This window comes from Aulonocara sp. 'chitande type north' Nkhata Bay, linkage group LG1 (assembly GCF_057382095.1).
Source record: "Aulonocara sp. 'chitande type north' Nkhata Bay isolate Kocher_YH1m ecotype deep benthic linkage group LG1, A_spYH_male_GT1.1, whole genome shotgun sequence".
NCBI classification, from domain to species: Eukaryota; Metazoa; Chordata; class Actinopteri; order Cichliformes; family Cichlidae; genus Aulonocara; species Aulonocara sp. 'chitande type north' Nkhata Bay.
The window spans coordinates 9,700,535-9,772,623 of NC_141344.1; the positions used below are offsets into that span (position 1 = coordinate 9,700,535).

The 72,089-nt window shown below is 39.2% G+C and overlaps 1 protein-coding gene across 1 annotated transcript; it reads right to left on the bottom strand.

Moving 5' to 3' along the window:
- Positions 1-9,840: 9,840 nt before the first annotated feature.
- Positions 9,841-47,732, bottom strand: tox3 (TOX high mobility group box family member 3). Its single transcript, XM_086262796.1, has 7 exons — positions 46,910-47,732; positions 26,548-26,613; positions 19,821-20,072; positions 13,325-13,588; positions 12,980-13,210; positions 12,784-12,864; positions 9,841-12,553 (listed from the first exon to the last, which is right to left on the bottom strand). Exons 1-7 carry the CDS (start codon positions 47,009-47,011, stop codon positions 11,693-11,695), a joined length of 1,857 nt encoding a protein of 618 aa, XP_086118922.1. The 5' UTR covers positions 47,012-47,732; the 3' UTR covers positions 9,841-11,692.
- Between the last annotated feature and the right edge of the window lie 24,357 nt (positions 47,733-72,089).

Consider the following 72,089-nt stretch of genomic DNA (forward strand, 5'->3'; position numbering starts at 1 on the left):
TCTGTTCTATAGTCATAGAAAAGGTCAAAGCAAGCACTCATGTCTGATGTCTCCCTGCAGAATTAGCTGTGTCACCTTTAATTTCTTCAAACTTTTTCATATAATAGTATATGTTCAATATTCACGGCGTATTAAGCATGGTGAATGTTCCATATTCTTTCTGTGAATGTGAAAATATGAAGCAAATAATAACTAAGCATCTTAATTTCGATGTTTCTCCCATCTGCTGAATCCAGCTGCTCAGTATAAAAGGAATTTCTTGAGGTTTAACTGCTATGCTGCTGTAAGATAATTGAAAAGCTTTAGCCTACAAATATGTAAAAACATACAAATATTGAGATCTGTAGCATTGTAGACTTTGAATGCAGCAAAGAAAAATCATTCTCTATTCCTAAAAACAGACACGAAAGAAGTCGAGAAGGGTGTATCTTTTATCCCAACCCCATTCATCCAAAACACAGACGTTTCTTTAATAACCAAAAAAAAAAGGATGAAGGGATGTGATTTTCCATTAATCAACAATGGCAGAGCAAGCTCATTTGTATTGTTCCGGGGTGCAATTCTGAATTTAGGACATTGTGAAGAAATGACCCCCTTACGCCTGTGAACAGCTTTGAGAGGAAAGGAGGGGGAGGGGCTTGTCAAACCAATGTTGATCGATGATGCTGCCTGAGATTATGAACACAGAATTAGCACATTAGGACTTCTATGATAAATAGACGACCAAGACCAGCTAGTCCCCAAATCACCTCAAAGAGCAGTTTGACTAACTGACTGCACCACCAGTTTAAGCTGATTTCATTGGTCACTTTTGCGTTTGCACTGAAGCTCCTACTCAGCTGTCTGTCAACAATATGATCTGAATTACAAAATTACAAAATGTAGAGACACAATTTATCTGTTTCAGCTGAAGTAAAAATTTTGTTAGGAAGACGGTTCAGGTTAGCGTCCAACTTAGCTGGTTACTAAGCTGGATGCAAAGACAGTAGATAGACAGCCACTGTAAAGTCACCCATTCATTTGTGAAGTACCACTACAAACACCTTGCATTGCGTGTTTTTGTCAACACCATCTTGGTGTATCAAAATCAGATGTGGTGAGCTTATCTGACACTATGTTCACTAGCTAAAGACTCGTGATTAACAAGTCATTTTTCAATGAGCATATCTGAAATAATCGTTTTTTCTGACTCTTGAAATGACCGTGATTTACAAAATGGACTTAACAAATTGGTTTTACCCAATAACCTGAAACCAGATAATTGTTTATTGAAGTTATAAAGCAAGGGTTTATGTTGCACTGATAGGCCCCTGCTGGCCACTAAAAGGAACCTATTTCTTGCCTTCATTTATCAGACCTGAAAGCTACGTCTACCATTTATAATTGTAATCTAATAGTATCAAGCATTAGCCAGTGAAGTGGTGAAACTCTTCTGGCTAGAAATGATCATAGGTCAAGGTTGGAGCCAAAACTAGGAACTACATTAAAAGGTCATTCAGTTCATGAGTGGGGTGGCTGTGACACAGGAGGTAGATCAGGTCATCTACTAACCAGAAGGTAGGTGGTCTGCATGCAAAGTATACTTTGGCAAGATACTTAACACTGAGTTGCTCCCGATGCATTCATCACAGAGTGTGTGGGTGTGTGTGTGTGAATGTTAAGAAATAGAAAGCACTCAGATGTAGAAAAATAGTATATGTAAAGTGCTTTGAGTGCTATAAGAATCAGCCCATTTACAATGAAGGGAGCTTTGGTGGATTTTAGCGATCAAAACCAATCATGATGTCTTTTCTCTCGCTAATCTTAGCTTGCCTCCGAACAAAAACCAATTGTTAGCCATTTTACAATGGGTCATATTGCATAGCTATGTTGGATGGCTTATCTTACATTTAACTTTATATTTATTTATTTTTACCTTTTCTTTTATAACTGTAACCCCTGATATCTGCTCATTTTCTCATCCACCTTCATGTCAGCTAAACTCCCGACTGCTATCTTTACTCTGATTATGATATGTACAAACATCTCTTTCTCTAATTCTATCGTCTGACAGGTTCTCATTTTCTCAATACTCAAGTATTTTTCTTCTTTAATGAGGCTACCGCAAAAACTGATGAATGTCTCCAGCTCCTCTGATGATGGTATTGGCGGTGAATGGAATAATACTCCTTACTTAATTAAACAACAGTAATGCTGTCTATACTACAGCGTGTACAATCACTGTGTACTATACAATCTACTGCTGTTTTCATACATATGGAGTGATGATCAACATTTTATTCACATCAAGTGGACTTTCTGACAGTAAAATTAGCTGAATTCTGTGTTTTTTCTGTGCTGTATTTTGTAATCTAACAGTTTCCACCTCGTGTTAGTTTGTTGTTGTGTTAGTATGCAGTCAAGCTTTTCAGCATTTCTACTGTCCCTTGGATTTTCTGTTTCTTTGTATCTTTGTGTTTCTTTGTTTCCTCATATGTCTAATTCTTTCCTTGTGCATGACCTAAAGCACACGTAAAGCTCTATAATAATAAACTGGTAGTAATAACATTTAGTTATGAGTATGATTGCACTTATTATTGATTATTTCAGCGATGTGTGGTTGGCTGCGAATATGAACTTTTTAAAGCATTTTTTGAGTGTGTTGGAATATTGGTTAAGATGGTTTTCTCTCCATCAGCTATATGATGAATATGGCTTTGTTTCTGTCTACTCTGCTGTCATCAATAGGCCTGCTGTAAACTTACCTGAAACACAGTCCAAAGCAAACACAGAAAAGGCTTTATGAGGGGAGAAGGAGCTATTTCAGTGTGCATAACTGGCTGCACACCTACACCTGATACCGCAGATATTAGGGTGGAAACCTTTCAAAGCATGAACTGGGTGTTTTTCAGCAGTTTCTTTTCGTCTGTGTTCAGCTGTAGATATGAATTTATTTGAAAATCTAAACAACCTACGACTTTCTTTTTGTAAATGTATAATCATAATCTCCTATTGACAGTATGTGAATAAAACCTTTGTCTAAACTAGAGGGTCTCTTTGTAAAATGAAGCTTAAAGTATTTCCATGGTAGATCTGCTTTCTTTGGCTGACTGCACTGTTGAATCACACAATACTAACCACACTGACTTCTATTACCATTCTCCAGCTTGCTTCTCTTTACTAATTTTGCCCTTTGTTGACAGCTTGAGTGCAGAAAAACCACAATGTTATACATTCACAAAAGGTGTGAAATCTGATATCAATAAAATTTCGACTACATGGATTTATCCGCCTTTTGATGTTTTCATAGGAGCTGATTCTGACATGGCAGAGGCGTAGAGGAAGAAGACTGAGGAGAGTTATTTAGTGCATGATGTGTTGAATCAGATAGAGAAACTTGTATGAAAAAGCCACTTAGACACCACTGAGCAAACACGCAGTGATCCAGTGTTTGAGCTTGTGGACTAAACGAGCAAACAAATACCATGTTAGCTGAAAACTTTCCAAAGCTACACAACATCACACAATTTTTCTTCATAGCAACAAAAATGCAACTCTTCATTTAGGCTCGCTGAAGATCCATGCAAACTGCTGCTCTTTTAAGACAGGGCAGCATTTTGGCCATAACTAAAAAAAGCCAAACAACTAAAATATTCATCGGTATCATCGTTCATGCATTCATTTATTCATAGAACTTTATTAATCCCAAAGGAAATTCATGCATTATGTAATATAATACATATCAAAACAACGACTCGCCTTGAATTTTAGTACAAGTGCCAATGTTTTCATAATAATTATTTTGATGAAATTTCCTTTACTTTGTATTCAGGTGGCTAATATTGTTGTTTCATGTAAAATATATGGATTGTCACAAGATTTGAGGGAGTTATTCATTAAACTGGTTTAATCACTTTTAGATGTTATAAGAGTAGATTTTGATCTGAGGGATTTTCTTTCCTTTACTCCTCCACTCTGCCATATTACTGCCCATAGAATTTACTTGCAGGCTATGCTGGCATTAACATTAATATAATTTCCTTAAATAGAGAAAACAGCAATTCATATTGCCAGCCTGACACTAATAAAATATTTAGAAATTTTTTGAAAACATATTGAAAATCTAGAAAATGATCACCTGTAGTGTAAATCTGAAGCGCAGTGAGTTTTGCTGCATGTATGTGCAGCAAAACTCACGCTCATAATAAACAATAGGCAGCATGGCCTTTTAGGACTAAAATGACTGTAGGTAATAATGTGTTGAGGGTAAGTGAAGACCTCTGGCACCCAGCGAGACCCCCAGCTCTGCTTCTTCCCTCCCCTTTAGCTGGCCCCTTCTCTCTCTGCAGGCACTGAACAAAGAGAGGACCCAAACAATGGATCACTCTAAGAGTTGAATGGCTTTGCGGGTCAAGCACTAACCCCCTCCCTCTCCCTGTTTGACAGAAACACAACCCACACTTGTTCTGCTGAAGAGAGGCTGACCCTCCCGGCAAAGAAATAATGAACACTGTCTGGGCATTAAACTGATAAAACTACGGGGACTGGAATCAGTTTGGCAGACAAATCACCTCTAATGGCGTGAGGCTGGAGCCTGTCTTCTGTCCTGTCTCTCTCCTCTTCATTACAAGTCTACTGTACACTGTCCAGGCATCCATATAGTCATGTTAAGCTGCTCAACAGAGTTCATAGCTCAGGACGTGACCTTAAAGAGCAGCTGTCCACTCTTTTTCTTCAGGCATCACTCGTTTTTTACATTTACTTCATTTTCTGTTTTCAATCTTGGTTGCTTGTAATGGTGTTGCAAACAAAGAGGCCATCATATGCAGTCAACTGGAAATGTGTTTGGGGAGTTATTTGCTAGGCAAATTGACTGATCAACTGCCACAGAAGCCTCTGTTGATAAATAAAAGCTCCGCCTATCACATCTCTCGCAGCATCAGGGTTCAACCCAGACATTTGCATGTTTCATAGTCAAATTTGTTAAAAATACGTTTGCAAATCATTTCTAGAATTTATTGTGCACCTTCTTCCTGGAGTTTCACAGCAGCTGGCAGGTTGTAAATCACATCACAGAAAGATGAAGAATTTCTTTTCAACTGCCTTCCTGTGCATGTCTGAGCCATCATGTTCAGTTGTTGTATGGATTCAAAAACACAGTCAGGCATCTGGTGCTGTAAGGTTAAGGAATTGTTTTAATGTTATAAATTATGTGCAAATGCAATTAGATCCAGGTCTGTTCATAGCCCCGGCAAGGTACGATAAGATAAAACTTAATTATCCCCATAGGGACGATGGGTAAGATCATCATCATTTACTGATGCCTCCCTCCTCCGCTTCTTCTTCCTACACTTTAACTTTGCTCCTTCTTAGCTCTCTAACGCCTGTATGGTGTATCAACTGCATTTGAGCTCCTGTCATATTTGTATATGGCAGCCATGACACTTCTGCGGAGCTCAAACGGTGGTTTTAAAGCTCCCTGTCTGCATGGGCAGCTGAGGTCTGGAGGCATCCAAGCTGTTCAGTCTTTCACCTTCGCTCGCGGCCCCTCCCCCAGGTCAGCGGCCATACATTAGATCAAGCTAGGCCTCAAAGGGTCAAGCAACCAGTGCCAATCATTCCACAGTGCACGATACGCAGGAGGGCAAAAAAAACTATAAGCCTTTATAAAAAATATTATCTCTTTATCATTTGGTAGTCAGTATGTTTTCCCTGATATAGTATTTATCCCTTATTTGCAATAATGTCACGAGTTGAGATGCCAAATTTAATCTGCCTTCAAAATCTACTACTAGTAAAGAACTGTGTTAGAATTTTAATGTTATATGTGCAATTTCCTGAAAAATCTCCCATATAAAAATAGAACTGTTTTTACATGCTGTACAGGTATTTCTGTTTAATGTAAGCAGTTTAAATAATTCATAATGGCTATTTTATACTATTTCCCAATTTAATGTAAATTAGCAGTCATTTAAAAGTGTTCAATAAAAATAAAAATAGTAATAGTAATATTAAAATGGCAACAACAGTGTGACAGACATGTATACACCCTTTTCTTTTTTAACCCTGTTCTTTCCAAGCTCCTTACAATAATAACAACATGGTGTTTCTGACTGCTCTCTGTGTATCTATGCCTGCATATACTCCAGACTGCACTGTAAGGAAACTCTATGGCTCATTTGCCTCTGCTCCTGCACCCTGAGAATTGACTGTGTAAAAGAATCATCCTCAGCTTGAATCTATTATCACCTGATCCTGTACTGTTGCAAGTCTGCCAGGTCCACGGATAGAACAGTCTCACGTTTAACCCTTTCCTCTCTGCTGGATGGCATTCTCTTTCCCTGACTATTACCAAGAGTAAATGTTTTTCTTCACCCTCTCCAATGAGTAATTTTTGGTGTCGAACTTGTCTCTAACCTTTTCCTACCCCCTTTTGTTTGGCTTTTGTTTGGCAACAGCTGTTATCATGGATTTCTTTTTCTTTTTTTTTTTTGGTCAGCTGTGATTGCTTCGGGCAAAACAGGAGCAGATGGTGTTTTGCTATGCATGAATGGAGCGTTAGAGGAGTTGGACTGAATAGGCCAAGTTTTGAATGGTGTCTACACAGCACCTGCCTCTTGTAGCAGCAGGGACATCCTAGTGGCATGATCTGTCTTGGCTTTGCTGCCATCGTAAGGGATGAAAGAAAGAAACAGAGGGGGAACCTTGTTGGGTACCGTCCATATTTATTGATTTTCCTGCAAGTCGTGGCATAATGTGGTGTACAGTCAGTTTGAGTTAATTGGATGTGACACAGCATGCACGTGTAATCTATCACTCTAGTCTCCTGGTACACTTTATCAGTTTTGTTGCCATAGAAACATGTTGGCTCTGTAATAGCCTATATTAACAGGCTAAGTAAGTTGCAATAAAAGGCAATTTCAGAGTTGGGATCCTCTGCTGAACACAAAGCCTATAAAATACTGATGAAATAAATCGGAAAGTGGCAGCAGGGGGAGAGCGAGCTGGATTTTTATATTCTTAAACTAAACAAAGTCCAAATAAAAAGAAACTGCTATCATTTCCATGCAATGCAGGGACATCTGTCAACCTCTGGGGCATGATGATCTGTCACAATAAAAAAAAAGAAGCTTTTTCAAATCACTGACAGCTTGCTGAGCTTTTTTTTTTAGAGCAACTGTATAATTCAACTGAGGATAAATGCTCCAGATGCATTTGGTCTGCAAAACACTGACAATGCACAATAACAAACTGAGCTAACCATAATAATCTGAAACAAACCAGTCCCTAACTCATATTTTCACTGATGTTACTGTTATAAACAGTTTTTCTTTGGACTTTCGATGTTTATTCCATGACCTTTATTACATTGACTGTAAGGTAGTAGTGGCTTTCTTATCTGCTTTCCATTTCTGCTTAAGCTACACTCAAATACATGGTGTTTAAACATTGTTTAAACATTAGATAACAGCAGATTGTGATCTGTTTCAATATTCTATTTATTATGATCACATACAGTTAATCATTTACTGTTGTGGGGAAAGAGGATTATTCATTACTAGCACCAAGTCACCAGAGTACAGACCAGTGATGTGCGTTTTTCTTTTGGTGCATGCTAACATGGAGGTATCAGATCTGTGACAGCGTAGCAGTGCACAAGCTGACAGAGGTCACAAGACTGGCAGATCAGACTTACCTTAACAGAATTCAACAAAAGCAGGGGATAAGCCTAATGGCTGAATCACTCGGTCTCCAAGGCAACATCATTGTGCTGAATTCCGTGGATGGAAAATGTGTGTACACATGCATGTTTCTTGTGCAAACGTGTTTGCGAAAGATCAGAAAGATGGAAAGGGAGCAAAAGAGTATAAATCTAAATATTTATGCATGGATCAAGTTTTCTGCAGCCTGATAAATTTATAATTGTTATATTTGTTATATTATATTTCCCCTAAAATTCATAAAAATAATATTTTAAAATTAAATCAAAGTGCTAAATTAACTGACTAAATCAGAAAGGTTGCAAAGGGTATCATAATATTTACACTAAGCCTATTGAATATTCTATTAACTTTGCTAAGAGTCTTTGTCTGTGGTGCTCCTTCAGTCTGGCAGGTCAAAAGTTCTCTAAACAAGCGTTACCATTGGTCAGGGATGTCAGCAGTCCGGCAGACTAACAGAGCAGCCAGCAGCCCCTTCCAAACAAAGTTCACTATTCATCTCAAAGGTCAATAGTTCTCTCTGTGAAGCTCATCAACGCAAGGTCAAGAATTCTTTAAATGTAGTCAGCCATTTCACTGGAGGTCTGATTCCTCCTAGTAAACAAAGCTTGACATTGGACTTGTAGAGGCAGATGTCTCTGCACTCTACTGGATCAGGTCTTATTAGGGAAAAAAAGGGTTGTTTTTCCTCCTTTTTCTTTAGGAGACAATGTTTAGGTTGCCGTATCATAGTGGCAGGTTCTGCATCTGCGACCAGACTGTGCGAGTGACTGCAGCGTGGGTCTTATGGTCAGATGGTCAGTGTCAGCAGGGCTTTTGTTAAGCTCATATTGTATCTGTGCAGTGAACGGGAAAATAACAAAAGAGCAAAATAAATCATTAAAATACAGAATCCCTTAGCTTCCACATCTGACTCCTTAGTCATCCTTGGCACTCTGCCCACCAACTGACCTCAGTGGGGAAGAAGGGGACAATTAGGTCACTTCATGACTGCATTACTCAAATGACATATTAATGTCATACTGCCCTTCATGCATTTCATCAGCCTTAGTTAATGATGAGGACAGGAAGAAAGAACTGCATAAGTTATTGACTGCTTCATTCTGTGATCATATCATATTGCACCGAGGAAACAAATGATCTTATGGATACAAGGCTGATGCATAAGGCAGGTGAATACATTTATTTATTCACCTATTCAGATGAAGCCAGCCTTCATGATCCGGGGATGTATAGCAGTGTATTATTCTTGTAAATTATGTGTGTGTGTATAATGGTGTTTTGAAAATATCTGTAACCTTTTTATTGCACAGTCCCATAACTCCAACCCTGGCTATGAGATATTTGTACACACAGTGACCGCAGTACTGAGGGGTTATGGAATAACAAGAAGCTCCATGCATTATTAATGGGCTCTGCTGTGAATCTGTTCAGAATAATAACAGCGATTTCCCAGAGCCTCATTACTGTGTGTTTTTAAAGCATGTGTTTGGTATCCATGGACACCCGCTCTCACATTCTCTTCTTCCCCCTGTATTGAGATTCAGGTCATGCACGGCACTTGCTGTTTTTAATTTTCATTTCATCATAAGCACTTTAAGACTGTTGCCAGTGCTTATTTGCAGTTTTCCTGCAGACCTCTTCACTCAGGCTTCTGACAGGACAGATGCTGCAATTAATCACGGCAGAGAAATGGGCATCACTTCCACACCGAGCTGAAGAACCAATCACTGCAGCAGCAGAGGCAGCAGAGGCAGGCCTCCGCTCCAAATTACAAATGCCTTCCTAAAACTAACTAATTGAAAACAAACCAAAATGTGAAAATTCTATCAAGCCGCTATCACAGAAGCGCAGGAGCGAATTCACTTTCCTAATTTGTAACTAACATTAACCCGTGTTTAAAATGTCTCAGCTGCCATTGGAAGAAATAAAGGCCCCTTCTCTGGGCCAGTGGATTCACAGCCTATTGTGAAGATATGATAATTATTGTTTGCCTGCCTTCCCTCCCCCGCTCACCATATTATTCAAGGGAGCACAGCAAACCCCTGGGGATGTCTTGGAAATGAAGTGATTTTAAAAGGGAGTAAGAAAGAGGCAGAATCCAGTGCACTGGTGTGTGAGAAGGGGACTGTTATTGAGACAAGTACCAGTTACATGCTGACCTCGTCCAGTATCAACACTGTTTTTACACACAGTAACAATGGACTTCCATTCAAATCACTGAGAAACAGCACACAGTATAATAAAGCCAACATGAATGCTCATATAACCTTGTAAAGTATTGTTCTCATAGATTTACTTCATAGAAAACATACAAATTTATCTTTTTATATCTGGTGAGCGCTATGAATATCTATAACTGCGGTTCTCTTCAATAACTAACAAGGAAATAAAGGAGTTACGAATAGAAATTATGATTAATATAAATTTTGAAAGAAAACAGTTCCTTCAAATAAATATTTGTGATTGAGAGTTTAATTTTCAACAGAGACACAAAGAAATATATAATACTTCATACAAAATTATGGCTACTATCATATTAGTGGTGGAATGTCTCTGGATTCGTCTTCATGGCTGAGCAAAAACTCCAACATTAATTTACTTTTTCTATCTTGAACAACCTTTTCAGAACTCCATACGGATATGCATCGACTCTATGGACAGTTTTCAAATGCAGTTGGTTTTTAAGCAAAATACAAACAAAATTAATTGCTGCTATTGTAACTCATAAAAAAGTATAAAAGAGCAGAAATGCACTATGTGATATAGCAATCCACAGGTCGTTTAACAATGTTTTAATTAAAGCCTCACATATTAAAACTTTACAACAGGTGATATGAAAAATGTACAACATTTTCTTGTTTCTTTTTTTCCCCCGGGACTTCTGTACAGCTGGCAAAAATACCTCCGATGCCTTTTCAGTTGGCTTTGGCAGTGCAACAAACTGGCTCTGCTAGTTTTCTTTTTTCCATTTTTTTTTTAAAACAATGACAGTATCAAGGAGCAGAGTAAAAATACATCAATCCCCAAACCATCTGCCTTGATCCAGAAATTTGTATTTACCATAAAATATCCCCTTTCTTACACAAAATAAAAACATAATTTAATTGTTAAACATCTGAAGTAAAAACAAATAGATTAAAGAAGACTTTTTTTGGGAGGGTGCCAGTTACACACTTTTCGGCAAATCATCTGGAGGGTAAATTACTGGATAAAGGAGGTCTCGTCTCTTCCCACTCTACGAAACATGTACAGCAGATTACAGCTAGAGTGATGATGGGATGAAATAAATGATTTATGGCAGTTTCTCTCTCTGTCTGTTCAGTCGTTCATCCACAAATCTGGATCCCAAGACACTGTCTGCATTTGTGAAATGTTTTACATTTGTGTTCCAACACCACTGGGCCTCCAACATCCGATGATCTGTAGAGTTACGTCTGCAAGAATGATGGGTGAAAGAGAAAGGTTGGACTAAAGAAAGTTTGCTATATACCGGCCAGTGTGGGAGCAAAGACGGATGGTTACTGGTTTCCAGCAAGGATCCTGTGAGTCATTCAGTCCAGGCAAGAGCTGATAAAAATCCTTTTGATGAAACGCATTCAGAGCGTCCTCACACTGCGCTGAACTGACAACTCTGGCCTCATAAATAAAGCTTTATTGTTAAATAAAACAATGAAAGATTTGCTTCTTTCAACATACTGTGTGTCCAGTCAGTTCAAATTGAAAACTGAAAGACCTCACAAACAAATAAACAATCACTGGGTGCTCGCCCTAAAAGGCTTCTGTCATAGCTTAGCCTATTTTATAGACAAAAACCCAGTTAACATATTAATCCCCTGTACACGCATGTGCATATCTGTCTATAACAATGGACAAGTTCTTTGTATAACATTCTAAATCTTACACACACTTCTTAAGTGCAACTTAGAAAAGCAACATGTTTGATGCTTTTTATTCTATTCCTGTTCTTTTAGATAGGACTTCCATTTGGCTCAGTAAATGCTGACCTGGGATAGGACCTGGGCATGGGCCTGAATTTGGGAAGGATGCGGTTGCTGCTGTGAGGCTGGCTGCGGGCTGCCAAGTGATGCAGAGCCTCCCACTGAATGGGGTGTACCAGGAGAGTGTTGAGGTGGAGAACACTGGGCCTGGTGCTGCTGCTGCTGCTGATGATGATGATGTTGCTGCTGTTGCTGTTGTTGCTGCTGCTGCTGCTGTTGCTGCTGCTGCTGCTGCTGGAGTTGTTGAATCTGCTGCTGATGCAGCTGATGCTGCATCTGCATGTGCTGCAGCTGCATCTGCTGCTGCTGTTGTTGCTGCTGTTGCTGCTGCATGTGGTGCTGCTGCAGCTGTTGCTGGAGATGATGTTGGAAATGCTGATGCTGCATCTGCTGCTGGATTTGCTGGTGATGCATCTGCTGCTGCTGCATCTGATGATGCTGGAGGTGCTGCTGCATCTGCTGCTGCTGTTGCTGCTGCTGGAGCTGCTGCATTGCATGCTGTTGCACCGGTTGCATGGGTGGGCTCATCTGAGAGACTGCTGTGGACTGGGCACCTGCCACCATGGACCCTCCAGCACCCATCTGGCCGAGCAGCTGCGGAGGCATCCCAGATGACATGTTCTGGTGGGAAACTGTAACAGAGGTCACGATTTGACTGCCCCCTAGTCTCATCTGCAGAGGCTTTGGGGCAATGGCCCGTGGCAGGGCTTGTTGGAGAGCCTGGGAAGCTGATGGCATGGAGGGGTGCTGGTTGAGGGGTGACGGCAGCACCAGGCCAGGGGACAGGCTTGTGGAGGCCAGGGTCTGCTGCACTGAGCGAATTGTCTGGGCTTCAGCTGATTCTGCTGCAGCCTGGATAAGTGAAAAACATAAAAACTTATTACGATTACAGATTTCACCCATTTAAAATCCCACTACCTCCCTTTAAATGACTAGCATATAGTATCTAGTAACTACTTCAGTCATTATAAGTCCTCTACAACTTCACAGTGCATAATATGACACAATGAACTCAATAATTCACATCACCTTTCGGATAAATTCACACATTTTAAAGGTGAAAAGAAGAAATGGTTTCTCACCTTGGAAACCAGGCTCGCACGGTATGCTGCTAGAGCTTTTAAATATTCTTTCTTGGCAGCTTCTGTTTTGCTTTTGTAAACCTGTGATGACACAAAAATGTGTGTGAACAGAAAATTACAGCTTTTAAAATGGCAAATAATAATAATTTAAGGTAGACTGCATACTACTTTAGAGTGGCGCTAAACTCTGTAGTACCTGCTTCTGTTCCTCTCCAAGACCATCCCACATAGATGCCACAATCTTTGACACTTCTCCAAAGGTGGCATTAGGATTCTGACCCTTGATAGCAGCCTGAGTGTCTCTAAAGAAAAGGGCATAAGCTGACACCGGCTTCTGGGGCTCATTGGGATCCTTCTTCTTCTTCTTTTTCGGGGTCTTAGATTTCTTTGTGGGATCAATGGGGGCTGGTCGTTTCTCCCCAATGACCTGAAATGATGGCAGAGTTGACATAAGGACAATAACAAAATTGCTCTTTAACAGAGTCTACTTTTTACTGCTACCTTTTAATACAGTAATCCAAATCATTAAAAGTTTGCTCACCCTGTTGGCTTCATCCTGCTCATCCTCATTGATGGAGCTGGAGGGTGAGGGTGTTGCAGACTTGCTGGCAGGAGGTGAGGGGGAAGTGTGGGTGATGTTGGGTCCTGCCATGTTTAAGGTTAGCTGTGTGTTGAGCTGGGATTGGTTGATGGTGGTCAGCTGATTTCGTGACATCATACCATTGGGGCTGTTCATGCTGATGATGGACTTCATCACCATGGCTGGGTTGGATGGATATTGACGTAGATGACCCGGGCCAATGTTCTGCAAACAAATTCACATAATGGCAAACACCACTGGTTAAAATAATTCAATAAAACTGTACTTTTTAAAAATTCATGTTTTTGTTGACTGAGGCCTTTTCTGTTTTTTTTTTTTTCCCTGTACAGACTTCATGCTGCACCTAATTTATTTCTGCTATCCAGCTTGAATAGCTGTACTCGCTGTGACACCATGCTGCCCAAAGCTTGAGAACCTGTATTCCTTTACCACAGCAGAAATGGGGTCATTGGATTCTGTGGGTTGTTATGTAGCAGATTACATGTCATGATGTCCTGGGTCTTAAATGTCTCTGTTACAAGACATGATAAATTATCTCAACACCCAAGGCGCCATCTTTATACGTCAGTAATAGATGACTACACAGCTTGGTTGATTCATTTCAAAACTCTATTGTATGGAAATCTGTGACACAGCTTTAGACTGCCCAGTCCCTGTAGGGGAACAGTGGACTTCAAATGCCACAGTAATATTACATGTGTGTGTGTGTCAGTTTGTATGCACTACTTTATTTAAGGTTATACAACTCCGAAGTAGGCACCTTTCAAAGATCATGCTTCACTGTTAAAGAGTGGGAAAAAAAATACTTGTACAGATCAACTCCATAAATCAGCCAGTTGAAGGAATGAAGCTTAAGAGGTTTGGACAGGTCCCATCCATTCTGCCATCCAGGGTATAATGTAATAACATTTTCTCTTTCACCTTTTCCTAGTAAAACATTCAGTTCTTGAAAGAGTCTTAAAGAAGGTACAGGCGAAGTGTTTGCATTGATTGTGGTGAGGAGGAAATTACGAAGCCTGCCAGCTCTCCAGAGGGAAGACTGATCAGACAGCCAACAGAGCTGACATGGAACAGAGAGGGGATGTGAACACAACAGAAAAGGTGATTTGTTCTCCCTGGGTACATCCATCTGGTATTCAGCAGCACAAACTCAATCTCTCCCAACATCAACACATCATAAACCCACGCACCTGGCTTTATTGAAAGAACCTTATGAATGCCCGTCTTCGAAAACAATATTGTAACACCATTCCAGACAGAAACATATTGGATCTACAATCCATTTCTTTCTCATATGCCATGTCTACTGCTTATCATAAATACAATCTATGAAATGAAAATGGATTTATATTTACATGAAAGAGCGGGTTTCAACAAAGAGATGAGGAAAAGTTGGGGAAAAAAATTTAAAAACATATTGTTATTGTTCTTCAAATATGGAAATCCTCACAAATAAAAGCTGCAATAAACAAGCCTGCAACCAAATGACTGTGATTTACATATCAGCAACCCACTATGTTCCAAGTGCTATTGTCATCTTCATTACTGGGAACACGATGGCTCACCGTTTGCTCTTTGCTCGCTACGAACATCAAAGATGCACACACTGAGCTCATTAGTCGTGGCCATCTGTATAATAACACTTTTGCCCAATCCTTATGGTGCAGTTTTGACTTAGAGCAGTGGCTCATTTTGCTGTTTGGGATGTGGTGAATCCTTTGAAATGGCTTCAAATTAAATATAGTGCATTAAAGAAACAAAGAAAAAAAATGTTTTAGTGATCACCTTTAGACACATCATTATATCACATTCAACACCCTGCTAAATATCTGGTTTTACAACATATTTCTACAATAACCAGAGTACCAGCAATTTAGCACCTCACTCTACAAAAAAGCAACGGCAGTTGCGTCACTGAAATGCCAGCATTAGAACATCTGATTTGAATAAAAACATAACAGCTAATAAGTTAGTTGAAGAAATCATCTTAAGTAACAGTTGTCTTGATTGCGAATATGAATCTGATACTAGGGAGGTTTATTTATGTCCCTCTGGCTCCTCATTTGCATTTTGATTGCAGCATTGTCTGGAGTCACAGCAGACATCCAACCAGATAGTTTGATAGTCATCGTAAATCTGCAAATAATTCTTTATCTTGGGTACACAGTGGCCAGATGTGCCCTCCTCAATCAGATTTGTGCGTTTCTAGGTGTGCTCCTATCTGTGTGTTTGCACATCAAACACTAACAAGCTGAAATGTACTCTCTAATCAATAAAAGGTTTTTTTGAATGTAAATTCAGTTTGTGCGATACCCCATTGTGTTGCTTTAAAATTGCAAAGCTGAAATGACTAACAACAAAATAATGATTTTTAGAATATTTCTTCTTTTTTTGCAGCATAGATTGTTTTGTTTTGTACATTATCACCAACTTTAACCACTCTGAACACAGCAGCAGCATAAAGTGTTCTGAAAGCTAGCACATGAGTGTAAAAAAATGTTTATTAAATTCATTTATTTATTTTTTGACAATGCATGAAACCCTTTCCACAATATACGCAGGTCAATAAAACCAGCAGCGGAGCTGAAAAAACAACATTATGCATTCACCAAGTGATAGAAATCTCAACACCGATGTCAATGAAAACAGACTCTAGTCTGTTCTTAAAGATATTGAAAATCAGAATTTGGGAAGAATTTATGAACAGTGGCACCAAGCTGTAACAGGCTGAAAAGAATGTTAACAAGTTCAATTTCCATTCAATCAATGCCAGAGCTCTTGGAAATGTTCCGTGGCAGGAGAGGAGTAAAATCATCTATATGTTAATTATAAGGATGAATCCCCCAGTAACTTTCGCCAGCATGAAAGGTCAGTCCTATTAAAGATAGTTTATCAGTGCTCTGCACATATTCCTTTACTCTGCTTCTAAACGGGAACATCATTTTATTTTTTTTTCCCTTCCATTTTCTGCAACCTGCTGAAGTCTGTGCTTAAGCCAAATGAGAAAAATGGAATTTTGAATGCCGGTAAAGGCTATAATAGCACGAAGATAAATTGTTTTTCTTTCCTCTGCCCTGTCTCAGTCAAACACACTTCGCTCTCTTTCCCTCTCTGTGGTGTGCAAACTCACTCCATCCATCTCGCCAACCTCTAACCCCCACTTAAAAACAAATCTCTCTCCTTCTCTCCTCCCCCCTTCAAACTGCAAGGCCAGCAGGTCCCCTCCCCCCTTTGTCTGGTGCAGCCACTGACCCATACCCCTTTCCACCATTTCTCCTAGTGCATTATGGGTATTTAAAACTTGTCCAACATGACATCATTTCAGTTTGTGAGCTGCCTGAGAAAAGTAAATTACAGAATCAATCATGCAGAAGGTCAAGCTGAGACTTCATTACAAGTATTGCATGCCTGCATGAATATCTTTCATTTCTGACTGACCCAATATGTCACAATAGCTGTCTGTCGGGAGAGGAAAGAAAAAAGAAGAAGAAGAAGAAAAAAAATCTCTTAAATTGATGTACAACTCATGTCAGTGCTTCTTGGCTTGGAAAGGAGATAAGAGGACCGTGTAGAAAAACATGCTTTCTGCAACACTGCTCACATTTTCCATTTGATTCAGGATATAGTGGTTTTTGACCAGTCAGAATTGTGGGTATTATACTCACTCACAATCTACACAGTATCGTGGCATATCAAATCATGTGAACGGCAAACTACAAATGGCTTTTTCAGACTTACTTTTATCTTGCATGATGGATGCCGTTCAAACGCTACCATCGCCTATTAGCATATCTTTGCGGCTGCAAAGCTAATGACATGTGAAACAGCTAGTTGGTAATGAAAAATATATAATGCATTACCACATAGTGGTAAATGTAATAAGACAGCAGGGCTCATATCTTCTAAATATTGATTTTAACATCTAATACAACCGGTTGACTAGTGTAGGTATCAAATCCAATCAGAGAGGACACAGAGCCCATTTCACTACATGCTTACACGTGTCAAGAAAACCCTCAAATGTGGTGAAGGCACCAGGTGTTTTTTGAAATAGAACCCAGAGACCCTTGCTGTGCAGCAGGGAGAAAATCGAGAAGAAATTGTGAATAAAGCAATACTGGCAGCTCTAACTCCAGTACTATTTGGCACTATTGAGACTCAATCACAAATCAGGAGGACACATGCTGGGAGACAAAAATGAGAGTCAGAAGCTTGTTAGGAGAGCAGATTAAATAAATAATGACTTCAGATTCAGGGCTTGCCAGGCACATTGCAGCTGAGAAAATGTATTTCTCTTTGTAGAAGCCCAGCATCTGTGGCCAATTTGCAAGACATACGCTGAACATTAAGGGGAGAGGAATTAGCAGAACACTTGGCAATGCAATGACATGGAAGAAGCTTTTTGAAAATAGCCCAGGTATATTTGCTGGTTGGGTTTCTCATTAAGTTCTGATAAGAGACAGGCTTTCACACAGGCTAAGTATTCTACATGAGTAAGCTAGCACAGAGGAAGGAAACCAAGACAAGAGTTTGGGAAATATGAGCATGGTGGCTTGATGAAAAATGTAATTGCAATAGTGCACGGTTTATTTGTTTGCCCCTGAAGCCATAACAAATAACACAGAATGTAATCATGTATATAAGGTTGTCATTCCTTTATCAGTGTGCTGACAAAATGACAAAATACCCCTGTTAGGGCCTTCGTAAATCATTGTCTCTATATATGGAATACAGTGAAAACAGTGCTGTTACTTATCTCATTTAGTTGCATTCTCTTCTCAAAGCAAAGATAAAACCACAGATGAATAGAATTTCTAAAGGCATTGTCACAAGACTTTTGGGGATCAATCCCATTTACAGGAAAAATGAGGGGCCACCACAAGTCTTCCTGCGGTACAATGTGCGATGACTGATAACGAGTGAGTAGTGTGCCGACGACAATGCCACGAGGCAAAGAGTAAAAACCCACATTCTCCCCTCAGTTTTTAATAGAGTCTCTGCACAATCAGAGACATGAGCCATGCAAATGGTGTTAAAGAGGAATAATGTTTGAGAATCAAATCTAATCCTCCAGCAAGTCATGAGAACAGTCAGGAATGTAATTGTGTCAAGGTTCCGTTTCTTCCAGATGCAGAAAGCTTAACTGACCATGAAATGAAAATTCTTTAGGCAAAAAGCCTTCAGGGGCTCACTTACTGTATGCAGCAGAGATATTTTAAAAGCTGCAATTATTTCACATGCCAGAAGCATGGGAGCAGGAAAAAGAGCTGTAAAAATGTTACAGTCCTTTCCCATATGGAATGTAAATAAATATACCTAATATCACTGTGATTCAACAAATGTGTTAGGGAGAAATGGGGACAGAGGGTCTAAAACACATTACATTTATTCACACACACTTCTAATAATAATAATGGCGCCTCATCTCAATGCAATCTGATTTGTGACTCACAAAGCAAATGCACCATCAATACCATCATCTTTTTGCTGATGCCTTTGTCCTTTCAATTCTTCTCTCCTAAATGAATCTTCCATTTTTGTAATGGCTCTGTAAGACAACTAGGCAGCCAGTGACATTTCCATTTTTCCTCCTCAGTGCTTCCATGATTGTGGCATTTGAAAATGCCTGTCCAACCTCAGACAACGATCTCACAATCTGTAGCACACAACAGTATCAACATAAAGAAAGTGATTATTTCACTCTACAGTTCTATGTTTAATCAAGTGCAATAATATTAACCAATTAAAATTATACGTGTCAACATTTTACTAGTGGGATAATTCTCCCCAGTCCTAAACTCTAAAAATAGCATGTGTCGTTACTGAAGACCTCATGTGACACTTTGCTGAAGCGCAGATCAGCATTTACAGCAGGAAAAAAAAGGTTTCAGGAGGTAACATGAATTAAATATGAGCATGTGAAACTGTGGCACGTTTGGGTCCCATTTTCACCGTCCTCCTGGGGATGAATGAGCATTGTACTCTAACACCTGTGATCTATTCACATCTGTTCACCTCATATAGAGAGGGATCATTCACATTCCTGTTTTGTTTTTTTGTTGTTTTTTTTAACAGATAAAAAATGCTCACAGTAAGTAACATAATATCATGACATTTACTCAATGTGATCATATACCTCCTGTGTTGTAAACAAGGCCAGATGCTGTGCCAGATGCACCGACAATAGGAGGCATGCAAAACTCTGAAGGTGACATTACGGTATGGTTCAGTAAAAGGGCCTTCTTATAAAGGTGGATTAGTGCAGCTCTCCAAATTCTGTCTTAAAGTCTTTCAGTTTGGATACATCATCAAAAAATAAATCTGGAGAGTAGGACACTTGCTGGAGAAGCACTGGTGCAAGATTTCTTATTCTAGATAAATGAGAGCAAGATAATGGTTTTTTTTCTTCACTTAGTTGTGAGATGGCAGTGCTCACCACAGACTGGCCGTTGTTGACAGACACCCCTTCTTGGTCCATCATGTTGCGTGAGATGGTAATCGAGGGCAGATCCAGACTCTGTGGGGGAAACTGGGGGATTAAGGGACCCCTGTGTGGAGCTGGGGGCTCAGGCATTGCTGGGAATGGCGAGTCCACTTCTGACAGACCCAGACCGGACTCCGTCTCAGGTGGAGGTGTAATGGGAGGAATCTCAAACTCCTCATCTCCCAAGCTGGGTGTATGAAAAGTCTGCAAGAAAGAGGAACAAAGAAGAAAATTATGAAATCCACCAACACAAAAGAGGCAGGAAGCATTTGTTGAGGTGGGCCTTATCTAACAGGCTGGAAGGAAACCTTCAGGGATTAAATCAGATGACTTTGTTTAAGAGATGGAGTGTTTTAGTGGAGTGGTAACACACTTTTCTGTAAGTGCACTAAGATGTAACATTTCCTAAACCTATTAAAGTCCACTTTAAGGAAAAAGAAGGAAGAAGGCGAGTGTGGAGAAAGACGTCAAAAGCAAAAATATCAAGCAGCAATCATGGGAGAGAGAGGATACATGATAAAAGCCCTTAATCTTGGGGATGTTGGGTTGAAGTGCAGTGAAAATACACGTCACAGGGAGATGGGTTTAAAGAACATTTTCAAAGATTATAACGCTTGGCCAGAAGTGTTTCTTTTTGTTCCCCTTGCCTGCACCCTTAAATCTGCTCATCAAACAGCCTAATCCTTCTGCCTTTCGAATTAAAGCTTTTGGTCACACTTAATTTGCTTATGTGCCTTCTTGGAGATGGAACTGTTCACCTACTTGGGTCTTGTTTTCATCTATGCATTGCATTAAGCTACTCTCTGCAAAGCCAAAATATTCATACCCTCACAATGACCACACTGTTGGTTACTTGGAAGCACAGCAAGCCTAGCACCTAAGATAGCAGGCCCTGCATTTATGTGAACCTGCAACCTCTTTAAAGCACAGTTCACTTACTGAAAGTAACATGGTTTAAAATGCTCACACTGAGTAAAACAAAACTCATGTTAAACTCCAAGAATTCTTGGAAATGTTAGGGTATGTGGACAAAGAGAAGCTACCGGTAGTTCTGCATCAAGAATCTGCTTGAGGTTGATCACAAACACCACTTTCTTGGCCCTGCGTCACTTTTATAGCAGCGGTTGCTTGTTAAGCCTCCTCCCAAATCCTCATCTAGTTCCTGAAATTTCTCAGACAATCATGGCATGAAAATAATTGGCAAAAAAACAGAAGGAAGCAGGCACTTATGCCAATTCGAACAGCCACAGATGAGTTTCCCCCATGCCGATTCACCTTTTCACACACCTGCCTGTAATTCTCAGAGGGATTGAGAGTCCTAGAGATGTTCATGCATTGCTTTTTGAGATAAGCTCCTTTGAAAAGGGTCCCGTTTTTCCCCTTACTCTTACCACTTACTCACATGTAAAGCATCATTCAACACCCTGTAGTTCTGGCATGGTGTAAAAACAGGAATGGGGACCTTAACCTCAGCAGAGGTGAAGATGTGTTATCTAAAACACCTATAAACCTGATATTAACAACCCTGTCTTCCTCTGCTCTGCCTCTGGTAGGTAGGGGATAGAATAACAGAATAGAGACAAGGGAGGGAATATGCCAACACAGACCTTGATTAGGGAGTATTAATGTTCCCCTTGCTTGCTTTAGCACACAGACACTTGAAACTAATTCATTGCCTACTCAGGGCAGCTGCCTTGACAAGCACTGATGAATTCCAGTGGCGGGAGAAGCTAATAGAGTTTTTATTCTCCCATTTTCTTTCTCTCTTCCTGCTCCCTACCACTGCTTCACTTTTCAGTGCTTGTTTCATAGCTAGAGAATCCGTTCTCCTTTCGGAAGGAGCTAAGGTCATATTCAAGGCTCTGGCTCTCAAAGTGTGAAATAAATCACAAGCACCTTAGGAACATTTACTAACAGTCCACTGCTGTCATATTATGCTCCAGTCCACTCAAAAAACCACTGAAAGTTAGTTCACAATAATGCCTGTTCAGCAGCATGTGAATGAAAACCCAGTGTACATTTATAAGGTTAATAAAACAAAACTGTCATGAGTCATGGACAAAATGTTCCAGTAGCACATGGAAAAGATCAGAGATCGTCTATCATCACAGCCGTCATTCAACTTTTTCAACTTCCCCCGTGGAGCAGGGTCAATCCCCATACCAGCCTTCAGATCTATTGCCCCAGTCTCATCTGGATCACATCATGCAACAATCTGAAGACATTGGCACTCTATCATAATCTCTCTAACAGGAGAGTTTCATCCTGTCTTGTCCACTACAGCCAGATACACTGCTTAGGCTGTGATTCTATGGCCACATTCATCCACGTAAGCCCTGCGGGGATGTTTTTGAGGGGGGAAAAAAAAAAAAAACAAAAAAAAAAAAAAAACATCACTAGCATTTTTTTGCTCTACTCGACTATGAATACTATTTGCTGATCTAAGTAGGTTTCCTGTGGCGTTACTCTGTGTAAGGTAAATCAGGGCAGAACTATATAGGGCACTGGCTCCTATATTCTGGTGCATTGTGGCCTGAATTACAAAGCCAACCTAGAGATTTGAGACAAATGTCAAAGAGGAAGGTTGGCTGAGGTCAGCTATACTTTTGTAAGGGAGCAGTACAAGCATGACTGTGACCTTTAAGTGAAACACAGACATGTACTTGGTGGAGAGGAATGCTGGTGTTTAGTATCTGCTAAACAGCATGGAAGTGGAGGATAGCGAAAGCAAAAATCACAGTGGATGTGGGAAGATGGAGCAAGATCAGTATCACAGTCTGCGCCTGTATGCTTTGCCTCACTCTGTTAATGATGATACAAATTAACATCAACACCAGGGGCACTGATAATGGAGACATGGAGTTTTTGCCTCATATAGGGGGGAGGTTATGGAAGATGTCAGCTGTCTGTGTAGAAAAGGCCCTCTCCCTAGGGAAGAGGTGCCAGATTTTACTGGATCCCACAGAGTGTTACAGTGTTGCGCACTGTCTGGTGTCATTTCACATAAAGCCAGTTTAATTCTTCACCAGGAGCAGCTTAGGGGGCTCTGATCGGAGATTAAGAGATGCACAATCCACTTTCTTCGCATCACCAGCCTGATTATCCATTTAAATTGTTCTGAAAGGCTCAGCAGAGCCAAGTGCCAAGCCAGATGCTGGCTTGGGAAGTGCAGGCATGTACATGTTAAGGGGTGGGCAAAGCAGAACACAACAGACAGAAAGAGAGAAGGATTGTGTGTGTGTGTGTGTGTGTGTGTGTGTGTGTGTGTGTGTGTGTGTGTGTGTGTGTGTGTGTGTGTGTTTCCATTGGCAGACACATGGTTCAGTGGTCTGAGGACAGACAAGGGCTTGTAACAGAGAGGCCTGATGTACCCAGCATGAGCATCCTAAGCAGGTGTGTGGGAAATCCCCCAGTTCTTAGAACCCATTGGAGGTGGATCAGCCCAAATTGTACCAAGAGAAATTCTCAACAGTTGTTATATTGTGCTGGGTCAATTTTCAGTGTAGGATCTATGTGATTTTAGATAATCAATCAATCACAGGAAAATTTACAAAAATGTCAAGCTTAACTCAAAGTCTTGTTGAACAGCATCCTAAATGCTTGCACTGACAATGCAAATGATTTAAATATCCCTTTTGCCATTTTTACTTGTGTCATAGTAAAAACACAAGTAAAAATGGTGCCATAGATAAACTTGTTTCATAGATAAACTTCAAAAAGTTAAGAGAAATGACAAATGTAACTTCAGTTTGTTAACTCGAATTATGTTTCATTTCGTTGCACTTGACTTTAACAAAAATGTTTAGCTTATGTTGCTACAAGAGGAGCTCTGAGCAGAGCAAAAAGTAGAATGATACTAGAAAGTTGTGCATATCTAGGAACTATGACTTGATTCTCTTCGCATGTGTTTTTTATAGTTAGTTTATTCTTGTCTAAATTACTTTGTCTAGTAAAGATATTCCATAGTTTAGGCAGAACCTGCTTGAACATCTTTTCTGAAATATGTGGAACTGAATGTTTCAGCATCAGTCCCCTTAGTTTCACAATAAATATATGTACCAAATCTCTTGGCAGCCCATGCTTTCCTTTTCATTTTCAAGATGTCACTGAAAGCCAAAAATGTCAACCTTAATATGGTGCTCAAGGACAAGTTATCCCCAAGAGTGCTGTTGCTAGCATGCAGTGGAAAAGAATGAAAGCACAAGACTTTAGTGCAAACACAAAATGTTGTCATAAACAGTATAACATTGGTTTATAGAGAATGTATGAACTACAGAAATATAAAAGGGATGTGACTGGGATGGGAATCACTGAATTTTCCCTTCCAGTGGATTATCCCTGCGGTGCCTTGGAGCTCTTTCAATATCAGAACAAGAGGAAGAAAAAGCTTTTCAGGCAATATTTCCAGTCGTTCAATAAATGTAGTAATGCAATTCACAGATGTAATAACCAAGAGTTGTTAAAGGCAGCAGCATGCAATTACTGCATATAATAGGCCTCAGAATCAATAGAGGCTGGACTGAGGATCCAGTTTCAAATATCTAGACAGGCAGAGTGCAGCTACTCAAATGACAACATCAACCATGGCACCCCTAATCGGCACTATTTCAAATTTGGATCATTTGTAGTCCATTTCTACATATTTATAGTTCATTACATGATGCTAATTTGATTGGGAAAGTAAAGTGATACATCTGAGTGGAACACAATCTCAGTGTACAGTATCCTTTTCACTTAGGAAAGCAGTCAACCTTTCTCTCCTAGGATGTATGCTTTACCAGGCACACCAAGGTCATCTTATCTCATTCTCTAAGTGCATAAGGTAAATGATACAACAGCCATCCAAACAGCAATGCGAGTCTGTCGCTCTGAAGCAGAAGCAATCTCACACACTGTGTGCAGTTTTAAATATACAGTATCCACTGTGTAAATAAAGAGTAGCTGGATGTAAACAGGTTTGCATTTTTTGCTTTAAGTCATTTGTGGTAAAGCAAAACATCTGTATATATAGGAACTTTGAAGCAAGGAATAACCCATGCTTATTCTTACACATGAAAGAGTAGGCAAAGTATCCCTATGGCTCGATTTGAAAACAATAACTAACCAAACGTGGGGGCATAAATTTAACTTTGCCATGTTTATCATGGAGCCTTCATAAAGGAGACTTCCTTTCTTCTCCTGTAGCCACAACACAAACCAGACACAATCGGTACATTTAACCAGTGCTATTGTACATATGGTGTGAAACCTCGCAACTCAAAGTGGAAATCACTTTAATCTCACTTTAGCTCAGATTGCAACAAACAATACTTTGGACACTCCAAATCTTGACAAGAAAACCCTATGCTTAAGGCTTCTTCTTGCTCTTTCTTTCCTTCAAAGCACAATACCATCTGTGCCCTAACACTGGAAACAGTTGTTCCTTTTGATAAAATGCAAATGAGCTGGGCTGTTTTTATTAAGGAGTGCACCCCCAGCCCATTCCCCCCGCTTTCACTTACTGCCACAGTGGGCCCTCACAGCTGGGGGCTGAACGCTCTCCAAGCAGCCTGTGTCGGCATGGTCCCTGCTGCAGTGGGCCTCAGCAGCCCGTGGATACAGAGGATGCGCCCACTCAGCGTAAATGTGGGGGAAAATTAGACTTCTTCCATAATACTCTGCGGCTTTGTGAAGCAGCCACTTTATGAACATGAGGTCATGCGCTCCAGACACTTCTGTGTAGCTGCCCGAGTTTGAATGTCACAGTTGCATCCCTGCTGCCCAACTGACATGAATGAAAACAATACGGTTAACAATGACATCTATTTCAGTATTTTGGAGCTACTATGTAATGATGCTTTGCTTTGGGTTTTGAAGCCAGATCAATCTCCCCTGCTAAACTGGATGAGATTAGACAGTTTGAACCACAGAGGATGATGGGTATTTTTGGTGCACTTGTCTCTAATGACAGGGCAGCCGAGTGGGTGGAGGGGGAATAAAATGGATAAATTTAGCACACTGTTAGGACTGCTATGGCTCACAGAGTCCGTTATATACCTCCAGAAGAACAACTGCTCCCTTATTCTTTTCAATGCGACAGTATAGTACACAGTTTTTGCAGCAGCTCCTCAGCCAAAGATTGCTGGTGACATTTCACTTTCTGTAAGTGCCAGGAGATAGCACAGCTCAAAGAGTGACACAGCTATGGAGTTTGTTTATGCTTCTTTATTACATCTTTGAAAAGAGAAGGAAAACAGGTGTTTTTATCCTCAGCTTTCTGAGATATCACTTCATCTTACAAAGCATAGTTGAAGCAGTCACATCACATTAGCGTCCGCTCTCACAAGTTACAACCAAGCCTGAAGAGGTTTTAAGGAGAGGAGGAACAAATTGGATGGTAAAAATTTATTTCCTGATTGAGATGGCAAAACAGTCATTTATTTCCAGGAATATTTCCTATCAGATATGCAGCTTATTCTGACAGTTATTCATGGCACTTCTACCGCATCCCATTATTTTCAAAGAATTATTCAAACGCCAAAACCAGAGACTGCTTTATTCCATAACATGTATAAAAAGGTGTAAATTATCATTTTATTTAGTCATGTTTAAAAAAAAAAAAAAAAAAAAAAAAAGACAAACAAAGACTCATTTTCACACCCAAATTTGTTTACATTCATGGAAAACAGAGTATACTTACATCCCCAGCAGCGAGCAGGGCACCATTCGCCTCAGCCATGTTCATGTAGTTGTTATTATTCTGGAACTGGAAATGAAAACAAAGAGAAAAAAAAAAACACAATCAGCCGAGTGGTGTCCAGATAACATCCAGTGTAAATCAACTCACTTCCCTCTCATAACCAACACCTGTCACTCAAACAGATTGTCATACATGGCTCTGAATATTTGCACACTGGGTTAACCCCTGTCTCTACATGCATAAGCACGTTCTGCCACTCTGCCATTATTGTGACATGATGAGAGGCATTTGAGAGGCCCTGGCCAATTCAAACCAGGGTAATGAGAATCTGGTCCAGCTATTCAGCTCTTATGGGATAGCAATTAAGGATATGTTTGCATCACAAAGCCAAGTATCAAGATGCAGTGGCAGGTTATTAACTTAAAATAACCTATGGGAGAGGAGTGATACTGGGGGGAAATAAGGAGGTAGAGGGTGTTTTTATTATGGCTGCTGTACGTTTTAGGTCAACGGGAACATTTGACTAAGTCCATGTTCATGAAGAAACTAATTTCCCCCTGATCCGTTACAAAAATATGTTTCTACTTCAGCATTTACATATTAATAGATACAGTCTTTAGTGGTGAGTTGGAGCCATACTGTAAAGACACATTAGTGATTAAGGGAGTTGATAAGCTATCAAAACCCTGTACTTTGGAAAGAAATAACATGTTTTTACAACATCCCCCCCGCCCCTACCAACCCACACATGGCCTGTTGGCAAAATGGCAGCCACTTCCTTTCTTCATAGACACAACCATGCTGACAGGTAGGAACAATGGGACATAGAATGAAGAATTATGGGCTAGCAGCTGGGCCCACGAGCACAATGCACCTCTCTGTGAGTGAGGAGAGCAAACCCCAGCCTACACAGCTCAGAGGAGAAAGAAACGCAGCACGTTTGCGTCTTCATGAGAACGTTTTACCTGTTTTTAACAAAGCTCTGAAGTCATCTCTTTTGTATGTTTATTACAAAGTCACTCTCTTAAAACATCATGAGTGAAAAAACTAATAGACGGGGGGGAGGGGGGGAGAGGGAACAGAAAGAGAGCGAGGCAGAGAGAAAAATGCTTCTTATCAGAGCAGAAGCCAAACAATAGTGGAAACAAATTAAGATCAGAGCAAACTGAGAAGTGCATTAATATATTTTCGAGCCCTTTGTGGTTTTCTTTCTATACTCTTTTTCTTCTGAGTGGTTAGTATGCGAATGTAATTACCGAAAGAACTGCTGCTAATCAACTGCGAATGGTATCCATTAATTAGGCTATGCCCTGGAGAGAGAGTTGAGAGTCAGCAGCAATGTTAACAGTGTTGCGCACCAATGAGAACAGGGAGCCACAAGCTCCACTAGCAGTTGCTGAAGCAGGTGGTATGAGCCACCTAGGCTTCCAGTGCCATCTTACCTGGAGCTGTCCTACTAAACTATATCCGACTCAATTGAGTTTACATATTTGAACAAACGTATAAAGACACACACACACACACATACGAGCCTCTGCTGGAAAAGTAACTGTCAATTGCTGGCACTGCTTCGCTTCCCAGCTGTGTGGAACTTTGAGTCATGACATGGCTAGGTTACGTCAGCTACTCAGCTTGTAATTAACCTTATGCTGGGCTTATCTTGGAAGTGTTACTCCGTTCCCCGTCTTCTTTCAGATAATGAATTGAAGTCTCAAAGATATCCTTCTCTATTCAAGCACTAGAACATTGTTGTGATTGTGGGGGAGATACGGCTTCATGCAGGGCTGCTTCCGCCTCTTCTTGCCCTGTGCCTGAACGAAAGATTTTTTTTATTTATTTATTTTAAATCGGGGGGGACCAGTTGCTCTCAAATGCAAATAGTTGCCTGAGAATTTAGAGGGAAAAATGTACAGTGAAAAAGAAGGAACTTTTGATTTTTACTTTGTTGCCTTGAAATAAAGAAAAAAATTTTGCCCTAGATTCCATGGAAACTTCCTGCTCTTATTAATAGCCATTTTCAACTCAATTACTTGAAATGTTACACCATTTTGTAATGCAGAAAACACAAGAAAAGTGAAAAAAGTGTGAGTGTTTGTGTCTGTCTGTGTGTTTGTCCAATAAAACAAATATCACACAAAGGCATCCCTGAATTGTAAACTGTAAAACAAAGATATTGATCCAAATCACTTCAGCTTCATTACAGAAAACATGATCAAGTCAAGTCCATGTGCCAATTAGCAGTGTTAAACTCCCTGGGCTCTGTCTCTCTGACTCATGTTTTTACTGTGTTTCCAGGCCCCTTTAAGAGCAGTTCAGAATCTCCTCAGAGAACTGTGCCTAACATCCCAAGAAATGTCCCCAGTTACCAGTATCAATCTTCACCATTAAAAGCTGTACCATGTCGGGCCGGAGGCCTCGGCGGACAAGCAGAGCAGGGAGTGGAGATTGTTATTTTTATTCCCAATTCATTTCTGGGGTAGGGGCCATTTTGGGCCCATGTTTGCGGCATTGCCGATTGAGTCAAATGCCAGATTAAATTAAGTGTGATTGGAGGGACCGCGCAGTTGACGGTAAGGGACCGTGCTAAAATGGGTCAGCGTAGACAATGAAGGCCCTGTAATTAAAATGATGTGATGAGCTAGAGGAGAGCTGTGGCTGCCATGTGAAGAGTCAAACAACTGTGTGCCTGCCCATATGCAGACCTAAATGAAAAGTTTGGGAAATCTGAAGGATGAGATCACTTGATTTTTGGAAGATAAAGGCTCCTAAAATACAACAAAATGACTGTAAATGTCTAGCACTGCAGTCACAGCCCAGACAGGTTTGCCATTTGCAAGAAACCAGGCTCCTCAGTCTTCCCAGTTCCAAAAAAAGTCAGTTATGTACTTGGGCTTTGCTTCTTTCAGCGGTGGGGAATCATGAGGAAGCCATAGAAAATGGTGCTTTAAAATAGCTTTGGGGTAGAAGGCTTTTACTAACAGAGTGAATTCACAGATAAAGGTGCTCTGTAATATGAACTGTGCTAAGAGTTAGACATGGCTACATGGCAGCATAAAATGCTGGGTTCCCAGTGTTTTTATTTCGCCTTCTGCACCACCAGCACATTTCTTCAATAACTGTTTAACAGGAGAGAATTAAGAGCTTACATGGACCCTGATCCTGAAGTGAAAAGACTCCAATGTCTGAATAATTACAGGCATTTAGAAAAGCCAAGCAACCTTGCAGCAAATAGGATACGTGTGAATTTGCATTTCTAGAAAAATCTAGAAATGCAAAGTATTGCTTTTCTTATTAGTCTTCTGACTAGATTTCAGAGATTTTTTTTATTTTTATTTTTTTTTAAATCGCAGTGAATGTTTCAGTTATTCATTATCAGAGACAGTAGTACTAATCACAATTTAAACATGTTTTTTTTCCTGACTAAAGCCAGTGTAATTTTGCTTGATTTTTTTCCAGCTATCTTTTAAATCCCACTGCAAGAACATTTGTATGAAAGAATGTCCAGTGGGAAATAAGGTGTTTTACAGCTATTACAGCAAACAAAATTATTTCAACCTCAGGGTGAACACAATATTGCACCAACATGACCCCCTCTCACTCCCAATATGATGGAGTAACCACACAGATCCTATCAGTAAACATGAACTGGACAACGAAGAATCCACAGAATACAAGCCTGAAGAGCCTTTGATAGCACAGCTGCCTTCTCTTCATGCATACAAATGAAATGTGCATATGTTTTAGTGCAAACATCAAATATTGCTTTATCAATGGCAATTAAATGATAAAGCATGACTGGGAAAATCCAAGGTGACAGTTTTCACCAGAAAAGGGAGAAACATAAAAGAGTGTTTTCTTTTATTTTCAAATCAGCTTCAAAAGACTGCTACTTGGTTTTACTGTACAATCATAAAGTTATAATATCATAGCTGTCTGTCAGCAGGTAACCAAATTGGACACATTCTTGCTCCGTACTGAAAACCGCCAAACTAATTCAATCAAGAGCCTGGGCTTTTCCAGAAGCAAATCAACTGCTGACAAACGATTTTACAGTTCAGCTTGAGCTCAGTAATCACAGCCTAGCATGTGTTCTCTGGAACATGACACTTGCGCTAATATGTTCTCCAGTGGTCTCCATAAAAGACAGTGAAAACACCACAGTTAAAACGCAATCTTCGATCCCAAGTAGCCCACTGTAATTTTCGATCTATTATTTTATGCAATTTCCTTTAAGGCCCTGCCCATAACCAGGTTTAGCTAACTCTCACACTGAGTGCAGGAGGCTGGAGATTCAAAAGAGCAGCACTGTTTCCTTCCCTGCAATACTGGTCGGACTGTGTTGTAGCCTCTGGGAAAGTTATCTTCCAGAGGTACTGCTCACCAAATACATGCTCATTTACAACCCAATTCAGCATAAACACTCTGCAGCTGCGTCTCTGGTGATCACAAGGCCTATTCATGCACAGCAGGCCACTGTGCATGCAGAGGCAAGCTGACATATATAGATATATTTCCTCCTATGTGTGCAGCAGTCAATTTGTAAAGCAACTCCACAACACAGCATGTGCACACAGTCAGCTAGCAAGCTGTGTTCTGATCTGCGGGCCGAATCGATTGGTAATTCAGTTTAAAGCTAAAATCATTACTCCCCCCAGCCCAGCACTGTCTTCCACTATTAAGACTGCTAGTCCTTAACTACATAAGGTAGCATTGAGGGGAAGTTCATTGAAAGCATCTCAGTCTTCCTTTGCCTCTCAGTGGTAGTACCCCTACAACAGTGCAGAGAAGCTGGTGTGAGAAAAAGTGGGATCTGAACTAAGCTGATGACAGTGTTGTTCAGGCTGTGTGGTGATTACCCTCCCTTCACACCACACAGACCACTATAGTCTCAGCTAGAGGTATCACAGCTTGCTTTAGTTTAGTAAACACTGACCTGGAGGAACAGTTTTCAACCCCTGCACAGATATCAAACCTCTCACAAAAAGACTGTTTCCTGGCCACAGAATGGTAGGGATTCTGCTCCGACGGGGAGACACGTTTATTTAACATTCGATCAGAGAAGGTTAAACAAGGATCTTTAACTTTTGGACCGTGTAATCATTAAAGTCTCTAAAATAAGAAACTTTAGGGCATCACAGATGGGGTTGTTATAAGCAAACCCAAAAGCAGAGCCTCTGTTCTTTACATTACTCCAAACGGCAAAGGAACACTATAATTCCGTCACAGCGCATAAAAACAAGTTTGCATGTCCAACCAAAATGACAAGCTTAACTATCAAAATAAAGGAAAAAGTTACAAGTGATTTCACAGCTCAGCAAATATATATTATATTTTTTCAAGCTTCCCAGTCATTATGGCTGTGTTAAAAGACAGTAAAAGGAGAACTATAGTTTGTGTATTCAGCATGTTCCTTTGGGCAAAATTTATATTCAGCGCAGACACGGTGTATGAGAGCGATAACACGGAGACACAAAAAGACCAGAGTGAAACAGCATTTGTAAAGTCAGGCAGAAAAGTTGTCAATGACTAAAAGCAAACATCTGGCATATACTGCATCTGTTTATTTTTATTTTTTTTATTTTTTTTAAGAACACATTTGACCTCAACCACATTTTTATAATGGCTAACAGATCAAGTGACAATGTGAATTACCGATTTCACATTGAAATTTACATTTTTCCAAATAAAATAACTGCTACTAAATACAGATTCCACAAAAAGACTTTACAATGTGTTTGTCGTTCACCTATGCTCTCTCTCCCTCTCTCAGACACACGAACAACAAATCAAAGGCAGTGCAGCTGCCATGCATACCTACTATTAGAAGGAACTGGGTGCTCAGTGTCCTGCACTTGGTCATGTAAGGAGACCAAGGATCAAATCTCCAACCCTGCAATTAGTGGACAATCCACTCTACCTTGAATTATGGGCTCACTAAATTAATAGGATTTGGTAACCGCTATGCTAAGAGTACAGTGCTTTATTAGATAGTAGATCTGTCAGGTTGTATTTATGCACAGTTGCTTTGAGATGTCAGGCATCAACACATCTTTAGCAGGTAATGTAAAATAATTATAGAAAATGTCATCTCAGTTTAGTGTGTTAGCATGCTAACATTTGCTAATGAGTACTATACACATAGTTGTCACGGCTAATAGAAATGGGATCAGAAATGGGTCATAAAACAAAGGAAAATCTGGTGCAAAACTGTTGTTACTATTGGGAATCATGAATCTATGGATGTATGTAGGATACAAAATTTAACAGTACTCCGTCCCGCATCCTGTTGAGCTAATCTAGTCTGGACTAAAGGGTAGACTGACTGAAATGGCCTATGTTAGAGCAGCAATGCCTACATGACTAAAATTAGTCCTTGTTACTCTTATTTTATATTATAAACGTAGCCAGTCGCTTTAAAATATAAACTTCTAAGACTTCTGCTTTCTTGTGTAAATGTGGACTTTTAAGTGTAATTTACAGCAAATGTAGCTGGACTAATTTTATAGCATAGTCGCTGCTAATATCACTGCACTAGTTACACAGTAGACCTAAAAGCACACAGAGGTTCTCCATGGCTACTGTTTTCTCTGAGGCCTAAGACTTGCAAATGTTGCCAAAACAAAGATGGTCTCAGGATTTGTCATAATGGACTGAGCTCAGCAGCCTCAATAGTATGCAGGTCAACATCCAACATCCCATTTTTTCCCTGGCTGTTGAGTCTGCTATGTACTCTCAAGAGCAAATCCTAAAAGAAAGCGCGAGCTAAATGGGGTTCCATCTTTGATTTGGCGGGGTGCAAAGCCATTGGCCCACAGCCACAAAGGAGCTTAGGCAATGGAGAGGGCCTCAGAAACATGGTGTAGCTTTCTCACAATTGCTGCTGTTGCATGGACACACCGCTCTTGAGGAAGTAACATGAGAGAGGCTTGTCTTGTTGGTGTTGTCTTGCTTTTACTCCTAAGCCATGTCTCAAGGCTGTTTACTTTCAGCCGCTTTGATGCAACTCCAACTCAAGATGGTATCAGGGTGTGGATTTTAACCTAAGCTTGTCCTGTTCTGCTTGCCATTCTTCTACTTCAGAGCACAAGAGTGCTATCAGGTTAAAGAAGCTAATAGTATTTTTTTTTTTTTTTTTAAATGGTCAAATGTCAAAAAGTAGAAGAACAGTTTTGTGCCAGTGGAAACAGGTTTGCTTCTGATGGCACTAATGGTTGTACTTTTTTCCTGATTTGTCAAATGGCTTTGTCACTAGGACTTCACATAAAGATCCACTGAAAGCTGCAGGGAGTGGAGCACAGACACTTTTTTCCCTTTCTTTTTTTTTTTTAAATTCCCTGTGTGCTGTTACTGACTAATACAATCATTATGAATGGCTCTGGGAATGTGCACAGTCAAGAGCTTTTAGTGCTGGACTCAAAACAATCCTCTATTTCTTATCTGCTAATGTTGGATATAAAATGATGTAAAAGCCTAAAGTGGTGAGAGCATTAACATCAAACTATTCAGTCCATTAAAAGCCTAATGTATTCTATAGCGTGTTTTTGAGCAATGTTATCAAGTAATTAGCCCAGTTTAACAGTATTTAAAGCTATCAAATATAAAATCTATTTCTTTCTTTTGAGAAATGTTTACAAAAAGGCATTAACAGCAAATAGTAAACTGGAGGGTTAGTCCCATTTTTCATCATAATTCTCAAGCCCATTAAAATCTTCATGTATGCAACCTGTGTCTTTTCTGTTATTCTTAGCAGAAGACCAGTATGCACAAACCAGCCAGTTGTTCAATCTCTATAAATCTGAAAAGCACAAACTGCTGAGCAGTGACTCGTATATCAGTCTATTATATACTACAGGGCTGACTGTATTAAACAAATGGCTAGGCCTGCAGCTGGAAAAGAGAGGCAATATAGAGAGAGCAGAGGTTATTGTCTAATTTAAATCTTGGCTGCTTTCCCAGAACTGTACCACATTCCAATTTGTGGCTGTGTTGCTTGGCGCTACTGACAGAGGTCCGGCTGCAAATACTCTCGGGCTCCTCTCCAGAAATGCGTCTCCAAACTGACAATCAACAAGTTGGCAGAGATTAACGGAATGATGAGAGCAAATTAGGTAAAATAATGAAAATGCACTAATATAGATGCCGTGCTCTGTTATTTTCTTCCACCTGTGGTTGCAATAATGTATCTATAATCATTAAGACTTGATGTGCAACAACACAGGCTCATAAAGAAAGCCAGTACATTGCTTCTGTAATGTCTTTGAGTTCCATAATGAAATAGCAGCTGGAAAAGACATCTGTGAACACATAGTAGTTACAGAATGGTTGAGTGAGCTCTTAGAAGCAATTAGCTGTTTCAAGCATTTTCTCCTTGGCATACTATTGTCCGTTCATCTGCTAGATTGACAGCACACCAGGACATCATTAGCAAACCTGACAGCTGTTGAGTCGCAGACATTGTTTTTCTTGTGACAGCCACCATCAGGCTAAGTGCTTCACTAGTGTTTTTAACAGTATTTAAACTCAAAATGTCACTTTAACATTTCCTACTTCAAAAGCAGCGTGAGATTAAGATACCAGCTTTGAATAATTACAAACACTAAGCCTCAACTTTGATTCCGTATCATTGCACTGACATTTAAAAAGATTCGGAACAAAGACACATTACACATCTTTTAGTCATAATGCAAAAGTTATTCCTCTCCTCGGTGTAAAAAGACAGGTTGGAGATCAAAGGCGTATGAAAAACCTAGAGGTCTGCTTTGTGTGGAAGTGGCATTTTTTTTTTTTTTTTTTTTTTTTTTTTTTTAAATGGAGAAGATAAGTTAGGAAAGTGTTTACACATTTTTTTTTTAAACAAAAACTAATGCAAAAGCATTTGTTTAATAAGACTTGTCAGTCTGTGGCCAATCAAAAGCAACCATATCTGGACTTAATTTCCCTAACGATGGTATCACACAAGAGAAAATAATCATATACATTATACCTGTAAAAATCCTCCCTGTACAGGTATGCTTATTTTCTGCTTTGACAACAACTCCCTTTGAGCTATTTTTATCTAATTTCAGTGCAGGCGGCTAAGGGGGGGGGGGGGGGGGGGAAGGGGGGGGGGGGGGGTCACTGGCATTTTCTGTATTTGAGCCTTGCCCTCTATTTTAGGACCATGCTGAGTTCTTCCACTAAAATAAATGACAGCACGACAATCTACTCTGAACTCGCACCTTTCCGCGCACATGTTCTCCCATCACTCTTCATTTATCTTCATTAGGTTTGTTTGACCCATCACCAATCCTCTGCCAGTGTAAATATAAACACTACAGTCCATAGAGATCATCTCTATATGTGATATCTTGCAGAGGTGAAGAGCAGCTAAATGTAAATGGCCGACATGTATATGAAAACCCACTCTGGAGTAGTCGTGTAACAAACCTAGAAAGATAAATTCCACCGATCCAATTAATCAATATATAAACAAAGCCTGTGATGAGAAAAATCAGTGATTTCAACAGGGGGCGCCATGCTGTAAACTACCGACTACAGGTTTAAGCAGGAGTGCGGAACAGAAATCCCACTGTCAACTTGTCATCGGCTAATTTACCTGGAGCCAGAGGGGGAGATTCACTGGACACATAGGGAGAGTTAATCTCTTCATTCATCTTTCGCTAAAGAGATCGACCCAATTAGCTTGCCACATTGACTGACAGCCCTTGTGTCTGCTTTTCTCCCTTGACTTTTCCCTTGCTTTTTAAAAAAAAGAAAAGAAAAAAATCAGGAGTTATGCAGTTTATGCTGGCCCCAGCTGAAGGCTGTGAAAATTATTCGAGAGTACTGTACAACAGTGAAATAATCATGATGGCTTTATTCAAATATGTCGAGTCTGAAATATTCACCACTACAATTTGCTGTGACTGATTAGCCAATGGAAGGGCTGCTTGGGGATAGCTCTCCAGAGCTCTGTAATTGAGCGGATTTGACTTGGGAGAGTTTTTCTTCTCCTGATAACTACACATTCCCTTTTGAAATGTACTTTTCCTTTTTTAGCCTTTCCTGGGAGCCAGTGAACATCAGAGTTATAACGCTTGCAGAAACAGCATGTATGTAGGACAGTTTATATTCTGATCGTCATCTGTTTAAAATGTGACTCCACATTGTGTGGATTTAATCATTTCCCACTGTATCACTGGTTGAAGGGCAGAGAGTGCAGAAACATCAGATCTGTAACCTCAAAGATCAGGGACAACAATAGCCTGAAGGTCTGCCACTGTGACCATCCATTTGACATAAATCTCTATGTTCCAATACAGATATTGTAGTGACAATTTCCCAAGTGCACCTTTATATTCTGCAGTTGGTTTATACATGTGAGGACTCGCAAACCAAAATCAGGAATAGGAAACAGTGCGCAGAAAGAAAGAACATCAAATGTGTAACAATGAGCCGTTTCATTTTAATTCTGTATGCTTAATTATAACATTAATATGTCAATCCTGATTTTGTCCGGTTCTGGAGACAAGGCTACATTTACAAATATCCGTGTGCCAAAACGTACTGAAAACAGCTTTCTTCTTTCACATTAAATCTCATTTATTTTCTACAGGGGGAAAAAAAGAAAAAGATGTTGTTATTCTTTTTCAAAAACACACCACTAATGCTCTGGGGCATGGTTTGTCATTGTTATTCAGTGCTCGCTCACCTACACTTAAAACATGATCCTTCTGGATTTTAATTAAGCACCAAGGTACCTCCCAGGGGGTTCTGGCTTGGCAAAGGAAACTACTTTGATTTATGTACTACTTTGTTGTTCCTGCTTGAAGCTTGCATGTTATGAGAGACTGTGGTGATGAATGAAAGAACTGGGCAATTATTCTTATTTGTTAATTAGTTCCTGTTGGGAATGCATTATTGTGGATTCCAACACTAAAAGATGAACACATCGTTGTCCCTTTACCTGTCAACAGCTATGTTAGGACTGACTAAACCGAGTATCATGCTACAAGCTGGGTGCATGTTCGTACATGTTTGATTGAAATTGAATGTTAAATCAACTAAAGCTGTTAGGAATTTGCCTGATTGTCAAGCATGCCAGCAGAATAATGCAGCAATTTACATGCATCCCACTCTACCCACCCCACCCACACAGCAGAAAATGGTACAAATCAGCAAAAATACTTATTTGCAGAACCCGATGCAATGCTATTTCAACAGCAACACTATTCAAACAGAATTTACTGGCTGTTAAACAAGCAATTAACAACAGCTCGAGAACATTTAGTAGAAGTGCCAATTACTGATAAACCTCTCAGACTTGGGGATATAGGAGAATTTGACACCATAGTCTTATGCATTAATGCACAAGGCAAAACAATAAACCCATAAAATATTAACAGCCGCATTCAAATCAAAGTGGGAGCTGACGACAAATCTCTCGGTGTCACTTGAAAGGGAAGTTGGCCAGGCACCTCAGTGACACAAGGATGGTTTAAGAGGAAGACCTTGTGCAAGCTCTGCTCTCCTGGATGCATATCAGAAGCTAATGGACTCTCAAAACTACAGGGGTGCTGTGGGATTGCCACGATTAGCTCGTGGAACTGCTGAAGGTCACCACTGCTGAGCTGAGCAGCCACAAGCCTTCATAAAACCATGCAGCGTATCATTATTTTCAAAGTGTTTCATTATGGACGGTTAACCTTGGCTAACTCCAACCTAACACTTTAATCAGATGCCTGTAATGCTTTGGAAACATTGTAATCATTCAGTTTCTCTTCTTGTTTATCAGCGGGGGAGAAAAATAATATTGGAACTCCTTAAAAAAATGTTTTCCAAGGTTGTGCAGGTATTTGAAAAGTTACACTATTGAGTCAGAACCACCACAGATTAGAAACTCGATCAGTTTCCTTGGAAGGAATGTCATTTAAATGAATTGTCAGTGGCTGTCCGCAGAAGGAAAGCCCTGGCCAATGTAAAGGCCTCACAGACCTTGATCTTGTTTCTACCTCTGCCATCCCACACTACGACCACATGCAAGAGCTCACAAGCCAGCAGAAACATACATGCACATGACAGTAAACAAGGACATACTGTGAATGAGCCTCAATTTCACCTCAGAAATATCAGAAGTTGACTCAAGAATTTCATGGCCTCCATTCATAATCCCGCAATTGAGGTTTCTGGAGAATGGACCTTTATTATGTGGTCGGAGCTTTTACTGAGGCTGTGTCCATTGTTCCTTTTTATTGTGGAACTGAATAAAAACTAGATAGATTCATGAATACTGCATGATTTTCATCAAATAGAAAATCTCTTGGAAGAATTCTCAAAGCAGTGTTATTTCAGTAACATGTTGAGAGCTGTTTATTCAAATGAGGACAGCTGATGGGCAATTATAACCAAAAGCTTAATGTCAGACGGAAGACAAGAGGTTTTTTTTCCTATTTTGTTTTTTATTTTTAAATGCTGAATATTTTTAATTTGAGTTCCCCACAGGATTTACTCCTGACAAATAGAGATTAAAATCTTTCTGGATTTATGGGAGCCATAAAAAAAGCTGTTGGTTGAGGGCGAGGAAAAGATTATCATCTTAGATCAATATTGAAAAAGTTCAGTGTGCCGTGTCTCATTCTTCAGGTCGGGTCTGCGCAGAAATAAAGAGAGTGATGGCAAAACAGACAGCTGAAATACAAGTTATTGTTGTTGAATTCCTGTGGCCTTGTTAAAGAAATGGATACAAAGACATTTCTGACAAACCAAGGTATGAAAGAGATATTAAAGGGCAAACATTTAAGAAGAGCTGTTTCACTCCCCTTAGGGACTAAAAAGAAAAAGACAATCCTCGAGCAATCAGCGCTGTGTAACAAGAGCTTGATTCACTGCAACTGAATAACGATGACAAAAAAAAAAACCCCACAGTAGTCATATCAGAGGACTCCTATCAGTCTTAAGTATGTTTATAGAAGATTGAATCAAGGTGCTGCAGGTTGAGATAGCAGATTTTTTTTTAACTCTGGGGACTATTAAAACTCTTGTTCAAGGGGTAACACAGGTCTGTAGGCAGCAGTATTCCTGCTATGGTAGTTATTATATGAAAAGAAAATATCATCTAACTGACTCACACTTTGTTTGAGACATCGTGTAAACAGGGGACAAAACGGTAATCAAGGTTATAAATTTTACCAGAAAGTGTCAAATACATCTAATTTTTTATTTTTAAAGGAGTGCTTTCATCGTTTCCTGCATGATAAACAGGTTTTCTTTCAAGTTAGTCTTCCTTGAACTCTGATGCAGTTCTGCTTGAAAACATGCCATCCATTTCGCCATTCAAACAAAAGTTTTATTTACCTACATTATTTAAGCTCTTTGTCCAACGGGTCTAAGGGATATTTGCACACCTGCTACTATTGTCAGTCCTTTTAGTGCAACCTGGTAACAAGCTGCATTATGGGAATGTGTGATGTAGGAGGGGGGCAGCAGAAAAAAGGGAGGATTAATCACACTGTGTAACAAGTAATACTACACACCTGCAGCTCATAGCCCTGTAATGAGAGAGAAATTCACACTCAACCTGATATATGAACAAAGGTTGGGATCATGAATAATAATACCTATGACGAGGCTGGTTTCGGTTTAACGGTTAAAGCAAACTGAAGCATATAACAAATTCAACCCCCAACCAGCGTTTATGCCTTTCAGTAAAATATCTCAATTTTGAATAGTTTTCAGTATTTATCTAACTCAAAGGTCATTTAGATGCAGAAATTAGGAAAAGCTGAAAGAATAAAGTCTAAATGTGAAAACAGAAGCGATAAATTCAACCTGCACTGCTAAGAAAATATTACCCATAACTGTATGAGACATCCATCAGTGGCCTGTGCACTTGATAAAGAGCCAAAGGCTTAAGTCAAGCAAGTCAAGTTAAAAGGAAAACTGCAGAATGTTTTGATACAGTCTGTGAGCCCATTAAGAGAATTGGACATTAGATCTATGAAACATGGAATGGCTGCCTCTCTGGAAAGCTTTAAAAATGAATGCGTCTTAACAGCGAGGCTAACCACTAAAGGGACACAACACTTATTGAATCAGCCAACCAGAAGTGATTGACTGGTCCTTTTGAAACTGCTTAATTCATGGTTAGAAACTGTTTTCTGGAGCACAGGGGGTTCTTCTTCCTCCTTTTAATAAGTCAACAAGGTTGAAGCTGTCAAAAATGTAGTGAGCCAAAACCAGATTAAAACAGTTGATCATAGTGGAAAAATCTCTCTTAAGGGGCTCTGTCTTGAACAAAAATGGGCACAGCATTGACTCATTCAATAGAACTTCTGAAGGTTAATGATATCTTTGGCCTTACATAACTTAAAGGTGCATTACACTAGAAGAGGTTGGTGTCGTTTAAGAATTGTACACAACAACATGTGTGCAAGGAACCATGCTATTGGTAACATATGCTAACACAAAACCTCTTAGTTAATCCTTCTTTTCAAAAACCATTTACCATTTCATTAATTTCCTGTCATATGATCAACAAGAATCATAGACACCATTCAATAAAAAATATGATCTTGTAGTGCTGTACCTCGGGATTACAGACTACAATCCCATGAGGATTTGGGTGAGTGCTACTTTGCGCTTCAGACAACCTCTGCAATGACACAGACACCTTTGACATAACCTCACAACCATTAATTTTTCCACACTGTCAATCATTTAACTTATTGTTTTGAAACTAAAAAAAACGTACATATTGCGTACCTCCTCATGTCACAGCTTAACAAACCTCTTGTACGCCAACTCTGTTTGGTATTTGAGTAAACTCTCAGTCTTATCTTAAGACATCAAACCCTAAAGCTAAATCTCAACCCCCTCGCTGACCTGGACAATGTCATCTTCTCCACTTTTATAGGGAACTCTGTGGTCTAGATGAGTTCCATCTTTTGGTGTATCTCTTGAGTTATGGGTGCTTTTTAAGTGAGCTCAGCTCATGCTAATGCTTTGCCATACAATTTCAACATATCGTTAGCTTCATAGCATAATTGCCTAAGTCATTTGACTAAGTCAATGACTTAGGCACTTATGCTATGAAGCTAACGATATGTTTTAATGAAGTCAGCAGTGAAATTATTACTGTCATTTTTTCATTTGAACTTTAATGATGCATTAACTAATTAGATATTTGAGAAAAGTCATAACACGGCTCCACATGTAACTAAGAACTTAAAGATCTAAATGATGTTAATTTACTTTTTTTAAAGCTATCCAAATGAGAACAAGTGTTGATTTATCCAGAAAGTCCTTAAAACACTGAAAAGAAAAACAACAACTCTTCTGTAATAACTTACCATAATCTTTTGTTATGATTCATGATTTGAACGGTGTAGTGATGTTGTTTACATGACAACACTGTGCATCTGTTCTCTTTATACCACTGGAAGAGATGTTTTTGAAACAGCCACATAGCTACACATAGTCAAAAGGGAGAATTTGTCATTTTATTAAGCAGGGCGAGGACAGACAACAGTGGAGTGGATCCTTGAGGTGAAACTATACGCACAAGGAAAGCCTACAGCACTAAGACACTCCATATCCAAGCATGATTTCTTTTTTGCTTTTAATGTGGTTTCCCCTATTTTTCATTGGACATGAGATTACATCAAGACCAAATCAGCACAGCAAGATGGTTCTTGTCTATAGAATGGTGCCTTATGGTTTGCAAATCAACCAGTTGGGAAATAACTTCATGGTGTGAGGTCTGCCTAAATGAACCACACTGAGTAATGCACAAGGAGATGTAATGAAGTGGATTTATGAGCAGTGATGGCAAGATTACAGAAGGTCTTTACGAGTGCTGATCTGGGTAATGGTCTATGTCTGTTGAAGATTTCAGAGCTGGAGGATTTGTCACATCCACCTCGTAAACAAAGTGGACAACCTGATGTTATGTTTTCCACTCTGTTGGATCAGATTGTCATACAGTTGCAGAATGCTTGTGGGATCAAAGCAACAACCATTAATGTTGCTCAGAAGAAATGGCATGCAGAAAATGGAGCTGGGCATTTACAAAATACGTGTAGTGCCGTCTGCCACATATAGCAGTCATTCTTACAGACAGGAGCTCCAAGTGCACAGTGCGTCTTCGTGTAGAACAAACTAAAAATAACACTCTCTTGTCTCACTGGGAAAATTAGGTGTTTAATAAATCTGCTGAACTACATCTCCTGACAAGCTACAATTAAAGGACTCAGCAAAACACATCAGCTATTCACTTCTTGGACATTTAAACATTTAACATGCACCTTGGAGTCATATCCATCAAGTGTTGAGTTTGACAAAGCAGACAGCCTCCCTGCCCCTCCCCAAGACACGCACACACGGCATTACCGCACACACACATTTAAAGTTGTGTTTGGATATGTTTAGAATGTGTGTGATGAAATGGCACCAGCTGTGTACACTGGAGAGATGCACAAGGCCCCCTGGTTAAGAGAGTTAACCCCTTCCCTCCCGCTGGAGCTTAAGTGACAGCAGAGACAAAAGAAACCTGACGTACTATGCTTTGGACAAAAGAGGTTATTGCCCAGGGGTTAGCTAATGTGAAGCTACATTAATTCACTTCCTCCAGACCTTAAAATCTGTGTTGTTCCTGGTTTCCTTACATATGCATGTGTCAGTAGTTCATGGCCTACGGCCCATTTCCCCCGCTCAGTAAAATCCTTTAAGAAGTGCATCATTTTGGGTCTTGAAGAACTTTCTAATCAGGGAATAACAGCAGAGCTAGTCTGTCATATTATAGCTTATGGATGATAAAATACAAAGCCGACAATAAACAAATTATCCAGAGTCCTTTATCAATATGTGGTCGAAAAACAACAAAATAAAGCATGTGTAGCTAAAGAGGATTTGTCATCAAGATCATTTCTCAGAAAAGACTTATTATGCTGCACATAAGGCTGTAATCCTTAACAACTGAGTCCAAGTTGATTTGGCACTACCTGTTGTTAATAGTCTGTGGTTTCATGCAACAGCAAACACAGCATGTGCATCTAAAAATCAGTGTACAGTGCAACCGCCAAACTATTAACCCTGCCTTAATCAGTAATCAGTTTGTTACCTTTGCAAGTTAATTGGTTGATGAAACATGTCTACAGTTTGGATTTTTTTTTTCCCCAGACACAGTCAGCAAATATGATTTTTGAATATATAAATTGTTAAAATGCTGACAACATTATTAAAAAAAAGCCTAGTCACAAATTTCTAAGATGTTTAATTATAGTTTGCCCTTTCCTTTTAAAATGCTTCATTAAGCACAAACTGTTGTATGTCTCTTAACAGCACTACACAGCAACACAGCAGAGATCCTGCAAGACTTCCCCCCCTTCTGTAGCTTTTGTCATGTACAAAGGCTACAGAATCTCATAGCAATGTGTTTATCTACATCCCTCTGCTATACTGCCATTAAAATACTCCAATGTATGGTCAATTCTCAACTGCAATGAATTATAATGTCTCAGTGGTGCTGGTATTAGTTTTCCAAATAAACCTTCAGTGTTAGCACCAGTGCAGGTGAGGAGTTTGTATTAACATCTGTTGGTGATTTCTTGGCGCCTGGAGGTAATGAAAGCCCACACTAAATGGATACTGTATCTGAAACATTATTAAACCTTTAGGAAAAAAAGACCAGATGGCAATAAATATGGCTATAACAGAGGGTCTCTTTCAAGAAACCATTAAACTCAATCACATTTGACTTTTACAAATACCAAAACTAGTTAAATCCAAACAGCTCTTTGTCTTTGGTTTATGTTGTGCCTGACTGAGGAGCTTGCCTAGAGAAAACAAGCAGCCTTAACCATGTTGCATCACTGAAATCTCTTTGAATAATAAATAAGTGCATATATATGTACGAGCTCATACACAGATTTAAAAAGTTTATCAAACTTCAAAAGGGAACTTTTATAAATTTTACCGACTACAACCTGGTGTTGTTAGAAGAATCCAAAGAGCCAGGAAAACCAATAGTCATTATCAGATAAATTGAAAACAACGCTACCTGAAGTAACAACCAATCAGTAAAAGTAGGAGCCTTGGTGTTTTTGCCCTTGAGCATACCTGTTCCGTGTTCACCCTCGAGTCAAGGTAGTTTAAGAGAAATAGACCCCACTGTGACAGCCTCGTCACTCACCCTGCACACGCTGTAGTCAATGTTTATAACCCACAGAAATAAGCCTTTACAATTTCAGTTTCAATAGAGAAACCGTGTTTAATTTCTCCAAACTGCAACAAGGGAATTTTTCTCACAAAATAGATTTTATATGAGAATTATTCAGCTTTGTGAAGTTGTGGCATGTTTCTCCTCAGCACCTTCATCTCTGTGCCAAAAAAAGGGAAAGAAATGGCAGCTTCATTAGTCATGACTGCAGCACCTAATTAAGTTTGTGCCACTCGTTTGGATTTTTCTGTAAATTTAAAAGAATCTCTGATGTTTGAAAGTGCCTCTGGGCCCTTCTGTCTCTCTTGTCATTAAAATTGAACATTTCCTGCACCAGCATTTTGAGTGGGTATTGCCTGTTTTCAAATCAAAACTGTCAATCTAGTGAAAGTTTGGCTGCTCGCAAAAGGTGCTGTGACAGCTTATAAATAGATTAAAGAAGTAATGCTTCAGCTCTGTGACTTGTAAGCATGCCACATCTTTTAGATGACTAACCGCTCTGCATTGTGCTACCTTTCAGCAAGCCGATTCAAATAAATTGGAGGCTTATTTGAAAGATGCATGCAAAAGAGCCTATTTGTTCACAGTGGAAAGGCATTGTAATTAGCATGAAATGCATGCTTTGTACTCTCTCTCTCTCTTCCTCTTTCCAACGTAACTGGTAGAGATACTGGATAAGCACCTTCTCACCACCCTCTCTCTCACTCTATGCCTCCTTTTGCATTGTGGCCAATTACTGTTACAGATGGAAAATTTCACTTGACCCGGGGATTTTATGAGCAGGAATAAAATCGCACTTCAACTTTTACACCAATTCAAAGCAATGTGGTTAAAGTTTCTTGAGGCTGATGAAGACATGATGAAATTGGGCACATATGACAACTTGGCCAAATGACAAAGAGCTGATGAAACACTGAGACAAACCTGGTAACTGTTTTAAGCAGCATCAGATTGCAAATAGAGCTGCATTACGGGGCTGAATAATTTGAGAGGGGGGTAGTGTGTCGTGTCTAAGTGTGCATGTGTGTCTGTGTGTGTTTGGGGGTGGGGGGGGGGGGGGGGTATCATTGTTTAAACTTCATAAAAAAACTGTTCTTTTTGACTGCCACAATGATGTTCTCTCCTGCTGTTATACAAGAGAGTCAAGTTAGTGACTGATCACAGGCCTAACAGTGCGCGTGTTACATCACTGACAAAACATTACAAATCATCAACTGTGTTTTACCTCATAAGCTCCAGTTGCAAGAGTTATTAAACTTCAGCTTTGTTCTTATTCACAGCTCGGACACGGTGGCGTTTGTATACAAATGCGAGGAAGCGAACAGATCAACATGTAAACAATGCAAATACATCATGCAACCTGGCAGTGGGCAGATAAAACTGTAGTGCACAGTATGACAGTCAAGAGTTTAACTGATGCCATGGGTAAGATAAGTGCACAACACGGCGCAACGCTGACAATGAATAGATTCATACGGAACAGATAGTGAGCTGTCCATTCCTCTTTCTGCTTGTGCATGCTTTTTTCCCCCTGAAATGTTAATGAGGAATATGATACTTGGAGCTCATTCTAAGAACTGCTTGCAAATGCAGTGAACAACATGAACTGAAGGCGGTTTGAAAATGAGGTTAAATACACAGCAGTTAACCAAACGACCAACAACCATTTCTTTATCGTGTTGTCATTTTATTTAACTGCATGACGTGGCCGGTCATGAAGAAGAGCAGGTACCTGACAGCCTACATCTTTTTTTTGTTTAAATCACATTTGAACTGTAATGACAGGATGTTGAGAAACACGGAACCCTAAAGGCAACAGCGCCCATGACTGTGGAGCACATCAGTCTGTGAGAGTTTAGCAGTGCGACGAGGCAGGTTTGAGCTGGACAAAAAGTAACACTGTGCCGCTACACTTGTCCTGTGCTCCCGTTTCCTTTCCTAATGAACAACAACAAAGTTTGCGGCAAGAGAGGAAAGTACTGATTAGGCGGAAAGAGAACTCTGATTCAAGGAAGGAGGAAGTGAGTAAGGGGAATTCTAATTAAATCAACTTAATATCGGTCAGAGTTTCAATAATTAAGCTAAAAACTGTGTACTAGTGGTTCCAGTCCCAACGTGATCGCACAACACAAAACAACACTACGGCGCGAAACGGGAAGGATTTCTCACCTTGTTGAAGTTGTAGTAGCCCAAACAGTGGGCAAAATCCAGGTTTGGTGGATCTCCCGGAATAGAATTTCCACCGGCAGTCGGATAAAATCTTACATCCATGGTGTGTGAGGGAGCCGCGCAGCTGTAGTTGTAGCCTGCTCTGCACGGAGCTCAATTTGTTTCTGCCGTTTACAATCCAAGCGCACAGATAGATGGAGAAAGAAAGGCGGCGAAACTGACCCAAGCTTTGTTGGGTTAAACGAGATATTACGGTAAGAGAAAGGGGGACAGGTAAAGTTAGGATATTCCTCTTTTTACACCTTACACCAGTCGCTTCATTTCTGTGGAAATCCACATGAACGCTGGACTGAGCCCAGGAAGCTGTCCCTCAAAGAGCAGCAGACGCTGTGTGCCCATGCATTTACACACAGCTGCTGCTGTATACAAAGAAGCCACGAGACCGGCGAGTGAGCGTGGGTCCACCTCCTTTTTCCTCCTTCAGACGCAGAGAGGGGGAAGGAAAGGGGAAAATGAAAACTCTAGGAAAGTGGTAATAAATACCACGAAGTAAAGTCCGCGCGTCAGGATAGCGCTCAAAAACGTGCCCGCGTCCTCCGCCGTGTTTCGCAGAAGTTTATTTTTCCAACTTGTAAAACTAGTTGGTGAAGCAGTTTGAGGAAGGAGCAACTAGCTGGCCGCTCGAGCCCATCTGCTAAACACAGGTTTTGTACAACAAGCTGAACAACACTCCACAGATGGTGCAATTAGTGAATGTGATGTACTACACTGAGTATCTCCGTTCAGCCTTCGGCTCTGCCTGTCGTAGTGATGAACAAGGCAAAATGTGTGAACAAGCCAGCCACTCCCCAAACACACTAAGCCACTCCCATGAAAACACTGCATTTAAGTCCATGTGACATGTTGGCATATGATAATTGATCATAATTATGAGTCTGTATGTGTATATTTTCTTAGCATACCTTTTTATGCCCTTTTAAACGGTGACTTTCATAATGAATGGCAGGTTACATCCAAATGTAATTTTACATCTTACTCTGTTTTTACTCTGCATTACTCTGCCAAAGCCAACAGGTACGATAGCTCCTGCAGTTTTTCTCCCGTTTGTTTTTCCTTGATTCTGCGAATTTTAACCTTCAGTTTAGTTTTTCACTATGAAGCTTTTCCTCCCACTGCTACTGTATTTCATGTTAATGCATATTTTATACACGTTTCTGTCTGTGGCAGTTTGTCACATATGTTTTCAGAACTGACAAGTGTTTTTGATTTTCAAGTCATATTGGTACTGGTCACAGGGCACCGAACAATATACATAAGTAGACAAAAATGATACACCAGGTCGACATTAATCCACAGTTCAATGATTGAAGAAAACTTTACCTTTCCTAAGCTGGAAGCTTGCAAAAAGAGATGAAAAAATATAATCAAAATATACTTTTTTCTGGTTGGTAACTTCTACACAAAATATTATAGCAATAGCAGAAGGTTCTGTGGATTCAAAACATTTAACAAGGTTTTAAATAGGGCTAAACTGTTCAACACCATATATGAACTTCGATAGCTTTACTTTAGACAAGTAAAGCTCTTAAAACTGGTTAGTATTATGGTATAAACAACTTGAAAAAGAAAAAAGGCAAAACAACTACAGATTTATCCCAAACAATCAGAAAACTGCTTTTTGCTGTCAGTAGTGAAGTGTCTTTTCAACTGGTTAAATTCCCATGGTAAGATAAGTTGAACTAGTTGGAAGTTTTGGTTTAAAATTGGCTGGAAGCACCATATTTTCACTAATCTTTTATTTACAGCATGTTTTAAGTGCAGTACAGAGTCTCCGCTGGGCAAATATGTTTTAAAAGTGCAGGTTGTGAAATCACAACTTACTAGCATTACAAATGAAGCACAGCTGTAAAGTTACAACAGTGCAAACTGTCCATTGCATTGTCCATGGAATGTGCATGTTTTCAGCTGGTAATGCAGAAAATGTATACATTTTTAAATTTTGTTCGTTTGTTCGTTTGTTTTGTTTTACTTGATTCTAATCTTCTGCTCATTCTCTTTTACATTGCTGAATACACAGCAGAGAGCAGAGAACACACAGCAATACAATTTAATCTGTAAAATGAATTTCACTCTAATCTGCTGACAAACTAAAGAGATTTCCACATCTCCTTTATTATGTTATGTGACAGCAACCTTTTAATGTTTAAATGGCTCCAGTTTGGATGGATCCACACAGAGCTCTAATGTGTAGTCATCATGTTAGAAACAAACAGCAGTACAAAGCGCTGTCTCGGGGTTCAAATAATTAATTTGAAACAATCTCTTATGTTATTTTCAACAGCATTACATTTTATTGTTCGACATATTTATGCTCTTTATAGATTTTTATGGCTATTTTCATCATCTCTGGTAACATTTGTCTGATAACTTGAAGTAGGCTATGCTCATAGGGATCGTTTGTGCATGCAATGCCCCTTTTTATGTGAGTGTATACAGAGCCTGAAACAGAAAGCTTTGCTTAACAGAGAATGTTGATAACCACCATCAGTTTTGTCAAGTCAGCTAACGCAAAGAATTCCTGGCTGTGTTGAACTTCCCACCCAATATACCATCTGGTGTGGGCTAGCCCACCCACAAAGCTTTTTGCTCACTCAATACACACCAAATCAAAACTTACAAAAAGTATTTTTGTTGTTCACCTAGTGTAAATAATAATAATAACAATAATAATACACAAAACAGGAGTACCATTTCTAACTTCTTACTGAGTGGGAAGCCCACAGGCCAGCTCCAAAATCTCCTGCTGTACACCCTTTTAACGTCGTCATAGGTACATATGCACAGAGGTTTAATAAGCCCGCTTGTAAAAACTGATGACTCAACATGTTGTTTATGTTATATTTTTATTTTTCTGTCTCAATTTAAGCATAGGTCTGGTTTACAAGTAGCTTTTGCAATGCTAAGATGTGTTGTGACACTCTCTCTTGCTCTCCCTTGGTTAAGCTAACACTTTTAACATAGCGTAGATCTTTACTGACATGCTTTGGTGGGAGAAAAAGAGCTTCTGTGTCTTTATTTGCATTTCTGATTTGGTGCAGGGCACTATAAGAGATTTACAGATTTTGGAGAGTCTGTCTTTGCAATATAATTTTCAGTGTTCTTCAGCCTGTAGAAACTATACAGCTGCTACATATGGACTAGAACAAAGTAGTTTTCTAAATATTACTTTAACATCGTGTAAGATTTTTTATTATGTTTATTTTTTCCCATGCAGAAAGACACTATTCCCAGACAGAGAACCCAGTATTTGAACAGGGACTCAAACCAGCAACTTGAAGGTTACTAGTTGGCTGCTCTGACCTCTTCAAGTTGCCCATCTATTATTTCTAACACAGGATGCAAAAAATCCACCTGAACGTAAGTTACCAAATTTTCTTGCCAGTGATTTCTTAAAGTCTACACAGTTACAAAAAAGTAAATTTTTCAATAAAAATAAAGATTTACGGTTAGGGTTTTTGATTTGAGGAAGGGTTTTCTTGGTTCTGGCTTCTGTCAAGCTTCACTTAACCATACTGGCATAATGAATGAGTCTACACATGAATAAATGCACAGCCTGAAACTCATTATGTCCATTGTATTCACAAATTAATAAAAAAGACAAAATCATTTGTCTGATTTGAGATTGATAAACTAACCAGTAGCTGAAACTAATTATCACACACAGCTTCTGTCAGTGAGATTAAAGAGGGGACTGCCATTCTTCCAATGTCACCTTCAAACATAAAGACTAATATATAATTAACAACTAATCACTGATAAGAAGAAATACTAAGGAGCAAAAAAATAACTATTATTCTACCAAACATCCTCCTGAATTTGTGTGTACACATACGTGCACCTTTACTCTTTTGTTTTTGTTTTAATCAAATAAAACAACATTTTTATTGAAGTTGATTATTGCAGTGATGATTCAACCAGACACATACTGTATGTATCCCTGGCCACTTTACACTATCTTGTCCACTTCACCGCTTTGTTGCGTTGCTCTACTCGAAACACTTACTCTGTCCTTGCAGTCTGTGCTACCAGCACACACTTCTCAGTTTCTAAGTAAGAAGACAAGACTGTGCAAGTGTTACTTTTAGGATGGTGCAGGAAGCTGTTATTTCCAGCTAGAAAATCAAAGACATTTTTGAGCAGTACCCCATAGCAGTGGGAGGGAGTATGTGTATGTAAGGAATCCATAGTTTACACCTATGAAAAATTCTTTGGAGAAGAAGACCATGCTTTATACATTAGTAAAACAAAAATGTTATAGGAATCTGAATTTACAACTAAAGAGAGGGTTAAAGTGAAACTTTAGGGACTTACTGCTCACTAGAACTCTAGTTGTGCAGTAAGGACATAAAAAGTTATTCAGCTGTCACAGTCATCTCTGTACTGACAAAAGAAGACATCAGAATCAAGCAGAGAATTAATCCTCCACATAAGCCAGATTTTGTCGTTATGTCATATTTGTCTGCAAGTGTCAGGTTAGCTTTATTTCCCATTAAATCTCTGCTTTTTCTTGGATTCTCTAAATGAACACAGTCTACTTAATCACTGTCTCGTTAAAAGTGTAGATTACAATAACACAACTTTTTGTTTTATACATTTTCTTTCGGTGCTTTTTCAGTTATGTTCAGTTGTTCGTTGATGTAAAATAGAATATTACATGAAACATGTTAAACTCTGAAGCTTGCTACGGCACATTATTAATAATTATTCCTGCACGTCACACGCTAGTTAAGAAAATAGTGAACGCACCAATGTCCTATACAGTACATCACTGTAACACAAAAATAGCTTTTTTCCACTTTCTGTCATCTATATTATACTGCATTTCTTTACATATTCCGATAACATTATATAATTATATATAATTTGTCTTTCCTAGATAGGATGCATTTGAGGAGCTGTTATGAAACAGAGAAAAACCCTATGCAAGTGGGATGCGTGTTGGCATGTACTATATGCAAGCTTAATCAATGACATACAGTGCTAAACTCTGCTGTGCTGCATTGGAGGAGATAATCCTCATTTGAACGCTCTCCAATGCTTGCTTAGAGATGGTCAACAATCCATGATAGTCGCCAGGAAATCTACTTTGTAATTATGGACACATTGATGCATATGCACACCATTTTTTCGTCATGTTCTCGTTTGATAGTGGCTCTTGCATGCATAACGAAGCAATGCCTTCACATACAACACACACTGATACGCCCACCAATCAAATCTCATTCACTCATGCACATACAGGCACATAAGAAAAACCCACGCAGTCTCCCACACACCACATATCAGATAAGCAAGCTCCCAATTCAGCCTGGTTGCTGTTGTTATTTATTCCTGTTTTTAATGTTGTTTGGCTGTGCAGCCAGGCAGTGGAATTAATTTCCTTTCTGATGGTTGAGTATCAGTGTCTCAGCCAGATGAATTATGCTTTTCTACTATATGCGATTTCCTCTCAGCCTGGCAACACTGGAACCATTTGGTAACGTGAAAACAAATTATCTTCTGCTGGCTCCTGCTCAGATTCAATTAAAGCGGTGCAGAGTAATTATATGGAGATACAAAAGAGTAATAAATGCAAAATAATTAATTAACCTAATAATCTTTATTTATTGCAACCCCCCCTTCATATTAAGTGCTGAATTCTGTCAGTGAGTGACACCTTCACAAATAACTGCTGTCTGATGTTAGTCATTGGAGCCCCACTGAAGTCTGTTTTTGTGTAAGTGTCACAATATCTCACTTTCATCTGGCTCGGGTACCTGTCATCCTCAGAGCTATTATGGTTACTATCACCTTAATTCACAGTGTAAATATACACCCTAATGCTGAAATTTGTGTTTAATTGTCGGTCCCTTTAAATGGTAGGTCTGTACATTAGAAATCTGAATCTTTAAATTCTTCCTAATATTGATAATCAGTCAACTGAGGTTAATTACTTTTTATTTTTTATTTTTAGTATGACAGAGATAGGGCACAAAAAACCTTTGGTAAAATTCAGAGTGTTTTCATCTCGGGCAAACATGATACACGTCATTAGAGGAGTGAAATGGCTGAACAACTACACAGCCATTTCTGTGAAGTGTCACTGAGCAGTCACTCCACTAAGACTTAAAAAAACACACACTCACACACTCATCACTGGCAAATTTAAGTCTGACACCCTCTCAGAGATATACAGTGACCCCGAGCCACACACTGAAAACATGAGGGGGTAACACACTACACACCTCACAGCAAATCGCAAGTTTCATTACTGTTCTGAATGGCATGTCCCATATAAAATATGATAATAATTATGCTCTTCAGTTACCATTCACATTTTATTAAAAACCTTAACAGGCTGTGAGGCCAAAAGAGGAGACGGCAATAAAACCTAATCAATGATGTTACAGCAGTGATAATCTGTTTATTAGGTCAGAGAATAGCTTTTAGGTCTTAAGTCATTATGCGTCACCTTTATCCTTCTATTGCCTTCTGGACAGACTATTTCCTTGATCATAATCATTACACCATGAACGTGGAAAAGAGGTCTGCTTTTTATAAAGAGATATAAGATCTGACTTTAGTATACCAAGTAGTTCAGACTATTTTATCTACAGTGGGGCAAAAAAGTATTTAGTCAGCCACCGATTGTGCAAGTTCCCCCACCTAAAATGATGACAGAGGTCAGTAATTTGCACCAGAGGTACACTTCAACTGTGAGAGACAGAATGTGAAAAAAAAATCCATGAATCCACATGGTAGGATTTGTAAAGAATTTATTCGTAAATCAGGGTGGAAAATAAGTATTTGGTCAATAACAAAAATACAACTCAATACTTTGTAACATAACCTTTGTTGGCAATAACAGAGGTCAAACGTCTACTATAGGTCTTTACCAGGTTTGCACACACAGTAGCTGGTATTTTGGCCCATTCCTCCATGCAGATCTTCTCGAGAGCAGTGATGTTTTGGGACTGTCGCCGAGCAACACGGACTTTCAACTCCCGCCACAGATTTTCTATGGGGTTGAGGTCTGGAGACTGGCTAGGCCACTCCAGGACTTTCAAATGCTTCTTACGGAGCCACTCCTTTGTTGCCCGGGTGGTGTGTTTTGGATCATTGTCATGTTGGAAGACCCAGCCTCGTTTCATCTTCAAAGTTCTCACTGATGGAAGGAGGTTTTGGCTCAAAATCTCACGATACATGGCCCCATTCATTCTGTCCTTAACACGGATCAGTCGTCCTGTCCCCTTGGCAGAAAAACAGCCCCATAGCATGATGTTTCCACCCCCATGCTTCACAGTAGGTATGGTGTTCTTGGGATGCAACTCAGTATTCTTCTTCCTCCAAACACGACGAGTTGAGTTTATACCAAAAAGTTCTACTTTGGTTTCATCTGACCACATGACATTCTCCCAATCCTCTGCTGTATCATCCATGTGCTCTCTGGCAAACTTCAGACGGGCCTGGACATGCACTGGCTTCAGCAGCGGAACACGTCTGGCACTGCGGGATTTGATTCCCTGCCGTTGTAGTGTGTTACTGATGGTGACCTTTGTTACTTTGGTCCCAGCTCTCTGCAGGTCATTCACCAGGTCCCCCCGTGTGGTTCTGGGATCTTTGCTCACCGTTCTCATGATCATTTTGACCCCACGGGATGAGATCTTGCGTGGAGCCCCAGATCGAGGGAGATTATCAGTGGTCTTGTATGTCTTCCATTTTCTGATGATTGCTCCCACAGTTGATTTTTTTCACACCAAGCTGCTTGCCTATTGTAGATTCACTCTTCCCAGTCTGGTGCAGGTCTACAATACTTTTCCTGGTGTCCTTCGAAAGCTCTTTGGTCTTGGCCATGGCGGCGTTTGGAGTCTGACTGTTTGAGGCTGTGGACAGGTGTCTTTTATACAGATGATGAGTTCAAACAGGTGCCATTCATACAAGTAACGAGTGGGGGACAGAAAAGCTTCTTACAGAAGACGTTACAGGTCTGTGAGAGCCAGAGATTTTCCTTGTTTGAGGTGACCAAATACTTATTTTCCACCCTAATTTACGAATAAATTCTTTACAAATCCTACCATGTGGATTCATGGATTTTTTTTTCACATTCTGTCTCTCACAGTTGAAGTGTACCTCTGGTGCAAATTACTGACCTCTGTCATCATTTTAAGTGGGGGAACTTGCACAATCGGTGGCTGACTAAATACTTTTTTGCCCCACTGTAGTTCAGGTGCATTCTATAGGTCAATTTATCTCGCGAGTATACTGTATATGTCGCTGGATATTGTATGAGTGAAGTATTTAAAGCTTGATTAATACAACAAGTTACATTAATTTATGAAATGATTTGGATGATCTACAACTTTTAATAGAGCGTTTTGGCTTATTTCAGCTTATTGTTTTAGATTAGAGCTATGCGACTGGCTACCCACAACCAACTAATATGTGATAACTATATGGATCTGTTATTTTCTTAATACTGTTTAATGAAGCGACCAGGAAGGAGGAAAAGGGGGAAATCAGCAAGAAGATTTATGTATGAATTGAAGGATGACATGCAGAGAGTTGACGTGACAGATGCTATAGGGATACGGTGGAATGCAGACAGATGATCTGCTGTGGTAACCCCTAAAGGGACTAGCCTTTAGTTTACATTAGTAACACCCTGGTAGGTATAGCTTTAAAATGATCAGTAGAGAAACACAAACACAATTTTTCCATGTTTAATCTATTTTCATTTCTAATCTACTAAATAAGTGTTTTCAACAAACTTGGCTTTCCCATTTTGTTTTTTCGCACTTCTGTCATGAAGCTTCTCATTTATTTGTGTCCATCCTTCAAATAGCATCTTGTGGCCACAGTTGGCTGTTGTCTGTGGATGCAGTGTTAACTCTGTTTAACTCAGAGTCATGGGAATCTTTAGTCTCTGTTGTCTTCATAAGTGTGTCCATGCCCCATTGACAAAGGTTGGTAGTGTGCAAGACAAACTGCCACTGGCTTTAACTTGGCTGTTCTGAGATCAGTTACAATTAGTTCATTCTGTGAAAACAGCTTTATTGCTAAATTTACTAAAGGAAATGTTATTAAAAATGTGCTTGGCATTGTCAGCTAATGGTAAGTGTTTTTGATAACTGTAGAAGTAATAATATTTTACAATTTTTCAGTGAGAAAAGAGTGTAGAAATAAAAATATCCTTGCAGAGTGCAGCATGTTGCAGGAGGATGTCAGCATCCAGAAAAAAAAGTAAAAGTCAAGCGTGACAAAATCTTGAAACGGTATGTTTTAATCTGGCCAATCTGTCTCGTTAAACAACGGAGGAAGATTTGTATTCTGTGTTTGAGGGTGGTGTTTTGTTTAGATTTTATTTATCTCTGCTTGCCTTGCTGTAAAACTCACCGCACACCACTGCATAATATCCCACCCAAAACCCCATGTGCGCCCTTTAACCACGAGCTTTGCTTTTCATGTTGAGCTGTTGGGGCCAGTATAGGCTATTACCCTTATCAGAAATGATCGTCCATTAAAGCACACAACATTACTGGTAGATGTGCTTATTGATTATTTTTTTTTGTTCCTCCCCTTCTACTTAATATTCTTATTGTGTTGTACCAAAACATGCATACATAAAATACATAATTTAATCAGTTGCACACAAAATGAAATGATGTGCACCACATCCCAAATAAACTAATAATGAATTAGTTCTGCAGAAGAAAAAAAACCACTTTTTGTTGCTGGACCTACTGCTGGCTATTTTATTGCACTTCTTAGGCCTGTGTGGACCAATAAGGAACAAGGACTACATACTGACAAATCTACAGGACACTTAATTACATTATTCTCAATTAAAACCTGTACTCAGCAACATTAGTCATCTTAGCTCTCGTCATTCATACTAATTAGCACTTGCCTTCCTTGCCACATGCTGAAAGAGGATATTTCAATATCCCATTAAGCGATTCCAAGATATGCCCTTGATTGACGTTCCCTTAAACCCGGGAAGTAATTACATTATACACTTTGGTTTTCTTTTAATAATTTTAGATTTCCCCAGGTTTTTTGAGTTTCATATTTAATTTGTGTTAGATTTATCCATATCTACACTGCGTAAAAAGAAACAGAGAAACATAAATACAAGACATCCTGGGACACTCATTCAGTTAATGAGTAAAGCTCTTAAGCATTACTGCATTACATGACTTGCAAAGTATTACTTAATTAGAATAAATCCAAAATTGCACAGTGACCACATTTACACAAAGCCATTTACTGAATTATAATATAATCATTTAGCTAAATTCACTTCCCTATCTGTTTAACTATATTTAAGTGCCACATTTCTACAGTATAAAGTCTTTGCTTCACTCAGTTTACTCACTTGCTTAGATGCACAGAGGCCTAAATGGGTCCTCATGCTGAGCTGATACAGCACATACCTAGATGAGTTTCCTGAATTTGCATCTACCTCACAGTCAGCAGATTTCATTAGAACCCATTCGCTTGGAAAAGAAAAAAAGGAGACTGAAAAATGCATACAGTAAAGACTAATAAGAAAAAAGGAAATTCTTGTGTAAAATGTGTTGCTGGTGAATTTTAATAATGCACTTTAAAGAGTTTTGCACCTCTGTTGAACTGTGGGTGAAGGTGACGTCTCAGAGGTATAAAACATATATTAAAATTAAGCAAAATGCCTTGTAAGGAAGTGGGAAACTATAATTATATAAATATATTGTGATTCATCAAACTGAATCTTTTTGTCATTATACCAGCGTGGATTGCAGATATTATCCATTTAACGACTGCTTTGTTTGGTTTTTATTTGCCTTATATAGCAAAGTAATTAGAACCCAAACTTCATAGCTTAATTGAAAACATGTGCATGTAAACCTCCATGCATTGTTGATGTCTTTTAAAATATTTACTTCAATGCAACGATTACTCCACAAAAATGTTAATTACTGGGTGTTTTGACAGAACATCTGTTACTCCAGAAAGGTTTCCTCATGAAATTTTTTTATAAATGTGTCCCATGGCGCTGCACATATTCTAAATGGTCTAATGTAATGAGTTTTTTGTAATGAATGTCCAAAGCATGATGATGAATAGTTCTGAGCTCTTATTTGCAGAATGCAATCTGTTATTCTGTAACACGTCAGGGCTAACCTTTTTTTTCTGTCTCATAGTCTTAACATAGATTTCTTTGGAAAGCTTTACATGTAAATTACAGTGTCCACAGAGTAATTGTCTCCTTATAATACAGTGAAGAAGGAAACTGTCACCAGACACAAAGATCTCACCACAGTATGAGTGTCAAGATACAATGAAGCTAGGGGGGCATAAGAACAATTACAAGAATATTAATACATGCAGGGATTTTAATACATCGTAATTTGTGATCTGGATTTTGCTCGCCATATTGCAAGTCCAAGCATTTTTCACTAAATCATATTGTTTAATCAAAATCAGTCCTTCACATAGTAATTGTAGCTATCCCTGACCTTTTCCTGTATCATGACCTAATTCAGGACATTATACATTTTTTTGTTGATTCTAACCCCAAAGTACCATACAGTACAGTACAATACAGATGCTAGTGCTGTAATATCAATGTCAATACAATGCTATTATAATCAGTATTAAAATGTATTCAGTATAAGTCAATCACGCCCTTGGTTGTAGTTAATGTATCTCCTTTGTGTGCCCGCCCACAGCCGTGACCTTTTTAAGTTACAGAATTCACACAATGAACATTTAGTTCCTGTCTCTTGTATAATGGTGCCTAAATGGGTTTCTTTTAACAGTACAAAAAGTGTTGATATTAGTAATGTAAACCTGTATTGGAAAACTGTTTACAGACTGTGCTGCAGCCACGCCTTTGTTATATTAACTCCGATAACAGGCAGTAGAGAGCTGAATGTGGGCATATGCAGACATAGGAGGAAATGCAGATATGCTGATATTTTACTGTCTTGTAGTTGGACACTATGATGTGAACTGACCAGTCTTATCATTGTGTATGATTGCTGTTACCTGGCAACTTTGCAATAACTATGCAACAGCTTATGTTAAGTGACAGAGTTTTTAATGTATTTATTTATTTTCTAAAGACACCACCAATGTGGTGCAGTTAATGGTAAATTACACCTATTTAATGCCAATAATTAAATAAATGAATGTTTAATTCCAAGCTCTACACCACACCTACTCTTGTTTCTTTAGTTTATTCAGGTACTTTATAAAGTGGAGGATACTTATTGGGTTGGTTCTGAATATTTGCAGTAGATCGAAGGTTGTGAGCTCCAGAATCATCTTATAAGGATGGAATTCTCAGCACAGGGGCTTGGCATTGACATGTCCCTTGAGAGAAGTGGTGAGAAAGGACATTCAGATTGTTGGTATGACGGCTGTAAATGCAAAGGATACGGTGAAACGGAGGCACGCGATCTTCTGTGGTAATTCCTAAAGGTAGTAGCCAAAAGAAGAACATTCATGTTGTCTAAAGGATGAGGATGAGACATATTTAATCCCTACATGCTCTTCTTGACCATCCTTTTACTCATCCTGTGAATTATGTTATAATCTGCTAGTTGAATTGGCATAACATTTTGTGCAGACACTGATAGCTTCTATGATTAATCCTGATGACTTTAGTGATCATTTAATCTTTCCCTACTAGCACCACGAGATTCAGATTTGTAAATTTTAATAAAACGTCTGGCAAATCAGTTGATGGACTTCCATAAAACATGGCACCAACATTCTTGTCTCCCTCAGAATAAATGTGTTCAGTTTTGGTAATCTCTTCACTTTTCATCCAATACTATGATCATCTATTACCTTTATTTTATTTGACTGAATAAAAAGAATACTGTTTCTAGACTGAACTTCTAATTAGAAAATTAAAAATAGCCATTCCTAATCAGCATCAGCATGCTAACAGTCAGTATTGTCAGCATGAACATTTTGACATGGTGCTGTTAGCAAAGCAGCTAACCACAAAGCAGCCCAGTCTAATAGAAATGCTCTGTGGCTATTGACTAATCTCAGTGATAGCTGTTGCATCTGAGGTTTGATTATTTGTTGCCATTAGCTTTAGTTTGGGGCCATAATTCTTTCCACTTGAATGTATCAAATAATATTTGGGGATTTTTTAATCGTGTTCACATGCATTGCATTGGTCTGGTTTGGTATGGTTACAACAGAGTCTAATCATTCCCAGTGTATTTTAAACTCTACTGTGATTACAGCTCAACTTTCTTTGAATGAAGAGGGAGAAATCTGTTACCAAGTCGTATTCACCCTCATATGTCCTCTAATCACAGTAATAATGCTGATACCTTCTCAGCATCAAAGACAGGTTATTCTATTTGATCCAGTGTGACCGCTCTCTAATGCCTGTCACTGGCTATTTTCTTATGTTTATATCATGGGTTTGGAGGAATCCTTATGAATATTTATGCTCCACTACAACAGAATGCTCAGCATGAAATGAAATACTGCACTGCTTGAGGATTGTTTGCCGTGAGACACAAATCTAAATCTACATATTGCCCATTGCATACAAATAATAGTGCTATATGCTTCAACCTGCAGGACGCATCCATCTATCTCGTGATCTAGTTGAAATATTAAGATCCCATCTAAAGTGGATATTTTTTTCTTATCAGTTATGCTCCCCATTTAGTGTTTAATTTACATGTTCAATGGGTTTTGACTCTTTGGATTAAAAAGGATACATGTATTACTTCTTAATTTCTTTTTAGACACGTATGTCTGTTGCCTGACAATCACATCGTGCACAGTGAACTGCATTTTCTCTTCCATGGTCCAATAACTGAAGAAAGGTTCTTGATTTGTTTCTCCCTATGGCTGCAAATCTCATTTTTATAGCACAAGATATTATGTGCAAACCAATTGCAAATCCACTTTTCCACTCTACTTTTCCATTATCACTATAAAATCGGAGCTCATTTTTATGATGGCTGAATGTTGAAATACATTAAAATGGGTCTGAGAATAGCCTTGCCCTCTTGGCCGTTGTCTTTTGAATTAAATGTCAACACAGGTGTAAAACAAAATGTAACCTCATATTCTGCTGAATATAAATGTGCCATTTACTGATATAGATGAGTCTGGAAGAGAAAGAGGCTCATAAATTAACTAGGGGCTGTCCGAGGTTGAGTGACACATCTTTGATTTGTTGCAAGCAGTTAATTTCAATCCAAACCCACCAAGCTGTAATTTCTTGCTGTATCTTGTCTTCTAGACTGCCATGCAGAGGAATAAGGAATACACCACCATCAAATAAATGACATGTCACGCAACCTCTAAAAGTTACACTTTTGCTAATGTAAGTGAAAGAAAACACCCTGACGTCACACTTTCAGCTGAACAAACACGTGCGGTCCATCCTTTAACTAGTCAAAACTAATTGTTGGTTGTTCATGGGGACGACCAATTTGTTGATTCCTCCGCTCATATTTTTTCATTGTAATTGATTTCCACTGTGCAATTATTTCCAGACAAATGCAGTATTTTCAGTAGAGCGGTGTATTAAGTTGTGCGAGACGAGGCTCAGGAGGGCAGCCAGTTTGAACAGGAGAGAAACAGAGGGGTGGCTGGATCTGAGCCATGACCCTTCTACTGTCTCTCTCCAAAACTGTCATTTCCATTAGTGTAGACTCACTAGGGCCCTGACAAACTCTCTCATCCCCTCTAACTCTATTCGATTGGACAAGCACTGGACTGTGTCGTTAAATTCTTCATAAATGGTTGTGTTTTCTGAAGCATGACTAGCCCCATAGAGTTGCTTAATGAAATCAGTATATGGTATAGCACTGGGTGGGTGGTAACAAGTTACATGTAATGGAGTTGCATAATTCAATTATAAAATAAAGGTAATCATCACCAATTTCTAATCAAAAGTCCAGAGACTTAAGTCCAAAAGATCAATAAAAGGTTTGATTGTAAACAATTCTTTCTCTTTCCTTAAATCTTTTCATCGAGCACTGACAAAGGTCAGCAAGGCCACTGACTCAAATTTGAGTGAAACATTATTAAGGATTGGATAGGGACAGACAGTATGCACTAAAATATCAAGCTTTCTTTTCGTTGAGTTCACTTATTTAAATTGCTGCAGCAACTCTACCATATGATCAGGGAAGAACCTTTCAGTGCTGCAATATCTACTTATTTTCCTAATGAAAACAAAAAGGGCTTCTAATATTACATTTATTGTAGTTATATGGAAATAGCTACATTAATTATTAGAGTTTTAACACAGTACATTTCTAAAATAACCCTGCTGACACAATTTACTTATAAACCTGCATCTTTTTGTTGAATATGAAGCACGAGTTACAGTTGGCAACAATCTCAGTTGGTGAAAGCTGAATTTGCAATAATGACAGTTTTAGGTTAATTTTCTGTAGGAGAAGTGTGACCTATAATGCTGGACATACTATGCATATGAAATTGAAGAGAAGAGAAGAGAAGAGAAGAGAAGAGAAGAGAAGAGAAGAGAAGAGAAGAGAAGAGAAGAGAAGAGAAGAGAAGAGAAGAGAAGAGAAGAGAAGAGAAGAGAGGTACAAAGGATGAAATGTTCTCTACAGACAATCCATTTACTCCTAAACACACCTTGGGTTATTGAGAACGATAACAATGCAGCAAGAGCCTTTTGTATTTCAGCGCACAGACACATGTTTCTCCGAGACTGACATAATTGCCATTCTTCCTCTATTTTCTATCTGGGCAACATCAATCTCTGTTGCTGGTCTGTCAGAACTGTCGGAGGCACGGAGCAAAGTCAGGCTTCCCGTTCAGGGCTTTGTGGAGTGCTGGAGCTATAAGCATGAGATGCAGCTGAGGATGAGAGATCATACAACTGGCTCAGCCAAAAGACTCCATCCTCCTCTTTACATCATGTGTCACCAAATAGATTTAGTGTAAAACTCTGACTGTAGCACCAAAAGCCCATACAGGCTGACAGTAACGAATTGATTGTTGTTGTCTCTGCGATGTCTGATATCACATCAATAACATCTAAAATGAAATTGCAAAAGCAGGGACCAGGCTGCAGTGCATATGGACACACATCAGATCTGATGATGATATGAACACTTTATATAAATAAGTATGGTTTGGAATCACATTTGAAAAAAAGGCGTATTGAATCATAAAGTATGAGCTTGTGCAGTTGGTTCCAAAAAAAAAATGAAATCCTGTGCACTGTGAACATAGACTAATCACTGTTTCAAAATTTTTTTCCACAACTTTGGGATGAAAAAGATTGTTTGAGGGGAGAAGCAATATTTCACTGGGTGAAATAGGTGCAGGCAATCTGCCTTTGGAGTGGAGAAGGCAGCAGTGTTTTATAATGGAAGAAATTCAATGTGACATGTCGAGAATGAATTGCTCAGTCAACCAGAAATATCCCTTGTTCTAATGGCTTGGGACATTCAGTGGCGTGTTCTCTCCTCCTCCTCCCCCTTCTCTTCCCCACATATTTCTCTCCATCTCTCCTTCCTTTCTATCTCACTCTCTGTCTGTATAAACACAACACACATCTGTAATGAATAAGGTTATAAATAGTTCTTGATTGCTTGAACTATTCCAGAACGTGCAGCAGCCAAATTGAACCAGCTAGTGGAAGCAGAGCATAAATGACCTCCTGAAAAAACATTGTGAGCAATATCAATCCTGACCTTAATAGCAGATTATCTTGCAAAACAAAGCTGTCTCCAAGTAGTTGCAAGTATAAATTCCTGTAACTATTTAATGCAGTTTGTATGTGCATCTGAGGGATTTGAATACACGAAGAGCACAAAATAAATACACAGAAATAGGATTGAATTTGAGGAAAGTATCTTAGTACAACTTACCCTGTTTATACATTGTTGTTGATAAATATAAAGTCTGTAATAGAATAGAATAGAATAGAATTCAACTTTATTGTCATTGCACATGCACAGGTACAGGGCAACGAAATGCAGTTTGCATCCATCCAGAAGTGCTTTAGTGATATAGATATATTACAATATATATTAGCAATAGTATAGATATGTAAGTATACTACAGAAATGGGTCTATTATGGTATGTTATAATGTACACGGTATGAAGTATGTTGTGAATATTCTATAACTAAGTATGTAAAGGCTGTAGTGAGTACAAGCTATGTACAGGCTATGAACAGGATATAAATATGAAAAACTATACAGAATATGAAATAAATAACTTTACAGAAATCTGAGATATACAGTTATACAGAAATGGGAACTATGCAAGTTGTAAACAGTTGTAGGATTAAAGATTATTGAATGTACAGAATGATTATTTACACAGAGCTATACAGTAGTGCAGTTAAGATAAGTGAGGGTGTAGATAGTTTCTACAGAGGCTATATAAAGTGCTAGTGGTTGTGAGTGGTGGTTCACTCCATGTTATTATTGTGTGTTTGAGGGTACAGTTGTCCATTGTGGGTGTGTGTATGTTCAGTCCATGAGTTTAACGTGGGTCAGATGTCAGGAGGCAGAGTTCAGGAGTCTGACAGCTGTGGGGAAGAAGCTGTTCCGGTACCTGGTGGTCTTAGTCCGGAGGCTCCTGTGGCGCCTCCCAGAGGGCAGGAGGGTGAAGAGTCCATGTGATGGGTGACTGGGGTCTTTGATGATTTTCCCAGCCCTTTTCAGACACCGCTTCCTGTAGATGTCTTTTATGGCAGGAAGTGGTGCTCCGGCGATGCGCTGGGCAGTTTTCACGACCCTCTGCAACGCCTTCCGGTCCGAGGCAGAGCAGTTCCCGTACCAGACTGTTATACAGTTGGTCAGGATGCTCTCGATGGTGCAACGATAGAAGTTCACCAGGATGTCTGAGGACAGGTGGTTCTTCCTCAGGGTCCTCAAGAAGAAGAGGCGCTGGTGAGCCTTCTTGACCAGCTTGGAGCAGTTGGTCGTCCAGGTGAGATCCTCGGAGATGTGGACTCCCAGGAACTTGAAGCTGCTCACACGCTCCACAGCCGTCCCCTTAATGTGGATGGGTGGATGTGGGTCAGCATTCCTCCTGTAGTCCACGATGAGCTCCTTGGTCTTCTAATGCAGTGTTGCTTCAGTGCACAAGTACTTACATTTCTCTATACAGATTTATAGATTAAATCTATATTGTTCATCTCCCTTGTATTTGCAGCCCAAAGTAATTTCCCTGGTGAATCACTGTATATCTGATTTTGTTTAAGTCGTATATGTTAAAATGATGAAGATATTTTCCAAGAAAAATAATTAAACTCCAAAATTGCTATGTTTTACGACTATACAGATACAAGCCTTGCATCCTTCAACGTTATGAGCAAAACATTTTCATTGAAGTCTTTTTAAAGAAATACACAAATATACTTAGACATGCATTATGTAAGCAAATTGCATCTTTAATTCTGCACTATTTTACAAACAGGCAAATGCAGGAAAAGAATTATTATATAAAAAGCCATATTTTCATTGTCCTCTGTCTAAATTTCTAACAAATTGAACAGCTGAATTATAATTATTTTCAATTATGAAGAAAAAAGGAGAAAGAAAAAATAATGGGTTTTAGTGAGATGATCACCACATGCCACCAGAAGAACTTTAGTGTCCCTTGGCCTTGATTCCACAAGCTTTTTAAAAACTTTACCAGATGAGTGTTTATTGTTTCACTAGATTGACTCATCCAAAATCTTCAGTTCAGTTTCCTTTGATACTCTGTCTTGTGTTTGCAAAGGCTATAGCATATCAGTTCACATGTGGTTTTCTCTTTTGAACCATTCAGTGACTGTTTGTGTCCCATGCTAGAGGGTACTGTCATCCTGAAAAAGACCTCCCCTGATCAGGGATGTTTCATTATAGGATAAAGATGATAACCCTTTATGTTGATTTACAGTGGCCCTTCCCTTTAAAGGAGCAAGTGAAGCCAACCCATGTGGGTCAGGTTTTCAGACTTTTCATCTGGCACCCATCTGTACATTCATTACAAACCACATAGAACTACATGACACCAACACTGGCTGGAGCCAAGAAGATATGTGTACATCTAATTTGGGGTCTAAGTGTACATACACTCACCAAGGGCATAAATGCCATGGTAATTTCTTTGAACTACTCTGGTTTAAAGGTGGAATATTGTACATAAGGTTTAAAAAAAAAAAAAAAATTGCATGCAGAAGTTTGAAATTATTTTGGATTTTCTCTAAACAACACAGGGTAGAAACTAAACATACACCCTCCCTAATGTTTGGTTAAATGTCCTTTAGCAAGTTGTGTCCCTTATGATATGGACTATGCTTAAAATCACAAACCTGAAAATTTGTAATGTGGTTATATTGGAGGCTTTGGATATACCATTCCAGAAACTTAAGGAGCTTGGAAGGAAAAGCGACAGGACTTCTTTAAGTTTCTTGAAGAAGTTTCAACAGATGAGGAGTAAAAAGCCACTTTTCTTTCCAACCTCCTTAGATTACATGACCTGGATAACTTAGAACCTACACAAATATTCCAGAAGCTTTATGTTAGCTTGCTTTCACCAAGGAAGATACAAAGGATCATAGTTTGTCATTTCTGGACTTTGTTGTGCACATTGATGAGAATGTAAACCTCAACACTGAAGTTTACGGAAGTCACAACTGTCTGCCACCTACAATCCAGTTTTGAGGTCCCTTCATTGGTGCATTATCACCCACTCACATCTTGCGTCAGTTGATATAAATAGGTCACATGATAGGGTAAGGCAAGGTCTCACAATGTTTTCACCCAAAACCACTGCTTATAAGAACCCCACCCTTTTCCTCATCTTGGCTAATGTGATGTGGAAGATGATGAATAGTGGGTCAACTACCATCTTAAGCGACAACTCCCACTAGGGCTTAAATACCTGGGACACTCCACTATTTTGGTCATAGAACTAAAGAAGCTACTCAGATGAGAGGTGAAACATCTTCAAGAAACTTAGAGGTCCAGTTGCTTTTCTTTACAAGCTCGTTAGATTGCCGTGACCTGGATGGCTGAGAACCTGCACAGACAATGCTAAGCCAAGAACCAGCCCAGCAGCCAGACCCTGAACTTCAACAGGTAACAAGCTGATGTGCAGTCAGGCTGCTGACTCCATTTCTACCTGTTCATGTTTCCCAAATAGAATCACTGCGGCAATCGCTTTTGTGGAATGTGTGAGAAATGAAGAACATTCAAAAACTGTGGAGATGATTCTTGTTATCTAATCCGATCAAGAAAAGCCCAAAACTACCATGACATTCATGTCCATGGTGAACAAATGGTTAACCAAAACTTCTAACACAAGTCTGATTAAGTGCTAAGGTGCTAAGCTTTTTAATATTTTCATATTTTTAAGATGTCAACAGTTTCTTTTAATTAAAACAGAAAACATGTTTCAACATGTTGAGGGGACAACAGTGGATTAAATACATTTGCACTGACAGAGAATATATCAGTGGAAGATAACAGTTACAAGAAATGAAGATGGCTGGCTTTGAAATTTTGGAAATATAAAAAAAAAAACACTGAATACTTGCTTTAGTTATTACCAGTTACGGTGTTTTATCAGTGCTAATGCCATTTTCCAGTGATGGTCATGGCATAAAATTCATTAAAGAACATATAGTAAAATATAGTTTTATCAACACAATCATGCTAAATTGGTCATGTTGCACTTTTATCTGTGAAGTAGGGTGAAGATAATGTGGTGAGATGAATGTGCTGCAGCAGCAGAATTGTATTTTCTCCAGGTCACTGCAGTGTTGTGATATGTGTACTCTTGCCACTGATAAAGAATATGTATTCTCTCCTCAGTGGAGATAGAGGATACACCATCATGTATCCATTCACATTATTGGTTTTTGAGTGTATAGACTATATGATTGGCACTTTAGCTATTCATCCAGACCACAAAACATATCTTACCTTACATGAAATATGATTTCTTGAGAAGTGTAATCATAGGTTGGGAGATTGCTTCTATTATCTGGGAGTGAAAATGATAAATTGGTGCTGGGAGGAAAAATGTTTCAAATGTCGGTTTCATCACTGAGCTATTTTCTACACGTGCTCTGTTTCATTGTGTCGCTTGTCTCATCGAAGCATTGTTGAAGATTGCGATGATTCTCCTCTCTTTTCGGCAGGGTCAACACAGCATCTGCACTGCCCTGGTCACAGGATGAGTTTGAATGCAGTCAGCACAAGGAGGGGATCTGTGCTGTTCACTGAACACTTATTCACAAATGTTAGCTGTAGCCAAACTGTTAACAAACATACTGGGAGCAAACGAAACTTGGAGGCTAAAAGTATCACAGGATTAAGATAGGGTGTCTGGCTCCTGATAACAGTAAGTAATACATTACTTATTAACCAACATTCACACACTGGAAGTTCAACACTATAATTTTGTACAGAAGCTACAAAAGAATGCTTGTTGATAGAAACTACACATCTGTTCTCATTTTTACTTAATTAAAAAAAATACATTATTATAGAAAACCTATTTTGTTTTAGTTGTAATTATCAAAGACAAGATGTAACAAAGAAAGATGTGCCTTTCCAGGTGGTATTGCTGTAACTGAAACACAGTAGTGATGCAAAACAAATCCTGTGATGTTCAGTGTTTTTCTTATTGTCGATAGGTCATTGTCTATTGCATAAAAAGTTCAAAAACAAGAACAAATTGATCCTATTAAGAAATGTTATTCTTGCCAACAAAGAGACAGCTTATAAAAACCACAGTAAACATTGGCTTCTGCCATTTGCATGTTTCTACTGTTGCAAAATTCAGCGTATGAGAATAGGTTTCGATGAATACACTAAATAATCATGTTTGAGCAGTTTGTACTAAAAACTAGGGTGACCAGATGTCTGATATCAAAACAAAAATATATACCCATGATCCATTTTTCAAGAATTAACATTACCTGTATACACCAGGTTGCTTTGGTCTAGAGGTCATTGAGGGTGCAGGAAAACCATATTAGAAGGTATTAGAAAACACACAGAGTTAGGTTTTCATCTTTTCATGTAATTTATTGGCAACAGTATAAATATACAATAACTCCAGCCTTTTCCTTTTTGCATGTGCTTGGTGCGTAATGGGATCCTTTATTGGGGGGGGGGGGGGGGGGGGGGGGGGGGGGGGCTGTGCGTTAGAAGTTATGTGTGGGTTGTTTTGTTCTTTTATGCAAGCACAGCAGAAGAAGAACTGGGTAGTTAGCTTACGTAGTGATATTTATCATGGCTGAATAATGAAAGAAGCATTACATTAGACTAGCAAATTCCACGCAGTAATATTTCACAGTATTTGAAACATTGTTTTAGTTACTGATGATTTGTAGGGGATGCAGTCCAATGTATTTATTCTTTTATTACTGTTTAAGTCGGAAAGAAAAAGGCAGTAAGACACTATCATAAATATACATTCATAATTGTTAGCTTATGTTGGCTTAAACGCAAACACCTGCACTGTCAGTTGTGTAAAAGGGTGTGTAGATGGAAAGTATGACAGAATTCCCACACTGTTTTTTATGGTGCACGTAGTATTGCAGGTGTTTATGGTACAAATCCACAGCCGTCTAAAGAGTCTCAGGTCCAACAAAGTGGGCTGTAGAATTTGTTATTAGATCATTAGCATTGAAAACCCCCTTCGTCTTGGAGCTAATGCACTGCTGTCCATTCATACAGACTCATCTCCTCCTGAGCTCTAGCTGCGCTAAGCTAATACTCTCTGAGGCGTTAACATTAAGCTGGGCTACAATGTCCGTTGGAGCTGTGGAAAAAGGGGGCTCCCTGTGCAGCTCCCCATCCAGCACACTGTTTAGAGTCAGCACACCATTAGTCAAATCTCCCCAGCCATGAAAAAAAGATTGGGGGGTGCTTGGGGGGTGGGCAAAACAGAATATGCATGCATAAAATTCAACACATTTGTTCCCATGGCAACCATTCAGCATGTCATTCACTTGTCAAGCTGCATCAGGGCCGATGGGGTCCATTGTCTGGGTCCTGGTGAGCATGGTTGCCTGGAACAGACCAGGCCCCCTTTTCCTCCCTCTGAACGACATCCAGGTCATTCACCACGCTGTTATTTCTCTTTAATTCCAATTCAGTTCGTTTTTCATCGCTAATCACACGACAAATGACCACCATGGTTAAAAAAAAAAAAAAAGAAAAGAAGGGGATAAAGCAGTGCAGTACTGAGGCATGGCTTTTATGATTCTTATGAATAGGAGGGAGGGGTACGGGATTAGGGAGAAATTCAGGACCACTACTCTCAGAACAACACCTCAAAGATTTCTCCACTATAGTTTATATATTTGGTGGGCGGTGAAGGCAGTGCAGAGCCTCAACGTCTATGACTGGCTGTCAAGATTAGTTTAACAGTCACAATAGGAGAAAAGGCCATTTGACTTCTGTAATGTTTTTTCAACATGCTCCACAGTCACCGTTGATTGGCACTGCTCAAGCATTTCCCCTGTGAACAGCACTGTGCTGCTTGGATGTTAAGCTTGTGCAAAGGTTGTTGTATGTCGTACACGCTTTAAAACGCTTGTTCAGCTTCATTGTTCTTGTCTTTTTCACACAAGTATTGTTTAAGACACTGAATGAAAGAGAGCAGAGATACAGAACAGTTTCCAGAATTTTGTTTTCCTCTAACACGTTTCGTGTTTGAGCTCAACACAAAACAAATGCACACTTCCTCCTTTAGTTAATAATTAACCTTTAGCTCTTAAACATGACCTGCACATTTGGAAAAAGCCAACTGTGAGGTTAAACTGCTCTGAATGAAACTGAGAACGTGTCCTGCATCTGGTGCTAAAGCTCAGTCTTAATTTGGACTCACTGGAAGAAGAGCACTTCTTTCTAAAGCTTTTATAACATATTGTCTACTGTTCAAGTGCTCACAAGTAACACAACATTGACCTGTTATTAAAACCTGTGTGGTAAAGGCTGTTCTCCCTGCTCTACACATGAGGACGGCTGTAAGCTGAAGCGTTCAGTCAAACAGCTGTTTTTCAACACAACAGCATGACTGCCCCAATCACCTGCCATGGCCTAATCAATATAGATCAGTGGAGATAATATATGATATTGAACAGTGAGTAAATCTGTGTTGCTGTCAATTCGTTGAAGCAATTATAGATAAAGTTATATATTAAAACAAGAATTCAGTGTTAGAGTTGTGTTTAACATAATAATACATATTAAAACTTTTTGATTTGTATTATTTTTGGCAATATATTCACCCGCACTCATAACTCACATGGCTCTGCACCTTCAAAAGACACCACTATAACCTTCATACTTAGCTTTTCCAGAGATCAGGCAGAAGCACAGCTGTAGCAACTTGTAATACTATTAAATGAGACTTCTCATAGATCATCTGAGAAGTAAAAAAGGGGGATTTCTTTTTCTTTTTTTTTTAGTAGAACCGTATCTCAGAGCTACAGCAACCAAATGATTAAGTCTCCACAGAAGCATTACTCTAGTATATTAAAAAATGAAACTGACATACACAGACAAACTGCATAATAATACAAAAGACAGTGTCCTTGAAAATGAAAGGAATGATAAATTACCAAACTGCAAAGTGAACAGGAAAGGGCAGTTAATCAAAAATGTGCTTTTACAATTAAAAGGAGACAGTATTCTAGAAAGAATACTGTTCACTGCTGTGTCCTGGTGTGTGCGAGGCCAAAAGCTTATAAAACATTTCAGTGTTACAGGTGATGATCAAAATGTACTCAGTGCTGTATATCATTATGACTGGAGCAGCTCATTAATGCAGTTGATTAGCTGAGACAGAGTTTGTTATTCACAGACAACAGTACAACATTTTATGATTTTCTAAGTTTGAAGCACAATGACAAACACATTCGTTCGTAAAATAGGACTCAGCTGAAGCAAGTTCATTCAGTGTTAAACCTTGAATATTTTGATTGTTTTTGATTGGCCATCTTTAAATTACATCATCTCATACCCTCCTTGTGTATTTCCTATAAATGTAGCTATTGTTTTGATACTGTAACTTTGCACTTGCTACGGTACCTTCAAATCAGTGTATAGCTATATACTGTGAGACTGCCACGCAATGTGAAAAAAAGACAGAGGCCATTTGGTCCAAATGGAA

Coding starts and splice junctions, on each gene's coding strand:
- tox3 (XM_086262796.1), bottom strand. CDS start 47,011: ATGGATGTAAGATTTTATCCGACTGCCGGTGGAAATTCTATTCCGGGA. Junction 13,589..19,820: donor TCAACAACGGCCAGTCTGTG/GTGAGCACTGCC, acceptor ATTTGTTTGCAG/AACATTGGCCCGGGTCATCT. Junction 13,211..13,324: donor AGCAGGATGAAGCCAACAGG/GTGAGCAAACTT, acceptor CCATCATTTCAG/GTCATTGGGGAGAAACGACC.